Consider the following 60,948-nt stretch of genomic DNA (forward strand, 5'->3'; position numbering starts at 1 on the left):
ATAATACTCTTGTGATTAGAAGAAACCACATCACTTTTGATAATGGTCTTTTTAAAAATATCACCTTGTGGATCTAACAAATATTAAGAAAAAATTGTTGCTGTAAATATTATAGCCCTGAAGACCAATGATTCAAACATTTGGATGGCACCAAAAAAAAAAAAAGCTCTATAGTCTTGAAGACCAATAACTTATAAATAATCATGACACTGAAAAATATAGTCCTAAAGACTAATTATTAGCATATTTATTTTGTTATAATGACATCACATATGGTCAATGCCCAAATTGAGAATTAAAAGGCAACAATGTTTCGCCATGTATATTTAAATAATGATATTTTTCCAAGGTTATTAAAATCATAAGCAATGGTTACAATATAGTTAGAAGCCATTCTAACAAATGGGTATTAAGTTATTGAAAATAAATGTCAAAGTTGTTATGGAGTCAAAAAGGATTATGAATATTAAATAACATATCAAGAGTGGTATGAAATAAAATAGCCCAAAAAGTAATTATTATATTATGATATTAATATATTGTGTCAATTTATTTCAAATTTAAAAATATAAAAATTATTTTTTTTTTGTATGAATCGTAAACATTTATCATGATACATTTGAAAACTTGATAAATAACTCTTACCTGCCTCGGTCGAGTAAAACTCTTATACTTTGCTTCTTAGGTGTGATGTGACCTTTCTAGTCTTTGCTTTCTAGCTACTGTTATGGGAGATTATGGAAGCTTTGACATTCTGTGCATTGTCCTTAATAATGTGTGTCAAAGAACTTTGGCATTCCTATTTTGTTTTTTTTTAAAGAAAATTTATCATGATAGTACAGTGTATTGCAATTAAATTGTTAGCATGTGATACTTGAGAAAAAAAATCATATATTTGTATCACATTGAATAGGAAGAATGAGAAATTAGTTTTAATTCCATGAGAAAATTTATTATGAGTAGTTGATAGTGATAGTTGATGTTAATGTACAAATCATTTTTATAATATTTTGAAGCTATATGTGTATTGCAATTAAATTCTAGAGTGTAATAATTATTCTATATTATAAGATTTATGATATGTTAGATCTTATTTGTTTTTACATTTTGCTAAACTTATTTGTTTTTACATTCAAAAATTATTTTTTGCCACAGTTAAAACACATTTTTGATGACAGAAGATACTGTGTGGTAGAGATCTTGTGGTAGTAAATAGACATTTTTTGCCACAGGTCAAATAGAATTGTGACGAAAAATGCTATTTTTTGCTATAGGTCCTAATACAATGGCAAAAAATATTATCTTTCACCACAAGTCCCAGCACACCTGTGACAAAAAATTCTATCTTTTGCCACAGGTGCTGGTTTACTTGTGGTGAAAAATATGTCGACCAGTGGATATCTTTTGCCACAGGCCCCCCTAACTCACCTATGATGAAAATAGTATCTTTAGCCATAAGTCTAAGCTCACCTATAGCAAAAGATGCATTCAGAGATGCATTTACAGTGATAGTTGTGGCTACAACTATTGCCATGGATGTATCTTTTATCACAATTATTGTTATAACTGTGTCGTAAATATTACATTTTTTCATAAAATCACCTATAACTATATACACCTTGACTTACAAAATCTGTATTAATATATAAATCGAACCTCCATATGTTGTCTGAATTCAAACAAATTAAAATTATTAAAATAAATTATTTAGAATTTTTAAAAAAAATTGCAAAAATTTCAAATTTTTTTATTAAGATATATTTTAAGTTATTTCATATTTTAATTGTGTCTAAGTTTAGACATATTTAATATGTTTGAATTTTGACATAATTATTTAACATTTTTAAATTTATTAGTAAATTAATGTTTTTATTTAATAAGCTATTTATGTTGACAGGCCAGTGGCGCCTGTCACCATAAATATCTTAGCAAAAGATTTAACTAAACCAAAAATAAATAATAAATTTAAAATTTTAAAATCTATTAAAATGAAATTTATTGATTAATAATTTATTTTAAATTATCAGTATATTTTATTAATAAAAATTCATTTAATATGTATTATTTAAGACACAATTAATATGTCTGAAATATTTCCCAATTAATTGAAAATAATGAAGAATATAATTAATAATTTAATTTAACTTAATTAATTTTTTAAATTTTATTTAATTTTTCTTATGGTTCATTTAAGGCAATAGCTTTGTGGAGGACTATCACCATAAATGCTACATTTTTCATGTTATTTTGAATGGTGACTTGTTCACCATATGAATACAGTTAGTTCTACTAATGAAAATGACTTTATTTTGCACCTGTCACTATTGAAATTATTCTCTTTTAAAATGGAATGGAGTATTGCTATTTTTTGAATGGTGACTTATTCACCACATGAATACACTTGGTTAGGGGCAATTGCATATTTTCACATTCACAATTAATTATAGTTAGGACCTAGGCCTGCAGTGTGTTAAATCAGAAATTTAATAGTCTTCAATTTTGAATATGTTTCTTCAGGGGTCCTTGGTTGTGATGTTCCCCTTGAATATGTCCCAAAAAAAAAAAAAAAATATCTCCCCTCACCACTGCAGGAAGATTATTTTAATTCAGTTGTGAAGGACATTTCACAATGCCTTTGGGAGCGGCTTAGAAGGAAGGATGATGGTAAGTGTGATCTCACTTTGTTATGAAAATTATTTTTTTTTAATTTCATTGCATTCATCTTTTGTAATTGAATCATGTAACCAATTAATAAGCACTGAGAAAGGGGAGTCCAAAAGTGCCATAATTTTATTATGTTGTGGCCAAGTGCAAGGAATTATCTAAGTTTTCTGGACATTACTTATTGATAGTTAATTTAAAACTATATGGTGAAACCGTACGCATAATGCAAACAACTACGATATTAAAAATGTCACGTGAACGTTGAAGAATAATAATAATACACAGTTTTCCACACACAAAAATGTCTAGAATTTGTCGCATGCAAATTAAAACTATATGAGAGGTCATTATTTATTTTGTTATGCCCGATGTTGGAAACCACCCCTAACGATAACATGTTAAAGGAGAAACGTGTCATCAAATCTCATCTAACAAATAAAATAAACAAGTTATTTAATATATTATTCAATTTTCAATACATTTCTTACAATTATACGAACGAAGACCCATATTCTCTGTACACTTGTTGATGCAAACCCACTTTTTCATTTCGTTATTTTCTTCTTCACTCCGTTTATGTTTTCTATTTTAGAGACAAAGAGAGAAATATCATTAAGAAAAATCAGATGTTAGGTTTACATGAAAGGATTAATAAATTCCTTTTTTTTTGTCCAAAGTATCCCCACAGTCGATAATTGTGAGACTAAGTCTGAAAAATCTGACTGCTATTTAAGGTGTGGTCCTCTCCCATGTAATATTTTTCCATGCACAGACCTAGACTGCTACCATCTATGCAACATTCACTTGGTGGATTAATAAATTCTGCAATTTATAATGAAAGGTCGTTCAAAGCAACTAAATTGCAATAAATTATTTTAGTCAATTACTAAAATACTCATTGTAAACACTATTGAAATGAAAAAATAAATCAAGGACAGTTTGGTAATTAACTATAAAAACTTAGCTAGAACTCAGTCCTTTCATTCATGATAGTTTTGAATTCGTTGATTTTAATCCTTTCATGTTGATAGAAATCTTGGTTTTTGAGGTCCTTTGTTTGATATTCTCCATTCCCAAAAGTTAGATATCATGTAAAATACTAAAATATAAACTAAAAGTCTAAAATTAAGAAAAGGGGTGGAGAGAAAGAAAGAGAGAGCAGCTTGAAGCGTAATTTGATTTAATCACCACAAACTGCGAGGAATTATTTAAGCTTCCTGCACATTGCTTATTCATAGTCTATTACACTTCAAATAATAGAGGCTCTTATTTGGCTATCAGATGATTCAGCTTTGACAAACACGACAAACAAAGGGTTATCATCAGTGTGATAACCAAAAGCCTCTTTCCATCATCGTCCCTGGAAATCCCAAGATCTCCACAAGAATCACCATTAGTGGGACAAAACACAATCTTATAAGCCCAACTATTATACTGTTGAATCTTGAACCAACCCTTCAGAGTGTTCTCGTACCTAATAATTTTCACAGGCTTGTTCCCGTCTTCTTTCTTCAACAACAGCCCACTTCCACAACCTAGGTACTTTGCCCAAAGTAGAGAAGTCCAAACTAGTGTTGGCTGGGATGAATTTAATTCTTAATGGGGACGTAATTCTCCAAGGCAAGCCATTGTCGGTTTCAAAGGGCGATTGAACAACACTCAGAGGGTAAGTTTCGTTTCCGGTCTTGGCTAGCTTCAGGCCACCACCTAAAGCCCAGATATGTGGAAGGATATAGTATGTGCCACCATTGATAAGGTAATTGCCCTCAATGTCAAGGACGAACTGGGCTGTTGCAAAAGATGATATGAAGGCAAAGAGAACCGAGAGGGAAAACAAGGAAGGCTTCATTATTATTGCTTTGAACTTTGGGATGTGTTGGTGAGTGGTATCGAGATGATGAAGGGTTCTATTTATAGAGCAGCAGGGGAGTGTGTGTGTGGATATATATATATATATATTGCATATTCATCCATTTGTCAGTAGACAATAAAATTGAAGAGGCACAACCACGTGAACTTCTGAGAGTTCCTCATTCTAATTTTTCTTTTGAATAAATAAACAATTGAACCGATCTCAATTCGCGGGGATCTCGGTTGGCGGAGGACAACGTATCAATAGTACACGACTTCAAAAGATCCACCTTCACTAATTAATAATGAAAAAGACAACAGGTGGCACTATCTTAAGAATGCACAATATTCAATTAAGGACGTGCCTAAAAGTGATTTTTAAAACTTAGAAAATGACGAACAGAGACCATGGAATGAAAATTCTTACATGTATTTTTAAAGCACTTTTAAGAAAATTACAAAATGTATTGGATTTATAAATTTCTTGGGCTATATCAGGGACACTTTACAGCTCAAAATTTCTTTTGTAGGTTTAGTTCCTATTTACCAATAAAACCTTCATATCACCGAGACCAACCTTATTGTTTATAAGACATTTGAGATATTTTTATGCAGATTAAGAAAAGTTATTATTCGCCCATTAAAAAATGTAAGATATTTTTTTTGAAATATTAAATGTTAAAATATATAAGATATTTTTAATATTTCAAGAAATAATTTATATTTTTTATAAATGACCTTAATAAATAAATTATTTAATATTTATTTTTAAGTTAAACATCCTATTAAATATGTAATGATGGCTTTAGTTTGAAAATAATAAACTAATTAAAAAGGCCTTACATTTTTTAATGGATGGAGTATGTTTTCTTTATTTTTTAAAAAAATTATTTCAAATTTTCAATTATTTCCTTATTAATTAAAGAGATATAAATATTATTATAAAAAATGAAGCCAAAAACATGATAGGGAGGTTTTCTTGTTTTCTTAAGACTATCTTGCTTTTCCAAGTTTCAAGAATGCTATTAAAACTAAAGGTTAAAATAGAAACATTGTTCATATATTTGTAGGTAGAACTCATCCCATTAAATAAGGTTTTTTAATGATAGTTTTTTTAATACTTACTCTTCTCATATATTCTCTCTCTTCAATATTTTTCATTAATGGAGTATTAAATGAATAGCATTTTTTAAAGTTTATATTTTTGTTTTGAAAAGGTAAGATTGTAAAATATATTTAATGAGCTTTATTGATATATGTGAGATTTTATTTAAAATTATCTTATAATTTAAGATGGAGGGAGCACTTTATAATTGAAACAATTTTTATTTTCATAAATCATTTTATAAAAAGTACCAGAGGGAGGCAATTTATTCAGATATGCACATAGTTTAATATCACGTGAATAAAATAAATAATTAAACCGATCACAATCTCTCGGATGTCACAACCTCTAATTAATAAAAGCACAATTTTAGTACATCCCACCTTTGTTGATTAGAAGGACAGCTGGAAGGAGCATCTCATTAATGCACGACGTCCATGAATGAATTAAGTATTGGAATATTTTATAGTTGTTGATAAGCAATTAATTCAAGTTATTAAGTCCAAAACATCATTAATAATCCCAACCAATTTCAAAATAACAATAAAGTCCCATGTGTTTTTTTCCCTGAGAAATCTAACTTAAAAATGAATTAACTAAAAAAACCCTTGAGTTAAATATATCATTGAAATTGAAAAATATGTTATAAATTTATCAATTTAAAGTTACAAAATTGAAAGTCAAACTTGCAAATCTCAAAAGTTGTTAAAATATGACAATCACTTTTCAACTTTGAACATTAACAATTGTCTTTTCTCTTAAGATTTGAAAAAAACAAGTATCAAATTCATCTATTTGATGTTGCAAAATTAGGATCTAAACTTATAAATTTCTAGAGCTAATAAAATAATAACTTTGTTACATTTCAACTTTAAACATTAACATTTGTATTTCCTTTTAAAATTTGAAAAACAAGCAAATTCATCAATTTGAAGTTGAAAAATTGGGGGGGGGGACTTGCAAATTGTCCTCAATTTCATGTAATTTTCATTAAGTTTGGGGAAAAATTTTTATAATTACACTTAAAAACCCAAAAGTTTCATAAATTACATTTTAACCTAGATTAAGCTTTGCATTTCTGGAATAGTGCCCTCTTGCACATTTCTAACTCTAGGTACTTTTTCATAATCTCAATATCTTTTTTCATACATAATTACCCTTAAGTATTAATACTTTACATTTGGTCCTAGATAACCAATTACTCTTACTCATTTTTCTTCCATTTCCTTTCTTTGCCTAATTACAGTTAAGCTGTCTAAGAAAAAGTCAATAATACCTTTCATATAATAGTTAGCCAAACTTAAGAGGTCTATGTATTCTAAACTCATACTAGGCAATCATTTTCTTACAGAACTATCATATAGTGGCTTAATAACTTTCTACCAAGTGTGCAACCATAAGATCTAACTATAATCTCATTGAGCCTTTTTAGGATCTACTACGATCCTTCTCGAGTTGACTTTAGGCGTAAGAATAAAGTTGTTGACTAACTTGTTTTCTATTTAATCTAGTTTATTAATTTTACGGATTATTTTCCAAGAGTGATCTTAGATACTTATGTTATCGCTTTGTTTGCTCTTTTTAGCCTATCATGAGCTCTTTTGAACTTTAACTTAGACACTTCCTTTAAGTAGGCTTTGAAAATATTACACTTTTGTCCTAGAAAAGCTTTAAAATTACATTCAGTCATAAGAACCACCTTGGCATTCCAGGGTGTCTCTAGGACTCCGAATCTTGATTATTTGGGCTTGATAGCTTACTAAATTTAGGCATATTCTTGAGTTATATCCAAGAATTTGGGATGTTATACTGTGCATGCATGTTTGTGCACATCTCAAGAAACGTTTGGTTGGAGTAGAGGTGTAGTTGCACGTGGGAAGACCAAATATTCAAAAATCCAAAAGAGGATAATATCAGCAGCAGCATCTCTATCATTTGTCTAATCATTTTTAAATAATGACCTTTCAATCGCATTTGGATTTTAATGTAAAAAACGAAAACGTCTACGGAAAATGAATGAAAGAGATAAATCAAAACTTGGGAGAGGCAAAGCCATGTGCTTCTGTCCTCTGCATTTTCCACGACAAGTCGACTATACCCCCAACTCTTGCAACAAATTGGGCTTGTCTAGCTATCCACCTAGCACCTACACTCTGGAAAAGAGACTATGTTTTAAAAGCTAGACCAGATCATAAATCAAAAAGGCCAGCGGTTCACACTTTTTGTGGTCTAACTAGTTAAACCAGCCTTTTGGTGACATTAATAAATAAAAAGAATATTATATGCATATATAACAATACAAATATGACATTGTCAAAATTGTGCAGAAAAGAATTAACACCTACCATACCATGTGAATTATTAAAAATATATATTGATTGAAGATTTATAATTTTAGATTCAGGTTCAACTCGCCCAACGTTGTCGTTTAATTTTGCGATTTGGATTCATTATTTAAAAAAAAAAAAACATTAGACTAGTCCAGTCCACTAGCTCAACTTGGTCTAACAATGGTTCTCAGTTTTCCACCTCTCTGAATGGTTTTTTTTTTTTTTTTTTGTGTGTGTGTGTGGGGGGCGGGGGGGGGGGGCGCAGAACAGAAGAGCTGTTATGCCATCAGGCCGAATGTCCAGCCAGTCAAAACCATTTGGTTCAATCCGTTTTTTAAAACGCTAGAGGGAGGACTTGTAAATATATCTTGCCATTGATATGATGTTGATGTTAATACTATTGAAAACTATCTAATTACCTGAAAGAAGTTTTAAATAATATGAAATGTCACAAGCAAATCATGCTAACTAATCAAGACTCAAGAGATGTTAATTCTTGGAAGGAAACTAATTCATAATACGAAATGGATTCAATGCATATACAATTTAAGGATTTTTCTTCTCGACAAATGAAAAGATGCATCCATATAATAACTTCATACGGTTTTAGTATGTAAGCAATAGTAAAAGATTGATCGATTAAGCATCAGATGGATATATATATATATATATATATGTATGTATGTGCATAACGATATAGAATTTACGTCTTCTAAATTCATAAATGAATAAGAAATCATTATATGCGTATATTTAATATAAGATGGCTATTATAACGGGTGTGGATGTTGTGAAACTGAGAATGAAACTAAGAACAATTTAACTTCGCCAACGTACGGTGGGATCAAAGTTTTAGGGAATTAGGTTTTGTCTTAATAAGTACTCAAGACGCATATATGATAAAAAGGTGCAAAAAAATAATTTGTATAAATTCATGCATATGAATGATGACACATTGAGGCCAAGGAAAACAAATGTTACAGATTGCGCTAAGTTTTTGGCAGCATATATTACTCAACTTGTTATTAGATCACGCAAACAATTTTTCTTTTTTGCCCCCCAAGAGGTTAAACTCTGTGTGTGTGTGTGTGTGTGTGTGTGTGTGTGTGTGCAATGACGAACTATAATTAACCTCTTACGGGAAATGTCTAGTATTCAAACCATTCACTAATGAAACATGTCATAAACTATCACTTCTGATTTTAATTTGATAATTTTCATTTTTTTTAACTTCACAATTTTACACTACATACGAGTAATGAAAGTAGAGTATTTTTAGTCAAATTATTCTTTATAATTGGGATTCGGACTTAATGAGTGTCCTTAATCCTCTCATCCGTTAAGTATCCCCCATGGTATCATAGAAATCGTTGATTTAATCGAACGGCTGTTGGTGATGTAGGCACGAGATATAAAGAGAACACTAAATCATATTTCTACTTTTTTTGTCGTATACCTTAATCTTGTCTACATGACTGCGGAGAAACAGTTGAAATGCACCCTCATATAACTTCCCTTTAACTCAATTTGATTTATTTATGATGAAGTACAAATTTTCAGGTACTGATGAGATCATACGGTTACAGTGCGGACAGTCAACGAATGAGAGGATTTGGGATACTCGTCGAATTCATATCCTTAAAATTATTGCATGTGCCTGATAGATAGATAGAAAGAGAGAAAGCATAAGTTTGTTTAGTCTTTAAGTGCATGGAATTATCTAAGCTTCCTGCACTAGACACACAAGCTTTCTTACACGCAGTCCATTACACGACTTAGATAATTAATATATAGGTTCTCTTCATGCAGCCGCAGCTCCAACCTTCCTGAACACAAAAAGAAAAGGTTTACCATGAGTGAGAGTCCAAAGCCTGTTCCCAGTATCGTCCTCGGAAATCCCAACATGCAGACAAGAATTAGCTTTATCCGCACAGAAATGAAGCTTATACATCAGAGTACTGATGCCAGAATTCACAATCTTAAACGAACCACTCACGGTGTTGGAGTTCTCAGAGGTAGTCACCGTATATGTATCATCCGTACCATTTCCTGAAGAGTAGATTTTCCAGTTTGTTGGTGACGTAGAACAACCTGGTATTGTACCATCGAAATAGAAGCTCACATTTAAAGAAGATGGGATAACTCCAATGTTATATGGAGTTGCAACTGTCACTGCATATCCTTCGTCGGAACTCGACGAGGATTGCCCAAGGGTGTAATCGCAAATTTGGCTGTAACTTGGGAAGGTATTGATGCCTCCACCATATCCATAAGAATTTGGTAGGAGGTAGTATTGACCACCATTGCGTACGTCGTCTCCGTCTGAGTCTTGGACAATCTGGGCTGGGGCTGAAGAGGTGAATGCAAAGAGAACGAAGAGGGAAAACATGGTGGTCTTCATTGTTGCTCTGAGAGGGAAATTAAAGGGTTTTTGATTTCTGAGATGTGGTGGTGTGGAAACGAGAGGATTAGGGTTTCTATTTATAGAAATTATACCCCACATCCATGAGAAGTGGAGATAGTGAAGAGAAACTAGGGTCTTCTTTTAAAGCTCCACAATTAACAATAGGTCTTTGTTGCCCCCACTGGTTTCTATTATAAAGAATTTCTAATTACCTTATCAGAATTAAAGAGAGATAGTTAAGTTATTAATTTTGTTTTAAAAATAAAATAAACTTTCCATTTTACTGCTATTTAAATGAAATTTTTTTCAAAATTTACATTACATTATCCTTCTTAGTTAATGGGTTTAAATAGAAGTAATATTAAAAAATATAATTAATACCCCATCAAATGCCTTATATTAAGAATTAAAAAAAATTAGAAGTTGCCCTATATAGAAACTAGAAAAAATATGTATTAGTAGTTGTTGGGACTTAGAAGAGTAGCTTTTCACCACTGCTACACGTTAATTCATGGGCAGAGCCAAAATTTGTAATTAAGGAGGTTGATAATACCAAGTATATATAATAATTGAAGAAAAATTATATATATAATTAACATAATATAAATATTTTAACATATTTATTATATTCAATTTTAGGTAATGTTTGGATTGATAGATCTGGATTTCAAATCTCACATTTTAAATCCATACATGTAAAATTCTTTGTTCATGTTGTTTAAATAATAATTTTTATTACTATTAGGTATTGTTTCGAGAGTGCATACAGAAATTTAAAATAATAAGAATTTAGAAAGAATTTTAAATTATACAGAAATTAAGATAAAATTTGGATTTGGATATCCATAAATTTTTAAGTGCCCAAATAGAGAATTTTGGCCAAATCCAAATCAAAATTCATATATATCCAAACATATTAAAGTTTCGTTTGTGCCATCAATTATCATGTCCATGGAGTATGATTACCCAACCTTCAGATTTGGAGCTGGTAGATTTAGGATGAAAAGTTTGGTCGTAGTAGATTTGCACGTGATCAGACCAAACAAACATTCAATAAAGACATGAGAGGATAAATGTCTTCTGAAAAATTGAACAAGGTTTTCCAGGCATGGATGCTTTTTATTATTTGCAATAAATGATTAATAATAATAACAATAATATTTTTCTCACCCTTTGATAAAATTTATTTCTTTTTAGTTTGTAAGTATAATTTATGCCATTTGTAAAATTACAGTAACAAATCAAAAATAACTTTTTTGTGCAACTAATTATTTTTTTTGTTGCATATATATATATATCTCGAAGAATGAATGTAGAAAATTTTACTAGAAAAAATATAGAAGAATTGTATTCAATTAAGAAACATAGAATATGATTTAAAAGCCTAATAATATTTATCAAGAATATTATATTAGTTTATTTTTTTTCTAATTGTTTTCATTATAATGTGTCATGATCCAAAACTAACACGAAGGTCAAACCAACAACTTAATTAACCATAGCAAGATTGAAATGGAGAAAAGATGACAAAACCTAAAAATAGGGGGATTTTTTTTTAAATTGGTATATCCGTTTTTTAGATACTTAAAATACAGTAACTGATCCTCTCTATTTTACTTTAATAATGGATGCCTCATTTCTAATTTGAAAACTTATATAATCTCCTGAAATTAAAAGTTCCATAACAGGGGCAACAATGGAACGTAATGTATGCATGTATGTATGTTGGGAAAAACTAATATGCTTAGCCTTATATTAGTTGTATTCAATTAAATCAAGATATGAGTATTTTTTATCCTATAATATATTCAATTATGATCTACATGTCATGAATTGATTGAATATAAGTATATTAAGTATATAAAGCTAAGTACATAAGTCTTACCCATATATATATATATATATTGTCGTGATACGTTTAACTGAATTAAACAAGTGCAGTAATCTTTTGTGCCTGTCTTTTGCCTTATTTTTTGGCAATCATGAAACTTTAAATTTAATTAAGTTGCTAGGATTACAAGTATGAACTCAATTATATGCAATCTAAATTTAGTATAAGTTGTACGATAACGATTGTAAGTTATTTTCTCAAGCCATAGAAATAGAACTTTATTGGGTAATACAACGGAAGTTGTACTATTTGAAGTTGAAAGGTGAATATCTACTTATCTAGCATATATGTGAGAGAATTTTAAACCACAACTGCACAAGAATAAATTCTTCAACGATGAGAAAGAGAAATAAGAAGTGGAATCTTAATTTAAGTTACTATTGTGCACAATACTATATTCCACAACAGTTAAATTTATATTTTCACTACACCATATATGAGGTTTTGATAAATGACCTGTCACTGTAATAGGAGAAATATAGTGTCAGGAAATAGAAGGAAATGATGCCATGATAGGGAAATTACCGCGTCAGTTCCCACGCGCAACTAACTTTCTTTGGGACCATTTTCAAATAATGTTCAACCCGCAAACCCTTTTTTTTAATATTTTTTAAAAAAAATTTAAAAAAAAAAGGTGAAACACCCAATTGACTCCTAAATTATTAGTCCAAGAACGTTGAAGAACATAAACTCATTTTTTATGTAATATTTCTCTTTTAAGTTTTGAAAACAATACAATTTGACTCTATTACAGTTAACAAAAATTACTGTAACTGTTAGTTGACCAAACAATAATAAAAAATGATGTTGAAAATTATAGAATAAAGGTCAATAAATTTTTTTATTTTCTATAATTTTGAATCATTAATTTTTGGATCCTTTATTGTAAATTTTTAATCCTTTTATGTAATTTTTATGTTTTTAAATTAAATTACAAATTTTTATAAATTAAATTTAAAGTATTTTCATATTTTTTAAATTATATAATTAAATTAACCTCAAAAATTGCAACTCTAAGCAAGTACTCTATTTTACACAATTATTTTATCAATATACAAATGATAAATTAACCAAAAAGATCAGAAAGCAAACATAAAATTATGTTTCCAATGTAAAATGAATAAGGTTATGCTTAAAATAAATGAGCCTGCCATTAAATTTCCAACCAACCTGTCACTTTTTCGGAGGTTGAAAAATGTTAAGTCTATAATTAAAATTGTCTTAAAATACTTTGATTTCCATCTTTTATCCCTAATAAATATAACAAATTTGAATAAAAATGTTACATACTCTCTATCTCCTCAACAGAAATTGATAGAAAAAAATAATATTTCAAAATAGAGTAATTAATCCTATACAAATTCTGATAAAATAATTTGGGAAAAAATAATTCTTTGATTCTTGGAGTAGTTTTACCGAGTTTATAGCTACCATAACTCAGTCATTATACTTTTATTTTATCCATTATCTCCATCTATTTCTAGTTTTCTGAAAATAACTAAATCCCTTGTAATTCATCATATGTCAATTCTCCGAAGTCACCCATGCAGAATAATCATGTTAATTAAGAGCCTGTTGATTTTTGTCTTTTTTTTTTTTAAGAAGAGACTTGAGTTTGAGATGATAAACATGTATGCTTGGTTCATGAAATATCAATAATACATTGTTCACACTGGGACACCAAGTCTTGTGATTTCTAAATGCTTCATAATTGTGGATGTAAGGAAAGGAACGATATCCTCTATTCCTTCTTTCGTCCCCAAACCCCCGGGGGGGGGGGAATTAGATTCTGTTCTTTATCATACATTGACTGCTGTTCATCTATCTTCAGATGTTGCCTCTATCCCAATTTGATGTGGTAATGATGGTGTTTTACCAAAGATTGATGCCGTTGCTAATCCATTTAGTGATGACAATTTATGCTGATGATTCACTGTTTCTATTGTAGGAGATAACAAAAAAATATATAAGGACTAAGTTGAATGAGTTAGACTACAAAAATTGAGTTACAAACTCTTGAAACTACAATGATTGCATAATTAACTTTTCCAAAATAGTTTTAAATTATAAAATTGTTCTAAAAGATGATTGTGAGCACAATCATTTTTTTTTGGGTGAAATGTTGGTAGTATCTAAAATAGTTTAAATTATAAAATTTATATAAAAAATTATTGGATGTGGAAGGTTGGTAGTGTGTGTGTGTGTGTATATATATATGGTGAGCACAAGGAGTAGGCTTTGTCACACTGCTGCAAAATAACTCTATGGGAAGTGGGAACACTTATTTTTTTGCCTACGGGAGCACTTTCGAAGCTCTCTCATATATATAAGAGCACTTATAACAAAAGCACTCTCATAAGCCTTCAAAATTTGAAATTTCTTTTAGAAATAAATCAGTTATATATGAGAAGTGCTTCCATTAAATATCCTACAGGAGCACTTATACAAGAAGTGTTCCTGTACAAGGGTGTAGATGAAGCATATTAGGAGAACTTTTTGATAAAGTGCTCCCGAATGCTAAGGAAGCACTCTAGTATAATATTTTTTTATTTTTTTAAATTTTAAATTTTTTTTTCATTTTCTCCTGCAGCTGATTCACAAATGACTAATTCAAAATAACATCAAAAACTAATCCAGTAACAATATAATTCAACATCAGAAGTTGTATTCAACCAAAGAGCTTAAAATTAAAACAAAGTTATAGCAGTTTTTTAATTTGTCTCATCTACTCTAACAAACCTACTCTAACATTAAAGGTTACTTATCACATACAACTAATTATATATTCTAACCACTTCTTAATTACATCTTTTATTTCATTGATGATAAAATGCAAAGACCTTGCTCCCGCAAAATATTAGAAGAGAAAGCAACACATCATTAATTATATATGTTATATGTAATACATGAGTTTAATTTTGAAACACTTACATTTGGAGGAATTATCAACACTTTCATATAATTAAGCATTATGGTATGGTTAGTTCATTTTTTTTATTTTCTTTTCAGGAAACCTACAGAAGTGCTTTCTTATGAAGCGCTCTGCAAGGTTTTGTCATTTTCTCAATCACCTACAAGAGTGCTTTTTAGATAAGCACTCCTATATGGTAACATTTCGGAGCTCTTATTTGGAAAGTGCTTTGACATGTTTTCGGATTTGTTTTTCAAAGTTGTTTTTGCTTAAGCGCTCTAAAGCTGTTCTCCTATTTGTATATTTTGTAGTACTATCGGCAACATAAATTATCTCCTCCAAGGTGATGAGAGCAAAATGATATATCTCTCCCAATTAAGTTGCTATCTATACAAAAGTTGAGTGTGTGAATATTCTTGAGTGGCACATGATTGTACGAATACTAGCTAGTATTTTTTTTTTTTTATCTCAAACACCCCTATTAAAAAATATAAAATATTTTTGAGAAGTTAAATGTCATTTTTTGTGTTTTTAGGTGTAAATTAATATGTTTTTTCAAAAATACCCTTAATAAATAAATTATTTTATATTTATTTTAAGTAAAACATATCTTATTAAATAGGAATAAATATGAAAAAGATGCTATTAGTTTGAAAGCAATTAACTAGTTTATTGGAGATAAAATTTAAAATTGCTTTATATAATTTAATGGAGCGAGTATCATGCAATTTAAATTTTGCAGTCTAATTATAATATTATGGAAAGTAAAAACAAACAAGCAAGGAAGACACCTGGGTCCTATTCTGTACTATTTACTTGACAATTTTAATTAAATTATGCTTATTAAGAATTATGATTTCTTCAAAATTTATTATAACATTCTTAGAATATCATTATTTAAAATTATTATTCCTCTGTTCAGCATTATAATGCATTTTTTTTCTGAAGTATCATATTTAAAAATATAAAAAATTTAGGTAATTAATGTGATTTTTCAAAAATACTCTTAATTAAAAGTATTATTAATAATATTTCCTAATTAAAACAACACATTAAGTAAAAATAAGCATGAAAAGAATTTGTAATTTTAAATGACATTAAATTAGTTAAAAAAGTGTCTTAAAATAATAATAAATAAAGGAACTAACTTTTTTTTTTGGAGCCGAAACCAACTTTTACTATCAATCTTTAAAATCTAACATACCACCCACATCAATCGAGTAGATATATAACCATTTTTAAAATTAAATATTTTTAAAATTATATTTTTACTTTATCATCCGGCATGAAATCATGGGAAACTTGGAGGAATCATCAGCTCCAGCTCAAATTAATCTGAACCCCTATTATGGTGGACCATTAGTCCATTATTATCAATTACAGTCTCATGGATGCTTTGAGAATACGTTTGACATATTTAATTAAATTCAATTGCATATTTTATGTTACAAATTAATCAAGATTATAAAATAAGTTGATTTAATTCTTTCAACCAGCTGAACCAAACACTAGTGCACCTTTGCTAAAACCAGTTTTATATGAATGACATATAGAGCAATTACTTACTCCCTTTATTAAAAATATAAAGCATTGTTAATTTTTTTAAGGTGTAATCATTATCTTTTTTTTCTAAGAGTGCCACTATTGAATAAGTCACTTTATATTTATTTTAGAATAAAATATCTTATTAAATATGGATAAATATGAAAAAATAAGGTTAGTTTAAAAATAATTAATTACTTTATTAAAAGTAAGATTGAATTAAAAATATTTTATTTTTAAATGAAGGGATGCTATTTATTTGTACACTTAATGGATTTGTGTCCTTTCGTTTCGTAGTTATCTTTCCTTGTCATAACAGCTGGAGATGCAGGCTATTGAATATCATGTTTTCTTATCCGGTTTCTGTTGTACATAGTACACAGCCTTGCTTTTTTTAGAATAACCTCCAACAACTTACTTAAAGAAAACATGTGTATATTTTCATAACTTTAACAATAATTTATTTTATATAGGTTTTTATCTGAAAAGAAATTTATTCTTCCTTTTTTTCATCAAGAAATTTGAAAAAGAAAAGAATGTTAAAGTGTAAAAAAAAAATTAACGAACAAAAAGTTAATTCTTGACAAAAATTTTCAAAATCCAAATTATAAATATCGATTTAAGTAATTACAAATAAAATTTTACTCATAATTTGAGAGTTGTGTTTAAGATTCAAATATTTTATATGCAACTAAAATTTTTAAATTTATATTTGTCATATTTTCATGAAGGTAAAAGGAGAATGGATATTTTCAATTAATTTTTTTAAAATTTTCTTACCACCTAAATTCTCCCTAAATTAAAGAAAGAATCACTATAAAACATTAATAGAAAGATATAAGGCACACTATCAAAGGACACTTTCTAAAAGTATTTTTTAGCTCTTAATGTAAGACCCTCAATGGGATATTAGTTATGTTTATTCCAACGTTACTCTTACTTAAATCCATTAACTATGTTGAACAAAAAAAAATATTAACTATGAGATAGAATGTAATAAATTTGAAATTTTTTCATTTAAATATGGATAAAATTAAAGTTTATTCTATTTGTAAATAAAATAACTTAACTACCTTTACCTAATTTTGGTGAGTTAGTTGAAGGTGTTTTATAATAGGGATTGAATGAGAGTATGCACACAAACTAAAAACTATATTTAAAATTAATAATTTGTTTTAAAAAAATTCTTATATTTATTATTTGATATGCTACATGTACATTTAATAAATATAGTTGTTTAATAAGAGTTATAAATGAAAATTTCAATAAATGCAGAAGATAATGAGTAGTTGTTTTTTTATATTTAAACTTTGCCCTTTAACCTTTTATAATTCATGAATAATGTGACTCTACTCTTCATACTATCCATATATGTACTCTATATTGAGTATATTCCACCTACCCCATTTGTTGAAACTTAAAAAAATATATATTTATTCTATTAATATTTTATAAAAAGTATAAGTTGTTTTCTATTTGATTACAAATGTGAGTATTATTTAATAATTTATAAAACTTAAAATATTTTCGCTATAAAATATTTACTATTTAATTATTTTCAAATTTTATCATATCTTCACACTTGTTCAAGTCTTTGTGTCAAACTTGGAATATGTTGATTGGCCCAAAAAAAAAAATGTTGATCGATCGATTTTCTGATTGTAAGCCGCTAAATATATCCATTTTTGAGTTGTTTTCCCACAATATTATATGGATTAAAGTTTATTTACCCTCCTTACAAGTGGCAACGGTATAGGTAAACATATGTTATATATATCGCATGTCTCCATTATTTAAGTTTTTGTAGGATTGGAAGGGAAGGTGGAGAGAAAATTATCACCTAATTCAGATGGTAAGAGTAACAGAGTATGAAAGCATTTAAAATTCAAAACTCTCGTAGCATAATACGATAATACACACACATAAACATATAATATTTAGTATATTTCTGTGTGAGTATTATTACTGGATAGTTCACATAGTTAGTTTAGTGTTGATCTATTTTTTATTTTATTACTCCAAATTTAAAACTCAAGTTTACGGGACTTTCCTTTTTATTTTATATTAATTATTAAACTAAACTTTATTCGATATGGCATTTCTCAACAATGCTCCAAACACTAAGGTCCTTATTTATGCATTCAGCGTTAACCAAAATTTTGAGCTTCAACTAGTGTGGCATAATCAAGTCTTTGTTGCATTCAAGGCTAGTATTATTTGAGATTCAAACGTGTGCATTATGGCCTTTCGAATCCCAAGTAAAACCTAGGTTTGATAGGAATTGTCAACAATGAGAAGCAACCACCTAGAAACAGGGGATCAGACAATTGGGCGAGAAGAACAGTGAAATGACACCATTTCTTAATTCAAAATATTAAAACTCATGTCTGTAGGTCCTTTCTCTTTTTTTTATATAAGTTATTAAACCTAACTTGATTCAAAGTGAAATTTCAAATCCACTCACACTTAGCATACCTAACATAAACATTGACAACCAAAGAGATCAAAACCAGCCTTTGCCACTAGTTTTCTCTCCTTTTCTTTTCTCCCTTGCATATTTATTCAAATGTTTTAATTTCTGCTTTGCTAAAACAAAATTTAAATTTCTGCTTCTAATTGCTTCAAAAGTGTTGATGGATTTTCTTATTTTGTGCAGATAAACTCTATTTCAAGATTATTTTAAAGTTTAAACCCTTGCAAAGGTTAAAATTCACTTGGGAATATTTTATTTTTCATTGTATTCAATTATTGGGCATACAATTGTTAGTGCGACCAAACCAAATTAACGGGTAGCTTGAACACGTGAGTTGTAAACTGTAAACAGTACCCCTTTTGTTTTAATTATAAATATTTTTTTTACAGATATCTTGTTTAAAAATAGGGAGAATTTAATCTAAGGACCACATATGTGACATATTTTTGATTTAGGCCCAACACAATTTGAAATTCCACACAGAGTGTTGGACCTAAATTAAAATAAAATTCTAAAACAAAATGACTAAAATATCTTTCTCCCATAATGTTGTAGTCTTGCAATGTAACGAGTAACACAACAGAGTTAACAAGTAAAGTAAAGCTTCTAACAAATAATGTAACTAATTAACAATAGAAGTCCATATGGCAAGTTAAAGCTATTACTTGTTAAGCAAGTATCATAACTTTGTAAAATCAACTACATTACTTGTTAAAAGCTTTCCTTTACTTCTTAATTCCCTGTGTTATTTGTCATGTCCAATACGTTGCAACTAATTTGGTTACTAATATTTAAGAATACTTGTTAAATAATTCATTAACTTTACTCGTCCATTTCCTTATATTATTTGCTAACCCTGTAACATTTTTTGTGGAGTCCAAATGGTGAGTTAAGTTCATTACTTATTAAGATGTTATCATAACTTGTAAAATCAACTACGCTATTTGTTAATTCACTTATGTTGTTAGGTTGCAACATCATGGAAGAAGGATATTTTAATCATTTTATTTTAGAATTTTATTTCAATTCAAGACCAACATCCTGCAATGGAATTTTAGATTGTGTTGGATCTAATTTGAAAATGTCATATTTGTGGTCCTTGGATGATATTCTCTTTTAGAACATAAGGCAATGTGGTATTCTCTAGAAGTAATTAATGAAGTTTTTCTAAAAATGCCCTTAATAAATATAAGAAATTATAAAAATTTTATATTTATTTGTAATTAAATTACTTTATTAAATAATGATAAAAATAAGAGTACATAATTTTTAACAATGTTAACTATATTTTTCTAATATTTGGATTTAGTGAAGAGCTTAAGTCTATTCACTTAATAAGTGTCTCAATTATAGTCATTAGATTTCATCAATACCTAAAACTTGTCAAGATATGTTTTTTCCAAAAATTCAAAATAATCCTCATGATCAAAACTCCTCTATGTTGTGTCTTTCAAAAATTTTAAATTTGATACTTTTTGAATATTTTTTGACAATTTCATTTGATTAAATTGAACAGTTATTATTATATCACGTGAGATATTTATTGAATAAGTGAATTTAAGTCATATATTATATCTAAATCTACTTTTTTAGAGATGGAAGTTAATCTTATTTTGAGTCTATCCCCTTGGTCCAAAAAGCAAGAGAGAAAGGACTACACACAGCGATGGAGGGCTTGTCATTTATTACGTGCACATCCTCTTGTTGCGATGTTGTTAAGAGACACGGCCCCATAACAGTTGAGACTTGAGATTGAGAGACATGCATGGCCACCTATAATAAGTTCGGCAATGCGTGGGGCATGTCTGCTTCAATAGATTGATATTTAGAGTTTCCCAATGCCCCGAATAATTAGATTATCTCTAACAAAAAAGAAGGGACTTTTAAAAAATACAGTTCATATTATAAAACCAAATTAAAAAATAACTCAATATTTATTATATTTTATATTATGGTTAGATTATTATATTATCAATGATATACCATTGTATATTAATGATATATTTCTTAAAAAATTTTAAATTTTTAATAATAAACTATTTGTATATCAATAATAAAACCCCTTATATATTAATATGAATCAGCTATACTCCCAAATTTTAAAAAATTGATCCATATTTTTTAGACACAAAATTTTTTTAACCAGTGGGCCAATTTATCCTAAAAAATACACACACACACGCATACACACATAATAAAAAGATATTTTATGAATTAATTATTTGTCTTAAATATAAAAAAATATAAGGTATTTTTTTAAAGTGTAATTAATAAGATTTTTTATTTTTTTAATTTTGCCCTTAATTGGGGTGTACTTAATAAGATTTTTTTAATTGAGATATCTTATTAAACAAAAATAAATAAGGAAAAATGTGTAGTTTAAAAGGCTATTATTAAATAAATTTTTGAAGGGTGTAAATTAGTTAAAAAATATATAATTTTATCTAACTATATTTTACATTAATGAAAAATTAATCATTTGGTCCCTATAGTTTTGATCTAAATATAACTCAATCCTTGAACTTTGGCTCATTTTAACTCAGTCCTTAAAGTTTTGACTTGGTGGTAAATCAGTCCCTAAACTTTGCCTCTTACAATTTAGTCCCTGAAGTTTCAACCTCTTAAATATTGATCCCTATATTTTAAAAAATTATAAAAATTAACAATATTTTAAATTTTAATATTTACATGTATTAAAAGGGTTTAGTAATTTAAGATATTAGTAATAAATTTTAAAATATTTTTAATCTTTATAATTTTATTTTTTAAAATATAGGGACCAATATTTAAAAAGCTGAAACTTTAGGGATTAAATTGTAAGAAGCAAAGTTCAGGGACTGATTTACAACTGAGTCAAAACTTCAAGGATTGGGTTATAATGAGTTAAAATTCAGGAATTGAGTTACAATTGGGTCAAAACTATAAGGACTAAATGATTAATTTTCCTTATTTTAATCAAACCTTTATAATTTGATCTATTATACATGTTAACCCCTGAAGAATAAAATTAATGACAAATTAGTAAATTTCACAAAATAAAAATCCTCCTGCAGCTTTTCAGAAAATTTAATTTAATACTTTAGTTCAAATAAAAAAATAAAATTTAATTTAATATACTATTTACAATTAATAGTTTTATAAAACCTCTATATGTATGAAAAATATTTAGAATACAATCTAATTATATAAATTTTGAGTTATAAAAATTATATCATTAATTCTAAAATTATAAATTATATAATTATTTAATGAAAATATATAAATTCTTAATTTTTTTTTAGAATTAAAAATTTAAGGATTTTAATTTTCAAGAACTAAAACTATAAAATTTTAATTAAAACAAAATAAACTATAAGATATACAGATATATTTTTCTATTATAATATAAAACAAAAATATTACAAAACACCCTCACAAACCTTCACTGCAACAAACACCGTCACTGCTGATGTGCAGTTCCTTTTTTGGTCGAACTGTTAAAGGGTGATATATACTTTTTCTATTTAAAAATATAAGATATTTTTTGAGGAGTTGGATGTTCAAAAATATAAGATATTTTTAATTTTTTGAAGGGTAATCATTTCCTTTTTTCAAAAGTGCCTCTATTGATAAATAATTTTATATTTATTGTGGGGTGTTTGATAGAGGTAAATATAAAAAGATAAAGTTAGTTTGAATGTAGGTAACTACTTTATTGAGGGAAGAGATTCGATTAAAAGTGCTTTACCTTTTTGAACAGAAGAAGTAGCTCGATAGTGCTTTTGTCATTTGTTTCTTGTTTCTAGAAAACTTCATGGATGTGTTGAACTCTTAATCCATATACTCTTTTTCATATAGTTTAAAAAAATTAATTAAATATAATAATTATATTTAAAATTAAAAAATTGAACTAAATTATTTTTGAAAATTTTTTGACCAACAATTATCTCTGTAATTAATTAAATAAATTTGTCTAGTAAACAAATTTTTGAAATGTATAATTTTGCCTAAAAATAAAAAAAAGAAAAAAATATCATTCAAAAACTACTAAGGATATTTAATATCAAATATGGAATAAAAAATACTTGCTAGCTAGGCTTTTGATAGCATTGGTACTAAGCTAACTTGTACTCTTTTTTTAGTAATGTTATCCAGCATGTATTTAAAAAATTTTAAAATATCATTGCAAGATTTGTAAACCAATTTAAAAATAATTTTAAACAAAAAAGATTATAATATCCCTATTTTTTTAATTAACAAGTAGCCATTTATTAATTAGCAAGTATCTATTTAAATTTATTAAAAACTATTCGCTAATTGACAAGTTTAAGAATATTAAAAAGCTTGGTTGTGGAAATGTACAAATGTAAATCATGTTTTAACAAGTAATTATTTGTTAATAAAAAGTATGATAGTTTTTCTTATATTTCAAAGGAAGAATGATAGTTAAGTCCCAAACAATTAAATTAATGACAGTTAGATCTTGATAAAATTTTTAAAAAAATAAATTATAAAAACAAATTATAAATATTAATTAAAACAGTTACTGATAGAAATTTCTGTCATAATTTAAGAGTTATATTGAATATTTAAATATTTATTTATAATTAAAATTATTGAATTTATAATTATTTAAATAGATATTTATAATTTATTTTTTTAAAAAAAATTTGTCGGAAAGTTCACTGACATTCTGTCATTCAGCCTATTTAAAAACGGTGCACGACTACTGGGCGGCTTCCATATTTGTCTATCAATAGCACATGTGCATATTTTGGTCACGTCCATTTTAACCGTACGTAGTACCTGCTCTACATGCAGCTCTATCCCTTTACTGCAAATTATTTTTCTGACAGGTGCATTTAATGTGTATCAACGACTAGTTCGGTTGAATAACAATTAGAACTTGTATATAACGACTAGTTAAAAAAATTATAAATTATAAATTGAAGCATCACTAACTTTGGAACAATGAATTATTGATTATAACTGATGAAACCACTGCTAAAATTATAAATAAAATTTAATTACATAATGTTTATAAAACATTACAAGTCTCGAAATTATCTAAATTTTGAGATGGCATTTTTTAATTAATAAAATGTCACATGATATTGTCACTAGCAATGACATTTACTCAAGAAAATGGTATCTTTATAATTATTATTTTTATATAAAAGACAAAAGTTTCATTTTCTCTTAAAGGAAACGCTATTTCTATAATTACTTCTTTAAAAATAAATGATAGGAGAAAGTGTCATTTTTTAAATTACTTTCTTTTAAATAAGAAAAACACTACTTTTAATACTTTTTTTTACCAAAAAAAAGGAGAGGAGAGGTGGCATTCCTTTAATTAATATATATATATATATATATATGTATATATATAATTAATCTCTTATATAGCAATAATTACAAATATATAGTTTTTTACTAAAGTACACATGATAATAAGTATACAACTAATTTATATAATAAATTTTATTTCAAGTCAAAATACTAGATTTTCCTAGAAGTTACTTAAATATATTATAGGCTTTTATAGACATAGTCCATATTATAAGACCAAAACCAAACAAACAATTTATCATTTATTATATTTTGTATTATAACTGATTTATTTTGTTTGTCAACATTGTATATTAATGATAAGTCTCTTGTATATTAATGTAAACTGGCTACACTCTCAAATTTTCAAAAAATTAGCCCATTTTTTTTAAGGCACAAGATTTTTTTTTTTTTTTCAACTAGTGCACCAATTTATCCAACATATTAACATCTTCTAGTGTTTGCCTTTACAATAATATTACACCACAGATGAAGTCTCTCTAAAAGGATCGAGAAGCCACACCACTGGGGTAGACAGGAAATTTCATTACACTCGTATACATTGGTTTATTAAATCACATCATATTGCATATATAAAGAAAGAAACAGTACAGAACTATCAGATTAATAAAACATTAACCTTGTTTTGTCATCATCAAATTTTAAGGCTAGAACATTTGCCAAGGTCTCCCAAAGGTCTAGAATTCTTAGATATGTAAAGTTCATACAGCTGCATCAAACAAAAATTCATAAATAAATATAAATCATAAGGATGTGAAGACTAGACTGTGAGAATATTTTTCCTTATATAGTTGTCTACTTTTAGCCCGCCACAACTGTGTAATAGCATACAATCAGATAGGAAATTTCAAATCCTAAGACCACACATCAAACACCAACAAAGAAGGGACTTAGCCAAAAGCAAACACGATTATCTATATATCAAAGACGCCAATTAAAAAGAGTGAAGCTATCAATCCGTCAAGCATTCACTGCAACTAACAAGGTTTGATTTTAAATGTTATGGAAATGAGGATCCATCAATCGTCCAAGCTTCAAATCACTAAAAACGCCAATCATAGCAAAGTATTCAAGTGAAGCATTTACTTATACTGAACTTGTAATAACCCAGAAAAAAAATTTAAAATTAATTAATAATATATAAGTTTGAGTTTTAATAGTAATTATATTAATTTTAGGAACATATTTAGCAAGAAGAAGAGTTGGTTTAGTGGCTACTAAGTAATCACTTATTCAATAGGTCCCAAGTTTGAATCATCTCTGGAGCACAAAGGAGGAGTTTTATTTCTTTTGCTTCAGCCTATAAGAAATTTACCACTTTGCCCTTAGAATAATAAACAAAGAAAGCAAGTTTAAGATAGAACAAACATATACTTCCTCAGCCATATGAGTTGGTTTACAGAGTGAGAGAGAAAGAAAAATTTGGAAGCTTATCGTGATTCTTGCTCTTCATTCTTCAGTGATCACTGACTCTTCTTCTCCTTCGTGTCTCCAGTGGTCATCGGTGAGAGTGAAGCTCGTCACTGTGCTGGTTTGTTTTCTCCATACTCCTTGTCTCTATTCTTTCTCTTCGTTTTCTACTCTATCTTTGTCTGCATCATCATGCTTGACACTACTACAAAAATAAGTTTTGGTGGCATTTAAAATTTTAGTTTTGTGGTGTCTATAAAATACTATAAAATTTAATGCTATCTTAAATCTTAGGTGACGTTTCATTAATTAATGAAACACCACAAGAAGCTAACAATAGCGGTGGCCACCTCTTGATTTATTTTTTAAAAAATAAAATGAAAGAGAGGTGGCGTTTATTGTAGGAAACACCACCTCTTTATTTATTTTTTAAAAAATAAAAAGGAAGAGAGCAATAAATGCCACCTAACTCCTTTTATTTTTTTAAAAAAATTAAAAGCATCACTTTTTAATATAATATAATATAATATCTTATATATCCATCAATTTATATATATATATATATATATAATTTTTAGTAAATATACTATTAATTTATATAATAAACTTTATTTATACAATTAACAAAAATAGATAATCAATTTTATACTATACAAAGCTATGATAAATTTGGCAAGGTCATAAACAATTAAGGATAAATAAAAAAAACATAAATTAAATATTAGCTAAGAGATATAATAAGATTTATTAGTAATAAATAATAAATTTGAAGAAAAAAATATGATTAATGTTTAATGGAGATTACATATAAATAACTAAAGCAATTTATACAAACTATGAAGAAAAGACAAGCTATCATTTGGCTACACAAGTTTTGGTCATCTTTTAATATTGAACAGATACATATAAAAAAAAGTGAGTATTTTCTAAATTAGAAACAAGTTTTTTCCTCAATAATTAATAGAGAATATCATCATTATCTTCTTAAAAATCTAAAACTTGACAAAACTAAGGTGTTTATCACTAAAAGCATGAAGAATGAAGATCCTATTATCTATTCCTTAGATCTCAAGAAAGCTCTATCCCTAGAGAATTATTTCACCAACAAAATATTCCTATTAGCAAATTAAAAGAACAAACTATTCAAGATCGTGGAAAGAAAAATTATTAATTGAAGAGAAACAAAAGAAAAATCGTAAAGCTCCATATAAATAGGTAGATAAGAGGTAAGAAAAATAAAAAAATGAAACTTGCTATAATATACCCTTACAAGCGACTTTAGCTAAAGAAGACCATGAGAGCAACTTTAGAAATTAGAGAATAGATAACTTATGAGTTGCAATAGAGAAGAGTAAGTGACTGGACGAAGAAAATGACTAAGACAAGAAAATTAGGGTTTGAAAATTTCAAGAAGGGTTAAAAACTATCTCAAAATTTTTTTAAAAAACTTAAAAATCATAGTGAAGAAACGTCACCTCACTAATTTTTAACAATGATATAATATAAAAAAAATACTAAATCAATAACAGGGTAGAGAGGTGGCATTTCTAAGCCTAGGAAACGCCACCTCTATGCTTTTTAATTATTAAATAATAATGCAAATTAGTAATTCACATTAACTAAATAAATTATAAAAAATAATATTTTATATTATAGAAAACTAATTAAATATTGAATGAAGAAGAGAGTGGCGTTTCCAAGATTGGAAATGCCACCTCTCTTCATTTATTTATTAAATATTATTATATACTCCCTTCGGTTTTATTTATAAATCATTTCTACTAACCTCATCAATACCAGTACAATAAAAGTATAAGGAATAAAAGTAAGTAAAATTCCAAACATGCCCCTATATAACAAATATAAAAAGTAATGTCCTATTACCTTTTCTCTCTCATAAACGGTAATTTTGGAAATGCCTTTTAAATATTACCTAAAAAGACGCACCATGACTTATAAATGAGACTAAATGGACCTTCTAGATGAGACTTATAAATGAGACCGGAGGGAGTATTAATTATAAATACTAAATAAATAAATTATAAAAAATAATTTTTTAATATGGTAAAATAAAATTCTAAACCAAGAAGAGAGTATAGATGTAGCGTTTTCAAGCTTAACAAACACCGCCTCTCTGATTTTATTTATTAAATAATAAGTTGTACTAATTAAAATTACCAATCAAATAAATTATGATAAAAATTATTAAATCTGATAATAAAATACTAAATCAATAACAAGGTAGAGAGGTGACATTTTCAAGCCCAAGAAACACCACCACTCTACTTTTCAATTATTAAATAATTATACAAATTAATTATTAATATTAACTAAATAAACTTTAATAAAATAATATTTTATATTATAAAAAAATTATTTAAATTTTGAATGATGAAGAGAGGTGGCTTTCCAAGTTTGAAAATGCCACCTCTCTTCATTCATTTATTAAATATCATTATATATTAATTATAAATACTAAATAAATAAATTATAATAAAATAATTATTTAATAAGATAAAATAAAATTTAAAAATAATAAGAGAGTATAGATGTGACATTTTCCTTAGCAAATACTGTCTATTAAATAGTATGTTGTACTAATTAAATTTATTAATTAAATAAATTATGATATTATAATTATTTAATTTAAACAAATACTAAATCAATAATAGAGTAGAGAGGTGATACTTCCAAACCCAGAAATGCCACCTCTTTGCTTTTTAATTATTAAATAATAATATATATTAACAATTAATATAAACTTAATAAATTTTAAAAAATAATATTTTATATTATAAAAAAACTAATTAAATATTGAATGAAGAAGAAAGGTGGCGTTTTCAAGTTTAAAAATGCCACCTCTCTTCATTCATTCACTAAATATCATTATATATTAATTATAAATACTAAATAAATAGATAAATTATAATAAAATAATTATTTAATATAATAAAATAAAATTTAAAACTATAAGAGAATATAGATGTGAAATTTTGAAGCTCACCAAACACCATCTATTAATAGTATGTTGTACTTATTAAAATTATTAATTAAATAAATTATAATAAAATAATTATTAAATCTGATAATAAAATACTAAATCAATAACAGGGTAGATACATGGCATTTTCACACTCAGGAAATGTCACCTTGCTACTTTTTAATCATTAAATAATAATATATATTAATAATTGATATTAACTAAATAAATTATAATAAAATAATATTTTATATTATAAAAAAATAATTAAATATTGAATGAAGAAGTGACGTAGGGTTTTCAAATTTGAAAATGCCACCTCTCTTCATTTACTTATTAAATATTACTATATATTAATTATAAATACTAAATAAATAAATTAAAATAAAATAATTATTTAATATGATAAAATAAAATTTCAAATCAACAAGAGAGTATAGATATAGCATTTTCAACCTCAGCAAATATCATCTCTCTAATTTTATTTATTAAATAATATAATATACTAATTAAAATTATTAATTAAATAAATTATGATAAAATAATTATTAAATATAATAATAAAATACTAAATCAATAACAAGGCATAGAGATGACATTTTCAAGCCCAAAAAATGCCACCTCTTTGCTTTTTAATAATTAATATTTACTAAATAAATTTTAAAGAAAATACTTTATCTTATAAAAAATAATTTAAATATTGAATGATGGAGAGAGGTGGCGTTTTCAAGTTTGGAAATGCCACCTCTCTTCATTCATTTATTATATATTAATTATTAATACTAAATAAATAAATGATAATAAAATAATTATCTAATATGATAAAAAAAATTTTAACTAGAGAAATATGACACCTAGAAGTCTATGTCATTCCAATTTATCATTAGGCTAGGTTTAACAAAAGAAATACTCAAGTTAGACAAATATGGTACAACATAATATCCACGACACACAATATAAGGTTCATATATTCTCACCTGAAAGTCATGTAATTCTAATTTATCATTAGGCTAGGCATAACATAATGCACAACTCAACGTTCAATAAAAACAACTCAGTTCATTTTTACACAACAAATACTCTAACATTTTTGATAGAAGATTTTCTTCATATTAGATCATATTTTATTCAGTTCACATGTAAAAATCCAATATAAACAAGTCAACCATCATTATTGTATAATAACTAATCCACTCTAAAATTTTTGTAGCTAAAATAGTTCAGCAACATTTACCTCATATCAGCAATAGAATCACAAATAAAATTTTAATTTCAACATCACATTGTAGTTTGTACAACAAAAAGTCCATCTAATATGCATCCTACTACCTCATGTAAAACCCCAATTAAATGCTTCCATTAAATGAACTATTACATATTGAATGAGTGAAGATCACTTCTGTTGTCACTTCACCAGCAACTAATATGCAGCAATAACAAACCTTAAATTATTTCTACCCTTAAATTATTTCTACAACAAAAAAGGATGCTGCTCATTTCTATAGCAAGAACAGTAAAAATCTCAGCTTATTTTTACAACAAGAACGTAAAAAACCTGAAAACCTCCAGCTGAGATCTTGAAATCATTAGAAGCATTGCTGAAAATAGAGGAATTTTGAAATTTGTGCACCTTGAAAGTTACTCCTCCCGATTAGAGCTCAAAAATATTCTCATCCTCCAGCTGAATACCCATTCTTGCATTTGTCATCCTCTTTCTGCATTTAATTACATTTCTTTCCATTAAGGGCAAAATAATATTTTTTTAGTGTGAAGAAATGTTGCAATTGGGGCTCTAAGGCCTACAAAGCAATTTCAGATTGATTTAGACCTTAAATGATATAAACTATGTTTTTAGGGCCCTTAATGCCATTCACCCCATTTTTTATGTACAAGAGAGAATTATTGTTGAGTAACTTCAATAGTGATACGTCACTTTATCTTTAATTTAAATGGTTTATAATTTTTTACATTCGTTTTTTTATATATATTGGTATGTTATCTGATGTGTTAGGCCACTTTTTTTTTTTATCTCTATATAAAACTATATTAACTCTCTGCACGGGGTGTAGGGATATTAGTCTTTAAAAGAACAAAATCCTATAAATTAGAAGAAGGTAATAATAAAATCTATGAATTCTAGTTTATGTATACAATATAATGATAATAATTGGAAGAGTATAATATATAGAGTTGTTGTTAAAAACAGTCTTGATGTCCTGTCGACAATGCACACACACAATGATAATAATTCTAGCTAATTAATATTTATTGGTTGACTCTTAACATACAACGATAATAAAATCTGCGAACTTAGTGCGTGTTTGGGTATTTTACTTTTTACATTTTAAAAGGACTTTTATAACTTTTAGAAAGTAAAAGTAATTTGGCTAGCATTTTATTTCTAAATATATATTCTAAAAGTCTATTCATATGAGCATCAAAAGTCCTTTTCTAAAAAAAAAATTGGGAGAGTTGCTTTTAATATTTTAAATGTAGGAGTTAAAATTTTTAACCACCTCATTTTCTAAGTTGTCCCTTGTTAATATTTTTTTAAAAATGAAAATAAAAATATTTATAATTATTTTTTCAACATATCAATTTTTTTATTATTTATAATTTTTATTGGTTAAAATATCAAATTTTATATTATTGAAAATGTATCCTCTTTAGTAATTATACATTTAAAAGTATTTTTTATCATATATTATTCAAACAACTTTCAATTTGTCAAATTAATTTTTTTAAAAAAATCCAAACACAAATCTCATTGCAGTAACTAATTTTTATTAAATAAACTTTTGACAAATGAATTTTTTCTAAACTAAAAACCAAACGCAACTTAATTATTGTTAATAACAATCTTGATGTCCCTATTGACCGACCTCCAGTTGTCCTTTTTTATTAGTAAAGGGGTGAATGTGTTAAGCTTGGGAAAATAACAATTTGTTGGAGAAAATTTATATTAGTCAAAGACTAATTATTGTCAAAACTTGAATAGACTATTGTTAATTTAAAATGAATTGCTGTCAAAACTTGAATGAATACTTGTTGATAAAAAATTAACTCAAATCAGTAAGTATTAGTTCAAGTTTTGACAACAAGTGATCTTTAACTGATATAAATTTTCTCCAATAGTCCTTGATTGATATTTTCCCATTAAACTTTTGCATTATAATTGATATTGTAAAAAAAAAATGTTTTTGCATTATTGAGATGATGTCACCTGCAAATTGTAAGTTTTTCATTTTATTTTATTTTTTTTTATTTTTATATCAGGCGTGTTCGAATCCTTAACCTCTACATATACCAAGCCCATATTTATCACTTGAGCTAGCTATCAAAGCTTGAGTTCATTTATTGTGTCCTATATTTCAAAACCCTTCTCTTGCATAGCAGCCAAAGGCGTATTTTTTTTTCCTGAATATAAGGCGAATTATATTAAAAGAAATGAAATGTGAATAATAAATTAAAAATTAATTAAAACCCTAGCATGGGCGCCAAGTGATAGAAGTTGGGGAGGAGAAATCAGAAAATAAACAAGAAATCAAAGGAGAAAAAAAGATCCTAATATATCGTCATATTGATAATTGAATGCAAGCTAGTTGGAAAAAGAATTTCGATTTGCAAGCTAATAAGAAAAAGGAGAAATCATTTCCAATGGAAAACAAAAAGAAAATCATTTAAGGTGATTTTATACATGTACAAAGAAGAATGTTAGAATTACCTGTAATTAATGAGGGTTGAACAATTACTTTGAAATTTTGTAAAGAAAGGCAGAGGAAGACAGAAAAAACACTCAAAAAAATTATTGAACAGAACATTTTAGTAAACAATATATTCAAATATGTGATTGTTAATATAGCACAATAACATACTATACCTATAGCTGACTCCACTTAATAATATTATACTAGTTGATGTTATTGTTTATCCAGCGGATCAATACGTGGCATGGTTTAATTTCACCTTCTGCTAATAACCTTGTTTAATACTAGTTACACCGTAGCATGACTCTCAGAAGAAATGAAAGAAGAAGAAGAAGAAGAAGAAGATTTCTCTACGTATAGACTTTTAAGCTATGTTGACATTTCTCTACGTATAGACTTTTAAGCTATGTACATCTTACAAAATATATCTCAAACAAAAACTTTTCAAAGGTTCAATAAATTTAATCTCGGTCAGATATGTTGACGACCTTTTGTCTCCAGCAAGAAAATTTTGGACCACCCCCTTAGTTTATTCCCCACGCCTGCAAATTATCATAGGATTCAGTAACTCTTTTAAGGCCAAGGCAACAAAGATCAAACACTATTGTTTAAGGCAATTATGTGTGCTTCTTGGTGAATAGATATCATGAATGAGTAAACATCGAATCCAAAAAAGAATTGTAATTAATAGTCAATATAAACATTCAGATAAAAAGACAGGATTCTAAGGGAAAAGGGATACCTGAATTCGGCCATCAGATGTTCCAATCACCAAAATTTCTTCATTGTCATCGATAGCCATGCAAGTGATCTTACCATTCGTACCAATCTGTAATGTATCAATTCTATTATGTTTCTTCCTATCCCAAATTTCCACAGCTCCTCCCTTGCATCCTAAGTAAATTAATTCTGAGCTCAATGCCATCGTCCTCACTTCTGAAGCAGTTACAAGTGATCCAATCATGCTATAATTGGACTTTTTCCATATCTTGAATACAAATATAAAACAGAGTTAAATGATTAACTTCGGTACAGCATTCACTGAAGCAGCATCTCAATTACTTTAGATTCTTTTTCATGCTACAAAACTCTAGACAACCCTTGGGCACAAGAACTGCCGTTTATTCCAAGAATCTAAATAAATTCTTGGGTGATGAAAGAAGAATGAAACTCTTGATTTTGAGTTATGAACTACTGTAAAATTATCGTCATTTAATAAGTTTGAATTAAGTTCATTTTAGAGGCAAAACTGATGTTTATTATGGGAATTATGCAACATTTTAACTGCTTACTTGGAAGTTTCATACTGGAACATAATTACGAGACTCTGGGAGAGGCAATTTGTTTAATTTTTTGATGTGTCCTTCTAAATATTTCCTCTAGATGATGGTAGTGATATGTCATGAAATTATAGTCTTGAGAAGGATACCTTTATAGCAACTCCATCCAGAGTAGAACTGGCTGCATATATATGTTCACCATGTATCTGCAGGGCATAAACGGGATTTGCTTTACCAAGCAATCTTTTAGAACCACTTTGAATGGTATTGACAGTTCCTTTTTCCAAATCAATCTCCTGAAATTTCAAACAAGTATTATTTTCAAAAAGGCAAAAAGGATCAAAGTGGTTAAGACTGTCATAACTCTTTAAAACTTGTTACCTGAATACTGTTGTCGTGACATCCACAGTATAGTCTCTCTTGAGCAAGAGCCAAGCATCTGATGTATTTGTTACTGTTTAACAGCCTCAGTTCTCCATGCAATGATTGAACCTTAATAATTAACAACTTAGTTTTAGACTTTAGGTGAATAAATGATTTCTCTTTTTTCCACAAGTACATAAGAACTAATTGATAAGAATTACATTCGTTTGGGGGAGAAGAAGCATTAAGTTCACCAGAGATAAAACCGACTGAGACATTTACTTTTTAAAGAAAGAATCAGATAGAGAAAAGTAATAAAGAAAATATTGCAAAATGTAACTCATAGCAATTAAACAAGCAGGATGTACTAGTGTAACAGAAAGGCTTTTTCCTGATAAAAGGAAGACTGGTGGGGTGTTATAATGGGATCAGGCATGCTAAGGGGTGGTCACATCAGACTCGTGGTCCATCAGATGAAAGAAGAAGAAGAAGGATTCATGATTTCATTTAATACCTTGACACCATTTCCCTGGGGAATGTAGCAAAATTTGTTGTTGGTTACAGCTAAATTATGAATATGATCTTTCATGTCATGCACTTGTACGCATTGTATTGCTGACTTTCCGATAGACCAGACCTGGTCGTCAATGAAAAGAGAGTTTTATTGAGATGAAAGCATAACATTAGTTTTTTCTCCAAGGAAAAAAGAGAAAGCAGAGGGTATTACCTTAACAGATCGATCAAGTGAACCACTGTACAGTCTGTCAATAGATTCTAAAATTGACAAACTTGAAACAGCCTTCGTGTGTTCTTGCGTCTCTTGTATCAGATGGAATAAGCTCCCCCTCACTGTCCAGACCTTTAGAAATTACAAAGAATTTGTCAAATGAGCTTAAGTTTTTTATATTGCACAAAGTTGTTAGACAAATTAGACTATAACATTTTTTTTTTTTCCAGATTCAGGAATAGATTCCCTTTAGTTAAGCATAAATCCATGTTCGAACATAACTGGGTCTTGCATGAACCCGGCACTTCCACTAACTACATATTGCTAGTTTGATCACATGAACAATGGTTAAAGTAAACATTGATTTAGTTTCAACTGATTATTTCAGTTATTCTAGTCGTTTGTTTCCAATACTTAAATCATTTGAGGTGCTCAAGAAATTTGTAATAGTTTAATTACCTTGATAGTTCCATCTGAATGACCTGAAAAAATTTTATCCTTGTGACAAATGACAGACAACACTTCTCCATTCTCACTGCAATCTACCTGAATTAACTCCTTATGCATCCAGATGCCCTGTTTCAATCAAGAACATTTACGTAGCTAACACAGTGGCTCTATTTTAAAACAATTTAATAATATAGAAAACTTACTGCTTTAGATTCATTCTCTTCAACCAAAAATTTGAGCATTTCAGATGCAAGGGGGGAGAATCTCTTTAGCTCTCTTAGACCTTTTAGGACATCCTTAGTGTAGGAAGAAAGATCAAGCAATGCGTCTGAAATTTACAATGTCAAGCACGCTCCTCATTTTCTTAATTTCTACCATAATGACAGACCTTCTTATATGCATCAGTAAACAACATAAAGTAAAACAATTGAATTTGAGGCTTAGAGCTTTATGCACATGGAAAAAGGAGAGTTGTTTGACATGGAACAAAATATAAAGATACCAAAATATTTATATAAATAAAGTCTGACATAAATTAGTTTGTTGCATTTTGTGTCTTACTTATTTTTCATATTTCCAGATGTAGTCAACCTGCTTTTCATTATTTCTCAAACAGAACTTTTTGTTCTAATAGAAACACATGGCTCATACAACTTACCAGGGTATTGAAGAAAGCTGTTTAAAGCAAGCATAGAAAGGACTCTATCTTCTGTGTCCTTAGAAGATTTTAATATAGATACAAAGTGCTTGAGCATGCAGACACAGGCTGCTCCTCGCGTTCCTGTATCAGGTAGAATGTTAAGCATGTATGTAAGCCATGTGGCTGACACAAAGCATGCTGAACTTAGTTGTGTACTTCGACTTTTCACGCCTTCAGCGAAAGCCTCGAAAAGGAGGCCAAACTCATGGCTAACTAAAACGGACGCAATTTTTCTCTCCCAATCATCAGCTGCCTTCTCTTCTTCCTGTTGATATCAAATGGAAAAGAAATTAATAATAAATGAGGAGACCAAAAGAATTATCTTTGTTATCAGGATGCCAAACCAAATATACGAGATTAAAAAAGACGTTTGCCTGGCAAATATCAGAAACTCAAAACCCAGTACTTAAAGATTTTAGAGAAATATACTGGATTCATTTCAAGTTCTCCGCTGATATGATCCATCTGATCAAGATTTCTATAATTTCCATTAACGCCTGCACGTTTAAGAAGGACTTCTCTAGTAAGAGGCTTCCCACTGAAGTTGAATCTTCCTTGCAATGACACTATTGTCTCAGCAGCTATTACTTGGGCAGCCGGGAAATCAGTGTTCCTGAGGCATGAAATAAGAGTATCTATAGACTCTTCACGGTATATACTCATCTTTCTTGGCTCTACCTGCACACAAAATTATGATTACAACTCCCTAGTACTAGTAGAGCATTTCAGCTTCTCAAGTTTTAAGGCATATCAATCACGCAACTGTTCCTTTCCATTCTAATATGTATGGTGAAATCAAACTTAATTTCCATCGAGAAGGATAGACAGATTCAAACCAGAAGATCAAGTTGGAGTAAGAGGCCAGCCACAACTGGACATTGGTCTTGAAGGGCTGTCTGCATATAAACGAGGAAGGTGTGCATTGTACTGAAAGAACCTTCTTCCTTTATAATGTGGAGGATTTGTTCATTGAATGTCCTCCTGAAGGAAACCAAAAGGTTGAATTAACCTATTAAGGAGCCCAAAATACATCAACTACAAAGTAAAGTAATATGTTTAACGCAACGATATATATGAACCAGATTTACCTATTTAATTTGACTAACTCAGAAAAAAATTGAATTATCTTAAAACGTTCTGCATCATTCGCCCCAACGAAGCTTTCCAAAATGGGAGAGAGCTCAACTCTTTCAGCAATGACGTGCCTGCAAGTTCCATCCTCCTGGATGCATCTTAATAAGATCTCTGCTGCAGCAATCCTCTCCTCTGCCCACTCAGCTCGAAAACTGCCAATTATATATCCAATTACTCTATTAGTTATCAAAGTCTTGGCTACTGAAGATGCAATTCTCTCCTCATTGCTTCCAAGAATCCGTGCCAGTAAAAGTACCACAGCTGACTTTGGCTTTATGCACATCTTAAGCAAGTCCTCCTCTTTCTTATCAAAAACTGTTATGAGAGACTCCAGCATGGCCATTTCTGCAAGAGTCGTAGTAGGAGGTTTCAGAAGATATATTAGTACAACAGCCTCGGTCAAGCCTTTCTTGAAAAGTGCCATAATGCATTCTACATCAGAGTCCACTTGGGTAAGAGTCTGAATAACAGCATTGTCTCTAGTACCCATCTCAGCCAGAAGAAAAACTGTTACTTGAAGCACCTGGGGATCAACAGAATTAAATAGAATTTCCATAAACCCATTAATGATTGGAGGTTTGGATAGCATGCTTTGGATATCCACTCCCAGGTTTACTTCTTTCCATAATTGCTCAATTTGAAGCACAGCCATCTCAGACTCCTCGAGGACCTCTGACATATACAGCTTGTTGATTGCATGTCGTAACTCACGAATCATCCCATCAACATTGGCCTGTGTTATAACACTATTAGGAGAAGTTGAAGGCATTGTTGACTTGATTTCTACTTCAGTTTCAGCATGTAGACTGTCAGATGGAGATGGAGATGGGATTGAATTGGGATTCTGTTCTTTCCAACTTGCAATTAGTCGTTTGAGCACATAATTTGTTTTAGGAAGTTGGGTATTTTGCAGCTTCTGGCGAGTGATTGGACAGGTTGAGTTCCCCCTGTTAAACCACTCTTCGATGGCTTTCCGTTCATATGTCTGACCTGTCTCAAGAGTCACTGGATCATCAAAGAGATTGCTAGTTATTGGGCAGACAAAGTCCTTGGGAGGCATACATTTTTCGTTTCTATGCGGCTGGTGATCATAATCTGCCATGGCATAATCTGGGGAACTAGAAACATGAAGAATCCAAGTTTGAGAACACACAGCAAACAACAAAACTATGATAAATGAATATTTCTATGGCATACCGTCCAGGTTCTGATTCTTGGATTTGGCTTCGTCGAGGCTTCAGTGATACCATCATGTTGTCTTTTTCCTACGGGACATAACTTCACTGCTTCAAAACATAAACTATTATAGCTAGCTTAGTGAATTTAGTCCGCATTGCATTTTGCTCTTCTTGTAAGTATCGATTACCTCAGTTTCTGCTTCAGATTCTGACGAATAGCAAGGCATATTTTCATCCACCGAAGGCTCAGTTCCAGCGTCTATGTCTGAATGGGATGGTAAGGACAGATTTTTAGAAGATTCTTGGTGTTTGAGAATTTTAGGAGAGACTCTTTGAGGATAAAATGGTGCATTCAACCACTTGGCGCTGAAACTGCTACTCGAGAGTGCCGTTTCGGTCCATATTGGCTGCTGTCACGGGAAAAATTAAAATTTAAAAAAGGAGAAAAGTCGAGGAGGGATCCCATTAAAAAATTAATATCAAATTAAATTTTTTTTATAATTAAAGTTTTTAACTTTAATATCTGTTTCAATACTAAAATTTTTAATTTAATATTCCATCCGTCCTAAATTATAAGATACTTTTAAATAAATTTTACATATTAATAAACTTCATTAAATACACTTAACAACCTTATTTTTTCAAAACAAAAATATAAACTTCTCAAAATATCCATAATTTAATATAATGAAAAAAAATGATGAAAATTAATTATAAAGAGAGAAATGATAATATTAAAATTGGAGTATTTAATAAAATATTAATATACTCAAAGTATCTTATATTTTGAGATGAAAAAACTCCTTCAAAATTGCCTTATAATTTGGGACAGAGAGAGTATTAATTTTTTATGAGGTCCCTATTTGTACTTCTCTTTTAAAAAAAGTAATGTGTATATCCTTTATCATATTGATTAAATAATTAATAGCTTTATAAAAATTAGAGAAAATGATAATAAAATCATCTCAAATTATGTAAATGACAATCTAATCCCTTAAAATGTCATAATTTCATTCTATGTTAATAAATTTTAAAATAAAAAATTATTTTATCAAAACAACAAGTCAAGTTACAACTTTTGCTTAAGAAATAATAACTTTTATTTTGCAAGTCACAAGAGTTAAACAATAAACCATAGTATTATTAAAAAATAAATTCTCAAAACAATAAGTCTCAATCACAATTTTTACTTAAAAAATAATAATTTTTATTCTGTAAATTGTAATAGTTATACAAAAAATTACAGTTTATCAAGTGTAATTTATATTATTAAAAAATTTTTCACAATAATAAGCTCCAATCACAATTTTTATTTAATAAATAATAATTTTTATTTAAAAAATTGTAAGAATTGAATAAAAAATCATAATTTATCAATAAAAATAAAATAAACTTTTTAATTTAAAATTTATTAATAAATTTTTTTTATAAATTTAAATAAAATTATAGTATTTTAAAAAATTAAATTATTATTTATATAATTGTTAAGACTTTTATTGTTATTTTTTCAAAAATATATGTATAAATGAAAAGCAACTTAGAAAAATATAACAAAAGTAAGTACAACATTACATTATACCGTCCGTTCTTAAACAAAGGCACACTTGTTTCCGCTGTCTCCCCTTGGCTATGCTCGACTTCTGCATCTTCTCTATCGCTCTTCAGAACCGACAATGGCGGACTGGTTGACGAGTCCCCGTTATTATTCACCAAAACTTCTTTGAAGTACTCGGCAATAATCCTGCAATTATCATCAATAGCCTCTTCGTAGTCTCTCTCCAATTCCCTTAGCTTTGAAGCTTGATCATTGCTCATCTGCGACAAAGATTTCGTGGAGGGCAAGACGACATATTCATCCGAAATTGAATAATCGTCTGGGTAGCGCGCTGAATTTTCTGATGTAGATGGCAGTATTCTCGCTCTTTGTTCATCGAAGGATCGGAAAACTGGGAGGAGGTGGAGAGAAAACAGCTGCTCGTAGAGAATCGGAGCGATTTCCGATCGGGCCAACGAAGGGCTTAAATAGAAGGTTTGAAGAAGACTTAAGGCGGCTTCAAGTTGGCGCTTGTTGATCATGTATATGAGAGAGAGAAGGAAAGAGGAAACGGGGTTTTGAGGTAGAGGAAGGAGGAGCTTCTCGGCGAGGTTGAGGGAGGAGGATCGAATGGCGGGATTGGAGACAGAGATAGCATTATCGAGAGTATTGGCGGCGAGATTGAGGTGTTTGAGGGTGATTTGGCTGGAGATTTGAGACTCACGAAGGAGGGTGGAAATGAGGCGGCGTCGGAGCTGGGAATGCAAGAGGACGTCGGAGATGAAGGCGGAGGTGTGTTGAAGGATCTGAGAAGAAGTGGTGGTGGTGGTGTTGGTGGTGGTTGAGATGGACATGGCGGTGGTGGAAGCGAGAGGAGCAAGGAGAGGCTTTGGAGGATGAAGACAATGGAGTTTGGAGTCACAATATTGGAGGCTTCTTTCATTAGTATCGGTAATAGCAATTCAATTTGCCGGCGCGAAAAGTCTCAGCAAGGACGGGCAGACGACTGACTCTGATATGACCACTTTGCATTTTTTTTAAATATGCATGCCAGAATTATTCCCGCAATATTACTATTTAATATTGAACAATGTTTTTAAAAGGGGACCCAACCGGCCGGTTGGATCGAAAATCAATCATTGGTATGATCCAATTAATGTTCAAAACAATGGACTGGCTGAAACGGTCAAGAATCAGTAAACTGATCAACAAACTGAGAAGACCGAAAAAGGTGACCGGATGACTGGTTCAAGAGGTGTAAGAGATTCAAGCTGAAAAAATAAGAGGGAAGAGGCTTAGAGGAAATGTGAAGATGAAAAAAGAAAAGATATTTATAAAAAACCAAGGAAAAAAAAAAAAGAGATTTTATAATAAACCACCACCTTAGGTATGTCTTTCCTGTCACAAAACTATCTGTTCGACCATGAAATCATCTGATGCCAAGAGCCTCAAAATGATAGCCACGGCCACAGAGTAGAGGTGCACATGGGCTGGGTTGGGTTGGGCAAGGCCTTGCTCGATGCCCTGCCCAAAGGATGCATGGGCTGAAAAGTATAACCCGCTGCCCAGCCCTGCTCGTAAGATGCCCTATTAGCTTGGGCTGGGCAGGGCAAGTTGGACACCTTTGGGTTGCCTTGCCCATCAGATAATCTCCCTTTCCATCAATTTTAAATAAAACTATCATAAATCAACAACAATGACCCAACCCATCAACTCAAAATAACATTCATAAAGATGTAAACTATAAATACAAAATAACAGCTATGATATTCAATTATCTATAATTCAACATCTAACTTGAAATATAAAACTACCATAAGTCTTGACACATAGTAAAATTATTCATAATGCAATCCAAAATAATAGCTACAATAATCCATTAAAAATAATAAATTTTACAAAAGTTTGGAGCATCGTAAAAAAAAAAATAATTTCACAGAGTAGACTTCAATTTACAAAAAACTTCTTCCCAATTCCTCTTTCCGTCTTTCCTTAAGTCTTAATAGTTATATATAATTGACCCTTTAAAAAATATATTAATGTACCCGGGCTGGGCCAAATGGGTAGGGCATGCTACCCTGCCCGTGGCCTGGCCCTGTCCAAACATGCCTAAGTCATGTCGGGCAACTTTTTTTAGGGCCGGGTTGGGCAAAATTTTATCGGGTTTGGGCGGGCATATCGAGCAATCGGATTACATGCACACTCCTACCGCAGAGGAAAGGAGAAAATGGGGTTGGGGGCTTTTTGTCTTTTGTTATTATATGAAGGATATTAAAAGCATATTTTCTCTCCATGTGCAGCATCCCATTATTATATTATTAATATAAAGAAAACATAACTTTAGTCCCTATATTTTACTTGCATTTATTATTATTTTTACATTTTTTTTTGATGTTTTAGGTCCTTTGAATTTTATTTTTCAGTGTTTTAAGTCTGAATAAAAGGTCTTACCTTGAAAGGACTTGAAACTTTAAAAAATAAAAATTTAAAAATTTAAAACATTAAAAAAAGTGTAGGATAAACAGCAAATGTGAGTAAAATATAAGAATCTAAAATTATATTTTTTTATTAATATATTAAATAATAGAGCATGGAGAAAGAAAGCAATGAAGCGACGTCCGTCATGATATTAAAAAGGAGCCGTTAAAAAAAAAGTGTGAAAAGAAGCAGCAGGAGTACAGGATAATACAAAAATTATTTATTATTTATTTCATGGACAATGCAAACATTTTGATGAAAAGATTAACATTAATACCATTAAATGTTAATTTTTTTGGATAATCAAGGAAATTTTATTAAATGCTATTTATATTATAAAAAATGAAGTGGATGAAATAAAATATATTAAAATATTAGTTTTTATGATTTTGCATGAACTAATTTTGTGACATAGATGTATATATATTATTAAAAATATTAAAATAATTACATTTAGTTCAACTATGATTTGACCTCAATCGAACCATTAACTCTTGAACCAAGGAATCGTCCTATTTAATAATAGATCTAATTTTTAAAACCCTAAATATTTAAAGCTGTTTTTTCAAGTCTATGATATGAGTCCAGTGAAGTAATTTTTATGTACAAAAGAAAATTATTGTTGAGCAACTTCAATAGTGACACGTCACTTTATATTTAATTTAAATGGTTTATAATTTTTTTGTTCGTATTTTTTATATATATTGGTATATACATATTTCATGTGTTAGGCCCCTTTTTTATTTTCTTTATAAAACTAGATTAACTCTCTGCGCGAGGGAAGGGAGATTACTTTTTAAAAGAACAAAATCCTATAAATTAGAAGAAGGTGATAATAAAATCTATGAATTGTAGTTTGTATATACAATGATAATAATTGGAAGTGTATCATACCTCACAATAATACCTGTTCATTTTCACCTCTCAAAATAATATTCAAGATGGCTCGAAGGGGAAAATGTAATAGTCTCATTATGTTTTATTTGATTAAATTATATCTTTATTATGTTTTAATCATATATATTTATTGATATTCAATGGTTAAATGTGAGTTTTCAAATCAACAAACCTTTATATAATATAAAAACTTTTAACTATTTATACTATTTATAAGTTATAAATAAAAAAGTTAAGGGTCATTTTTATTCCCTAACCTTACCAAATTATCATTAGGAACTCTAAACTCAATTATGGGTAATTTTTATCTCTCAACATTAAATATTCCCTCCTTTATTATCTTGATAAAAATATTTAATGTTTATTAATCATTAGTGATTCCTACTATTTTGTAAATATTTTTATTGAAAATTATTTTTATTCCTCAACTTTTATTCGAAAAATCAATGAACACCTTCAATTCAAATATTTTATGATAAAAATATTTAAAAATATAATATAAAGCTCACTAATTGTTGAGAGGATCTTTAAAGTTAAAAGGATATTTAAAATTAAGATGTCAAATTAATCAATAGTTACACTTAGAATCCCTAATTATCTTTTGGATAAAATTGGGAGGTGAAAATAACCATTAATCCCACATAAAACAGAAGAGATGAGGGGCATTTTGGAGATTTCATTGACTTCGAAGTGTGGAGGAACCCAGGTAGGCCGCCTTGCCGGCCAAATTGACCGTTACAAGGAACAATACATTCACATCATCACATGTTCATCGCATTGAATTGAAGCCGTGCTTCAATCCGTCCGTGTTCCTCGCTTTCACTTTCACTGTCAAGTTGTACGATTTCTGTTATTTTACTCCGCGAGCTCTCCCACGCGTCTTCTCTTGTTTTTTTTTTTTTTTTGGTTTTTTTTGTTCTATTGACTAGTATTTTGGAAAATGTGGAGTATTATATCACCTCTCACTTACATTAATCCGAACCCTTGTAGGATTTTTATAACCAACAATGACTGACCTCATGAATATCTTAAGAATGCTCTTGGTATATTTAATTATTTATTAAATAAATGAGTAAATTATTCTCTAAACTTTAGGTTAAGTAGCACCAAAGATTTTGAATTTATTTTTTTGTGCAAATTGCTCTCTCAACTTTTAAAATAGTGCAACTTGACCTTACCATTAAATGAAGTTAATTGTGACTGTTATTTGACCAAAAAATGATGTCAAAAATTATATAAAAAGTGAAAAAAAATACAATAAAGGACTTGAAAATTGCAAATAAAGACCAAAAAAATTACATGAAAGAATAAAAAAAATTGATCCTTTTTTATAATTTTTAAAGTCCACTTTTTATCATTTTATGGTCAACTAACTATTAAAGTTAATTTTTGTTGATAATAGGGACTAAATTGTATTGTTTTTTTAAAAGTTGAGGAAATAATTTTCACAATAAACAAATTTAAGGTTTTTGATGTTATTGAACCTAAAATTCAGACAATAATTTGCTCATTAACTCTTATTTATTTAATGCAATTTCATATTGCAGGTGTTGAACTTAAGACTTTGAGATAAACTAATCAATTTTCACAATCTTTTTTTTTTAAAAAAAATCCATACTAGCTAGCATTCTACGTAAATTCCACTACGTTTCTTTCCGCGCAGCTTGTTTGTGTGTGTGTGTGTGTGTGTGTGTGTGTGTGATTTTTAAGTGCCCCTCTCTATCGTCTTCAGTCTTGTTTTTTTGATTGGGATAAATAAAGAATATAAGTTAGTTGCCTTAGGTTTCGCGCTGCCTTGCTCTGTATTTTGATTCAGGTCATGCATCGACTTATTCGTTCGATGTTCAAAACATAATATGCAGAGTACACATCTTTCTCATTGACTCTTACTACTTCTGATATTCTAGCAATAATCTAGCTCCTCTTGCATTCTATGATTCTACGCATATTTTTTAATCACCTTTTTATAATAGTTTCTCCGCGCATCTACCGTACCTTCATGCAAATTTATTTTTATTTCTTAATTTAATATTTCATACTTTTTAATGAAAATAAATATGATATTATTCTATAATATTAACTAATTTTAATTTGAATTTCGATATATATATATATATATATATATATATTTGAATACATAGACAGTCACGGCGGCAGAGGAAAGAAGGACATGAATGGAGTTAGGGATTTTGTCTTTTGGTATTATAGGAATTACGGAACTAGGAAAGATAATTAGACTGGAGGAAGCATATTTTTTCTCCATGTGCAGGCATCATATCCCAGCGTCGAGCAAAAATCAAAAACAAAAACAAAGACAAAACAAAATAAAAAACAAAAAGAAAAACGACAGGCGAGAAGACTTTGACATGAGAGGAAAATAAAAAAAATTATTTATTATTTATTTCGTGGACAATGGAAAAATTTTGATGAAAAGATTAACATAAATAAAATTTTGACAAAAATAACCTTATTCATTGTAGAAATATATTTGTATATAATAAAATTTAATATTTTAATATATTATTTATATAACTTTTATTATATGTTACTAATTAAATAAAAATAAAACTGTAAATTCTTTTATTTGACGGCTAGCAAAAAAAAATATTTTTTCAATTTTAATTTTTATTTATTATATTATTAAATATATAATAATCTAAATTTTAAAAAGGGAGGGAAATTTAATCAAAATGGAGGGAGGCAACAGGTAGGAAATGAAAAGATTCATGGGTGAATTTGAAAACTAAGTTTTTTTTTAAAATCTTTCCATATTTAGAGAAAAAAGTTGGAAGTAAAAAATATGTGAGTCTCACATGTAATTTTCCTCTCAATTTCCTCTCCCTCTCGTTTTTTCTCTCCTTTGCGAAGCAGGAGAAAATAACATTTTCTACCAAACACAATATTAGTGTTTGGAAAAATTTTAATATAAACCCAATGAATCATGTCATTTACAGTTTATCCAATAAAAATATAACATGTTATATATTATAAATATAAATTTATTCTGTGATGATGATATAAAGAGCCTTTTTATTTTCTATTTTCTCCCCCCCCTCATTCCATTGTAATCGTCTCACACAGTAATTGAAGCATAATTTTATCAGAAAGCACATGCTTGCTGCACATGATCTTACTCACAATGGATCATTACACTTGGACAATACGTATTTGTGCGTGTGTGTGTGTGTAGGCTCTTCATGCACCATATTCTTTCTGGAACACATCGACAAAAGGGTTATCATCATTAGTGATAACCAAACGCCTGTGAATTCCAACATTGTCACCTGAAATCCCCACATCTCCACGAAAATCATCATCAATGGTACAAAAAAACAAGCTTATAAGTGACAACCCCTTTGGCGCTCCATAGTGCTTGTCACATCCCAAAAATAGAAAGTGATTGGTATGAGGTATAGACAACATCATACATCCCCATAATCCTCAAATCGAAAGTTTATTTCATTTCTAAAATGTAATTGAATTTATATTAAAATTTTAATGCTTTTGATATTAATCATTATAACAAAAGCTTCAATATTTTTATAGAAATTTCAATAGAATTTTCCCTGTAAATAAAACTTCTTGAAAATTTTACAATACATTGTTTCAAACAAAATATCATATAATTTAAGAGTTTAGCTCCTTTTAACCAACAGACAAAATTTATAACAAAATAAAGACACTATGAGAAAATTTCAATTAACTCTCCACCTAGCATGTCTAAAAGTTTCTCAAGAGTCGGTAAGAGGATCAACATCAGCTAAGGTATCTTAGACCAAAATAATTTTTCAATAAATAACATCTCAATAATAAATAATTAAACATGAGTAAAAGAAAAGTTGGAGATAATTATGTTAGCTAAAGAGACAACGATCTTATTAAAAATTTAATAAACTTTTGGAATAAAAGGTCTCTATATAATTTTAAATAAAATTTTGAACTATTAAATTATCATTTCAAATATTATTATCACTTAATTCAAGAAATAAAATAAAAAAAAATTAATTATAAAGAAATTACTAATTAAAACTAATGGAATATAATATTACCAAATAATCAAATTCATATTTATAGAAACTTATCAGAGCAATTAACACATGTGGGCATAAAGTCTACAAGAATAAATATTTAAATCAGCTTATGCTACGAAAACAAATGTGAACACACAACCCATGAAAGTAAATAAACAAAAGTAGTATGAGCTATGCAAAACTACCACCTTATCTCCTCCTTTAATTTCTTCGTGACCAAAATTCATGTCTAATGCTTAACTCACCAGGCCAAATATAAGCTAGTTCAACCAATTAAGTGCCATTCAAAGATCATATGAGGGCATACTATGTGTTATATTTATTTCCAAACAATAAGTCTCCCAGATAACCTCCCACAATAGAACAATTCATGCATATATGATTTCCAAAAAAATTATAAATTCTAGACGATATTGCATATTTTCAAACATGAAAATTTCATAATGAACATAATTATATATCAATTTTTTCATCTCACTAGCAATTTATTTCCAAACAATGATTACACACAACTAATCACACAACACACACTACAACATAACATTTGTAAAGCATATTTTTTCCAAACAACACTTAATTTAAATAAAATATACACAACTAATCACACAACATAAACTACAATATAGTAGTAAAGATTACCTGTGCTCCTAACAAGCAAATTTCCTTGGATAAGTGAATTATCACCACCAACAACACTAACACCACACTTTACATAATATTTAATACCAAACACAATTAATATTGGTGATTAAATACTAATCTCACTATAATTCTAACATAATGACCCTAAATTTTAGATTGGACAAAATTTTTCTCCCAATAAATATTTTATTTAAAAATAAGTTTTATAACAAGTAGAGAGTGAGAGTTTAGTATAACTTATACTAGAAAATATTTTTTTGAAGATCAAGAGTTTGAATTCTATCTAGCAAAAGTTTGATTTTATTTAGTTTTAAATTATAGAGAAATGTTTTTGCCCATTTTGTAATTTTTCCTTGTGCCCTCCCTGGTAATTTGCTTTGTGCTTTATTTTGTAATTTTTCCAACACTTCTTTGATCAGATTTTTATATCTGTCGTGTGAGGAAAGAGAGCAGTGCATTATCACCGACGTTGTGCTCTTCTTCCTTCTTCACTGTCGAACTCTTCCTCCTCCTCCTTCTCGGTCATGTTTCCTCGTTCCTCACCATCGGTCTGTGTCGTCCTCACTGCTGCGCTCTTCTCCATCTTCGTTCATCCATTGTAGTTGGTAAGTAGCTGCATTTTTCTTTCTCTATCGTTGCCCTCTGCTTCATCACTGGTCCGAGCCAGCATGTATGTGTGAGTGCTTTTCAATTTCCTTTATTCTTCAGCTGCTGCACGTCTTGTATGTATGTGTGATGAGCTCAATTTTTTTCCTTGGTTGGCCGGCAATTCTGTTCTTCTTCTACTCTACCCTGTGGTAGCTGTTGTAAAAGTGAGCCTTCAAACCATTATTCTTTGTGATTTTGTTGAGCGCGTGTGGGTAATTGAGTGAATAAGGTTGCAAACTCTTCTCTTGTGCGTGCTGTAATGGTTGTTGCTGTCAAATTTCTCTTCCTTTGTGCTGTCATATATGTTGTATGTGTGTCAAAAGTGTGTGTGTGTCAAAGTCCCACATTGACTAAAGGAAGGAATCTCCTAGTGTATATATACTAAAGAATGAAATGGGATAGTAAAATGGGCTTGGAGGAGAAGTGGCTTCGCACACATGAGACAGGCCAACTCAGGACAATTGCAGTTGAAATCAGCCGATTTGCCCCCCCTGCACGCGAGTTCAAGAGGCATTGGGTTCTTTTTACCGAGTTATTTTTACAAAAAATGATTAAATAAATAATTACTTTTAACTTACCCGAAAAACATCTGATTTTGCTGTTTTGAATTTTAAACTTGAGGCTTTGGAAGTTTCTGGACATTAAACCTCTTCTGGAAACCGAATTTTGAAGGTCAATGTTTTGTCTGCCAAACGTCTTCAGATTAATGAACGCTGAACGTTTTTGAATTAATGGACATGCACGTTTTGCTGTTTGAGGCGTCTGTAACTGAAGCGTTAAACGCTGAACGTTCGTTGTTTAATGTGTGTGTATAACCGAACCATTAACCGGTAATTATAACCCAACGTTTGTGTCTCCTTCCTCGGCCTATATATACCCATGGGTGAGGACAGAACAAAGTGCAAGCCTTCACAATCTCCTCCCTCTGACTCCTGTTCGTCTGTGCTTGCTTTAGTCTCTGTTATTCTGTTCCCTTGCTCTATCGTAGGAAGTAACATCTGATTTTGCTGTTTTGAATTTTAAACTTGAGGCTTTGGCAGTTTCTGGACATTAAACCTCTTCTGGAAATCGAATTTTGAAGGTTAATGTTTTGTCTGCCAAACATCTTCAGATTAATGAACGCTGAACGTTTTTAAATTAATGGACATGCACGTTTTGCTGTTTGAGGCGTCTGTAACTGAAGCGTTAAACGCTGAACGTTCGTTGTTTAATGTGTGTGTATAACCGAACCATTAACCGGTAATTATAACTCAACGTTTGTGTCTCCTTCCTCGGCCTATATATACCCATGGGTGAGGACAGAACAAAGTGCAAGCCTTCACAATTCTCTCCTCCCTCTGACTCCTGTTCGTCTGTGCTTGCTTTAGTCTCTGTTATTCTGTTCCCTTGCTCTATCGCAGGAAGTGCTTGTTTAATCCTGGGGAGCTGCCGGCCCGTCGTCTAGGTGTGCCGAAATAGTTCTTAAGGATAGTGTCCTTCCGGGCACGACTCAGGCAATCAGAAGCTCGCTGTTCACGTCTGTCGCCGGTGTCGCCTACAAACTTAAGAACTATTCAGCCCAATGGCGACCAACAGTGTTGAAAATGTCACTCCCGAAGGTGTGCCAAGTGGATCGGCTGGAGGTCAGTACGTCCCTGCCGCTGTTGCCGTCCCCCTACCGAGGCCATTCCCGGACATATCGAAGATAGAAGTCTTTGATGGCCGGAACTTCAAACGCTGGCAAGAACGTGTCTTCACCGTCCTTGACATGCATGGTGTGGCTGCTGCTCTTGCTCAATCCGAGCCTCCTGCTGATACTAATCAAGCTCAGCGAGTTGCATGGACTTATGCAAACAAGGTATGCTGACACACTATCATTAGCACTTTATCTAATGATTTGTTCGATGTCTACTGTGTCTACAAGGAAACTTGTAAGATATGGGAGTCCCTGGTGACAAAGTACACTGCTGAGGATGCCGGCAAACAAAAGTTCGTTGTGGGCAACTACTGCAAATGGGAGATGATCGAGAACAAGGATGTGAAGGAGCAAATCAACGAATATCATAAGCTGCTGGAGGAGCTTCGTGCTGAAAACATCAACCTTCCAGACGAGTTTGTTGCTGGGATACTGATTGGGAAGCTGCCAGAATTATGGTCTGACTATAAACAACAGCTGAAACACAAACAGAAGCAGCTATCCTTGACTGACTTGATCACTCACATCATCATCGAAGACACCAACCGCAAGGCAATACGTGCAGCTCGAACCAGAGAAATGACATCTAAAGCCAACCTAGTGGAGAGAAAGCCTCACAACAAGAGGTATGATTCTAAAACTAAAGACAAGAGGAATAGAAAATTTGATTACAAACCCAATGCTTCTAACCCCTCTTTCAAAAAGAAAGGAGATTGTTTTGTCTGTGGTAAACCAGGACACTATGCAGCACAGTGTAGGAAGAGAGCAAACCGTGATAAGCCTCGAAAGCCAAATGTAAATTTGGTACAACGAGATGGTGACAGTGATGATGACATCATTGCTACAGTGGTGTCACAAGCTCTCTTGATTTCTGATGTGAAGAAGTGGGTGGTAGACTCTGGGGCTACCAGGTACATATGTGCTAGCTAAGAGATGTTTACCACCTATAATCCTGTAAAGGAAGGGGAAGACCATGTTTACCTTGCTGATTCTCGAACTGCTAAAGTTCAAGGAAAAGGGAAAGTGGTCTTAAAGCTCACATCAGGAAAGACTCTAGCTCTAAATGATGTTCTGCATGTGCCTGAAGTTAGAGCTAACTTAGTGTCAGTTGCTCTTTTAGGAAAACTGGGGTTAAAGTGTCATTTGAATCTGACAAGATTGTAATGACAAAAAATAATGTGTTTGTAGGCAAAGGGTATTGTAATCAGGGACTGTTTGTTTTGAATGTTGATGAAATGAATAAGACTGAATCTTTTGAGTATATGCCTGTTTATATGGTTGATTCCTTTGATCTGTGGCATGCTAGACTAGGTCACGCTAGTAAAGGTTATATAAATAGGATGTGTCAACTTGGACTACTTTCTGAAATTAAAAACAATGATTTTGGAAAATGTGAAGTATGTGCAGAAACTAAACAAAGTAAAAAACCTCATTTTTCTAGTCAAAGAGAATTTGAATTACTATTTTTAATTCACACAGATTTAGGTGACTTAAAACAAACCATGTCTAGAGGTGGTAAAAAATATTATATCACTTTTATTGATGATTTTTCAAGATATACTAAAGTATACTTATTAAGAAACAAAGATGAGGCTTTTGAAAAATTTCTTTTATATAAAGCAAAAGTTGAGAATCAGTTAAACAAAAGAATTAAAAGGGTTAGATCGGATAGAGGAGGAGAATATGTTTTGTTAAATGATTTTTGTGAAAAAGAAGGAATTATACATGAGGTAACACCTCCTTATTCTCCCGAGTCTAATGGTGTTGTAGAAAGAAAAAATAGAACATTAAAAGAAATGATGAATGCTTTGCTTGTGAGTTCTTCTGCCCCTGATAACTTGTGAGGTGAAGCTATTTTGTCTGCATGTTTTTTACAAAATAGGATACCTCATAAGAAAACAAAGAAAACACCTTATGAGTTATGGAAAGGGTTTACCCCAAACTTAAAATATTTGAAAGTGTGGGGGTGTTTTGCAAAAGTTTTATTGCCTGATCCTAAAAAGAGAAAAATTGGCTCTAAAACTTATGATTGTATGTTTATTGGGTATGCTGAAAAAAGTGCAGCATATCGCTTTTTAGTTTTAAAAAGTGATGTTTTAGACCAAAATACAATTATAGAGACTAAGGATGCTGAATTTTTTGAACATATTTTTCCCTTGAAAATTAAGCATGTTTCTAAACCTGTTGAGAATTCAGAGTTTGAACAAAATTTAAATGAGGATTTGGTTTTAAGGAGAAGTAAAAGACAAAGGAAAGAAACAAGTTTTGGAGATGATTTTTACACTTATTTAGTACAAGATGAACCGTTAAATTTTTATGAAGCTATTTCTTCTCCTGATGCCAAATTTTGGAAAGCAGCAATTGAAATTGAAATTGATTCTTTAAGGAAAAATAAAACTTAGGTTTTATCAAATTTGCCCCAAGGAGCTAAGGCTATTAGGTGTAAATGGATTTTTTTTAAAAAAATATTTTTCAGACGGTTCAATTGATAAGTATAAAGCAAGGCTTGTGGCCAAAGGTTTTACTCAAAAAGAAAATATAATTATTTTGACACATTTTCTCCTATGACTAGAATCTCTTCTATAAGAGTTCTTATTGCTTTGGCTTCAATTTACAAACTTTTTATTCACTAAATGGATGTTAAAACTGGTTTTTTAAATGGTGATTTAGAAGAAGAAATTTACATGGTACAGCTTGAGGGATGTGTGATTCCTAGGCAAGAAAATAAAGTTTGTAAACTTGTAAAGTCTTTGTATGGCTTAAAAGAAGCGCCTAAGCAATGGCATGGGAAACTTGATCAAGTTTTGACAACTGGTGGATTTTCTACTGTTGAAGTAGAAAGATGTGTTTATACAAAGTTTGTGAATAATGCATGTGTGATTATATGCTTGTATGTGGATGATATGCTGATTTTTGGCTCTAGTATGTGTGTTGTTAATGAAACAAAAAATTTTCTTTCTTTAAATTTTGATATGAAAGATATGGGTGAAGCCAAGGTAATCTTGGGTGTGAAAATCATAAGGAATGGAAATGGAATCTTGCTTTCCCAAGAACATTATGTTGAGAAAATTCTCAGAAAGTTTGGACATCTGAAGATGCTCCTTTGAGTATTCCTTATGATTCGAGTGTGCAATTAAAAAAGCACAAGGGTGACCCAGTTGCTCAATCTGAGTATGCACAGATTATTGGGAGTCTATTGCATTTGATGAACTTTACTAGGCCTGATATAGCTTATGCTGTAGGCAGATTGAGTAGATATACTCACTGTCCAGGCAGCAAACATTGGGAGGCTCTGGTGAGAGTCTTGAGATATTTGAGAGGTATCATGAATTATGGTATATTGTATAGTGGATTTCCTGCTGTATTGGAAGGATACAATGATGCTAACTGGATTTCGGATTCAGAAGAGACAAAATCCACTAGTGGTTATATATTCACTCTTGGTGGTGGTGCAATAACCTGGAAGTCTGCAAAACAGACAATCACTGTATTCCTCAAGGGATTCTGAGTTCATTGTCATGGAGCTGGCTGGGACTGAGGCTGAGTGGTTGAAAAAATTCTTAGCAAGTATTCCAATAGGTGAAAAGCCCACACCATCAGTGTCTTTACATTGTGATAGCCAGTCTGCAATAGTAACGGCTAAAAATAAGACCTTCAATGGCAAAAGTAGACATATTCGATTGAAACATAATATTATAAGGCAGCTGCTCAAAGACGGGGTCATCTCAATTGATTATGCGAGATCAGAGTTAAATCTGGTGGATCTGTTAACTAAACCCCTAGGGAAGAAATTTATTATTGAAACGTCGAGGGGAATGGGACTTAAGCCTGTTTGAAATTAACGGTGATGGCAACCCAACCTTTGTGATTGGAGATCCTATGAAGAAGGTTCAATGGGTAAGAACAAGTCACTTGTTAGTTCTGCTAGCACTGAATTTTGTCCCTTCTTATGGCTTGAGAAAGTGCTAGAATGCATTGAATGGAGGCTGAGCGATAGCTCTTAATGTTTTCAAAGTCCTTACGGATGGTGTATTCATTACAGATACACTTGATGAAAACACCTATACAAATGTGGAGTGGGGTCGCTCCTATGAGATCGTGGCGAAATCTCTAGAGTATTTGTTAAAACCAGGCATGCGCATGGCCGATAACGTGCAAAACCGTCGTTAATAGCAGAGACTGTGGGGGTATAATCCGATTAATAAGACCTCTAGCACACGCTCAAGATCTGTTGGTTCAATAACGAAGTTACACCAACTTTTCTGTGTGCTAAGTTTTATTAGTCTAGGTTTGGTTTAAGTCGACAGACACCAAATTCAAAGTGATTATCCTCCATGTGAATAACACAGATGAATATAGATACTTTTAACACATGTGGGGGATTGTTGTATGTGTGTCAAAAGTGTGTGTGTGTCAAAGTCCCACATTGACTAAAGGAAGGAATCTCCTAGTGTATATATACTAAGGAATGAAATGGGATAGTAAAATGGGCTTGGAGGAGAAGTGGCCTCGCGCACATGAGACAGGCCAACTCAGGGCAATCGCAGTTGAAATCAGCCGATTTGCCCCCCTGCACGCGAGTTCAAGAGGCATTGGGTTCTTTTTACCGAGTTATTTTTACAAAAAATGATTAAATAAATAATTACTTTTAACTTACCCGAAAAACATCTGATTTTGCTGTTTTGAATTTTAAACTTGAGGCTTTGGAAGTTTCTGGACATTAAACCTCTTCTGGAAACCGAATTTTGAAGGTCAATGTTTTGTCTGCCAAACGTCTTCAGATTAATGAACGCTGAACGTTTTTGAATTAATGGACATGCACGTTTTGCTGTTTGAGGCGTCTGTAACTGAAGCGTTAAACGCTAAACGTTCGTTGTTTAATGTGTGTGTATAACCGAACCATTAACCGGTAATTATAACCCAACGTTTGTGTCTCCTTCCTCGGCCTATATATACCCATGGGTGAGGACAGAACAAAGTGCAAGCCTTCACAATTCTCTCCTCCCTCTGACTCCTGTTCGTCTGTGCTTGCTTTAGTCTCTGTTATTCTGTTCCCTTGCTCTATCGCAGGAAGTGCTTGTTTAATCCTGGGGAGCTGCCGGCCCGTCGTCTAGGTGTGCCGGAATAGTTCTTAAGGACAGTGTCCTTCCGGGCACGACTCAGGCAATCAGAAGCTCGCTGTTCACGTCTGCCGCCGGTGTCGCCTACAATATATGTTTGAACGTAAAATGGGAAATTGATTCAGGCTGAAATTTTTGTATAAAGAACAAGATGATGATGGTATGGATTTGAGTTTTGGTTAAACTTGATCTGATTAATTGATGCTGATAAATTTTTAGGAAGTGAAATTGACGTAAAAGATGTTGGTATTAATTTAAAAATTATTACCCACAGGGTATTCGATGACATGCTTGTTAAAAAAACTTTGCTTAATTTTGGTATTTTGCTGAAATTTTATTGGTTATTGTGAGAAGTATATTTTGTATAGGTGTTATTGATTTATAAACTTATTTTGAAGGTTAAAAAGAAAATTTGATTACAAAATTAATATGTAATTATTTGAATTTTTGAGTGGATGGTTGTTGATTAAATTATTATGGAAAACAATTATTCTCTATAATGAAGGTTGAAGAGAGAATTAGAGGATTTTTTTAAAATGGTATTTGATTGATAAGTTAAAGGGTTATCGAAGAGCTTGAAAATAAATTTTCCTTGCCTATTACAAGAAGGAAAATTATAGTGACATTAAGATAGTTGGTTTGTGAGACATTATTGAAGTAAGCAAGAAATTGAAAAGGTCAAATTTTAGAATTCTTGAGAACTTTCAGATGAGTGGGTGGCATTCTGATTATATTTATAGTAAAGTGTTTATAAAATTTTTTATTTAAATATTATTATTATTGCTTTATAAATTGTTTACATATTCTTGTTAATCCTATTTTCATATTAATAGTATTATTTCTCATAAGCAGTTTAATTATTTAATACCATGTTGATATAAAATTTTCATTGCAATGATTTGTGTATGAAAGAAATGATCATAATTTTAGACAATAAAAAATGATAGTTAAATCATATTTGAAAATGAGAATTTAAACTATTTTTCTTTCTTCATACAAGCTTGATTTTAATGAGAAGGATTGAGTTCAAAATGTTGGATGCTAATAGTAGTTCTATTAACCCTTGACGCGTAATGGTACATCTAGTGTCATGCCCCAAAAATAGAGGGTGACCGGCACGGGTGTGAACCATTTTTGCCTTCCCGTAAGCCTCCAAATGAATATTTGTTTCATTTTTCAAGAGAAGAATAAAATTCCATCAAATTAGATGAGAACTAAAATAACCTTTTTAAATTCATTGTCATAAGAAAGTGTCAACGTTTTTGTAAAAATTTTAGCAGAACCTTCCCTGTAACTAGGATCTTTTGAAAATTCTACAACAAAAAATTTTACAAATATCAGTATAAATCAAGAGCGTAGCTCCTTCCAGCCAACAACCAATATACAGACCAAAAATAAAATTCATCAACAACCTATGTGGAGCATTTGCTATTTCTTTCAAATCAAAAAGACATATAGATTATATATTTACATGAAAGCAAAAATACCAATTAAAAAGGTCCACCCACTATAGCTAATTGCCCTTTTTGAGGTCGTTGGTGGGATCAGCGTCAGCTAACAAATCTGAGGCCAAAATAATTTTTTAGTGAATAGCATTCCCATGAAAAATTTCTTAAAATTTTAATCAATAATTTCTAATAATAGTGTCAGCTAGTTAAAAGCAATTCTATCAAAATTTATAAACATGTAAATCATAACCATATTTATAAAATAAGAGTAAATTAAAAATAATTTATGTTATCATGCTTAAAGAAAACGATCTGCTCTCATATAACTCAAAGTGATACAAATTACTAGTTAAAATTAAATAAATTTTGAAAACACATAATACTCAATATTTAAAATTTTGAGAACTCAACAGAACAGATTACAAACGTGAACACTCAGTTCAAGAGGGTAAATAATCAAGCGTGGCTTATGTCACGAAAACAAACGTGGACACACTAGTCCACGAGGGTAAGTAACCAAACGCAGCCATAGCTACGGAACAAACATGGATACACAGCCCACGAGGGTAAATAACCAAATGCGGCTCAGGCCACAAAATCAAACGCAGGTAGGAAGCCCACGAATACCAAATGTGAGAATAAAACTCACGAAACAAACTAGTTAGTGTTTAACCACAGCACGCTATAGACTAACGAAACTGCCGTTAGTAGCAGTGTCCTATATAGAGTTCTCTTAGAAAGCCCGTTTCAAACATGCGAGGGAAATAATTATTTGTGAAGTCAAATTTTCATTCTCAAGATCAAACTTGCATGAGTTGCTTCAAATATATGAAACTTGCCAAATTGATACATCATAGTAACAAACTTGCACTAATCATGTAACCAAGAAATTTTGAAATTCAATAAGTAAAGGTGACTTCATCAATACTAGAAAGATATTTCTTGAGAAAATGCACAAATCATAATGTAACGATCCTTCATCGTTATCTCAAAATTTCTAAAACTAACATAATTCATAAAAATGAAATATTTCAATAAAAGATTTTTAATAAATAATTATAAGGAATGCTATTCACTTACTCGTTAGAGCTTCAAATTCTCAAATATATCCTTGCCTTTAATTCTGGTCAGGGTCTTGTTCTTCCTTACACCCTATAAGGATATAATGAAATAATAATTTTTTTTTCCAACACGATTCAAAATCAACCATTATCATTCTTAGAGTTGATCTAATCTTTATCATTAATATCCTAATGTTTACCAATTTGTTTTAGTCAAAACATTCCATTCACAATGCAATAGCTCCCATATTAAATATTACTCCCACCAATCATGATATTGAATACTTAAGAGCATAATTACCAAGCCGAGATTAGTCTTTCTTTTTAGATTTCAACATCCTTAAACACTCACAACATTGATAATCTGATTATTTCCAAATAGCACTCTAGGCTACAATAACATCTCCTTCCTCACACATGCACGTATGGTTAATAGGGAGACGATTGATTTGGTTTTTTTTTTTTTCTCTCCTAAACTTCAATCCTCAAATCACGTATATATATATATATATATATATATCATTACCAAGTTCAGATGGGTTTCAAGCTTATTTAACTTAATTTATTCATTTTCTCACTACACAGCACGGCAGTGACCAAACTAGAACACACTGACCTTCTGAAATCTCATGCACACATAGCAGCAGCAGATAACTACACTCACAAGCATAGCTAAGTCAATAATAAAAGGATTGAAGCTCCTCACCTCAACCCAAATAAGCTGTACAGTGGCAGACAACTAGAGAAAAGGAAAAGAAAATCTGGAATGCTGAATAGAGGAGATGAAGCTCGGTGATCAACCCTCAACTAGCAAGCCTAATTTCACGTGTTTTTCTTCCCATAGACAGACTTAGATCGACACATCAAGAGTAAGAAGAACAAGAAGCATTTTAGCTTGTATCCATGAAAACGAGCTGAGAAGAAAAATGGCTAAACAGGGAGAAACTCACAACAGTAGCAAACGACACAGCGGCGACGCTCTAGCGGTGGTGACTGGCATAAACGACTGCAACTCTTGGTTGAGAAAGAAGAAGATAGTGATTCGACAGTAATAGAGTATAAGTTCGGTGCAGTTTCGCAGCTCTCACTCTCGTCCGAGCAGCTACTCGAAGAAACAAAGCAGAAAATGAAGAGGAAAATAGAGACAAGAAGCATGGGTAGATCAACCCAGTGCAGCCCAAGCTCTACTCTGGCCGACGACCATTGAGAATACGAAGGGGAAGATTAGTTGGTGACCACTGCAGAACGAAGAGCAAGAATTGGTATAAGCTTCCAGATTTCTCTGCCTCTTTCTCATACTCTGTAAAACTGACTTGGATAAGAGAGAGAAGAAAGAAAATATATCTGATAGAGCAAGGGTGTTTTGGTAATTTCAGAAGAGCTAAACAAAATAAAAATCTCATTTCTTACACCGGAAATTCGAACTTAGGACCTTCAATTACTCTAACATGCATGCTTCCACTCTACCAATACTTCTCTTTACTAAATATGTTTCCAAATTAATATAACTACTATTATATACCAACTTATAAATATATACTTATTATTGTTATTATTATTATGGGCTATTACACCTAGCTAGCATGGTGCTTATGGAAGGTGCTAGTTCCATGCACAAACCAATACACGTGGAATGGAGGGACGATTATTCGTGAGCATCGTATTTATGCTTGATTTCATGGGCTTCATGCTTGTGCTTGATTCGTGGCTCCTACTACGCTTGTTTCGTAACTTTCAACTGTACTTGATTGGTTACTTATCCTCCTAAACTGCGTGTACATGCTTGGTTAGTTATCCTTGTAGACTGTGTGTTCATGCTTGCTATTCATTCTGATAAAGCCCTCCTAAATCTAAACTTAACATTCATTATTTTATATTATATCTTTAAAAGCATTCTACCTACTGTTTCTTGAATTTTTTATATTATATAAACATTATAAATTTTGATAAATTACTTTGTCTTATTAGCATTGTTCAAATTCATGATTGTATTGTTGAGAAAAATTGTTGTCTATTATTATTAGTTTAAGTTCATGTTTCATTATTTCAAAATTTTTAAATTAAATTTATTCATTAATGTCTTCATATATCTATATACATGTATATGATTGGAATGCTATTCACTGATAATTTTTTGGTCTCAGATAGTGTAGTCGACTTTACGCCTTCAACAGATCATTGAGGGGCCTTTTGGTTTTTTGTAAAAGAGGAGGCATATTGCGATTATTGTTTTGGTAAAACTATGTATTGTATTTTATAATTATAACTTAGTACTTTACGTACACCATAGTTAGGTCCTAGTCTTATTTAGTTATTACTAAATTGCTGGAATGGAGCTGGTCCCCTTGCTGGGTTAGTTGGTAGGTTTTGTTGTTATTGTGAAAATTTTGGAAGGTTCAAATTATAGGAGAGGCTTTGTCAAAATTTTTATGAAACATTTAAAATTTTACAAACTTTGTTATTATATTTAACTTACACATATTGATATTTTAGCTTAGTTTCTGATCAATCAAGGCTTATGGGATATAAATTCATCTCATATTTTATGCCAATCATACCCTTAGTATTGGGGCGTGATACCCAAGGTTACATTAATTATCCTCATTAACCCAACGCCCTTCCATACACTTTAAATCTTAAAACTTAATCATTTATATTATTAATTCACTTCTAATACACTCATGTAATCTATCATTAATATAATTAGCCTCTTGGGAGCTTTAATTTTGCATCTAATAAATTCCAAAAATCTACAGCTTGCCTTGAGCAATTGATCCTTATCCCTATATCTTACAAACATTTTTTTAAACCCAAATAAATTCCTAACCATCACAAAAGAAATCCCAATTTTCTCGGAACTTTAATTTTTTCTAAACTTTATTTTTAAAAAAATTTTAATTCACTATCACAAATAAATTTCTCTATCTCAATTATATTTCTATAATCTAATAATCTCATTTTACTCATTAGAGCTATTAAAACAACA

At 30.2% G+C, this 60,948-nt stretch overlaps 3 protein-coding genes across 5 annotated transcripts in view; all 3 read right to left on the reverse strand.

The window, feature by feature from the left end:
• LOC129289051 (trypsin inhibitor A-like) overlaps window positions 1–4,513 on the reverse strand; it is a 39,615-nt gene extending 35,102 nt beyond the window's left edge. Inside the window, exons 1-2 of the mRNA XM_054925876.1 lie at window positions 4,291–4,513; window positions 3,975–4,199 (exon numbers count right to left, since the gene is read on the reverse strand). Of these exons, the coding sequence (XP_054781851.1) occupies window positions 3,975–4,199; window positions 4,291–4,513 (448 nt within the window). The remainder of the gene's footprint in view (window positions 1–3,974; window positions 4,200–4,290) is intronic.
• A 4,944-nt stretch (window positions 4,514–9,457) lies between these two features.
• Window positions 9,458–10,443, reverse strand: LOC129287427 (kunitz-type trypsin inhibitor KTI1-like). Its single transcript, XM_054923578.1, has one exon. The coding sequence runs from the start codon at window positions 10,349–10,351 to the stop codon at window positions 9,752–9,754; it is 600 nt and encodes a 199-aa protein (XP_054779553.1). The 5' UTR covers window positions 10,352–10,443; the 3' UTR covers window positions 9,458–9,751.
• Window positions 10,444–32,841: 22,398 nt separating this feature from the next.
• On the reverse strand, window positions 32,842–41,061 carry LOC129287424 (putative E3 ubiquitin-protein ligase LIN-1). Of its 3 annotated transcripts, XM_054923574.1 has the most exons (16): window positions 40,001–41,061; window positions 38,617–38,838; window positions 38,448–38,515; window positions 37,205–38,368; window positions 36,953–37,097; window positions 36,546–36,794; window positions 36,273–36,381; window positions 36,075–36,197; window positions 35,620–35,744; window positions 35,426–35,542; window positions 34,967–35,098; window positions 34,754–34,876; window positions 34,258–34,368; window positions 34,026–34,172; window positions 33,339–33,584; window positions 32,842–33,138 (listed from the first exon to the last, which is right to left on the reverse strand). In XM_054923574.1, the coding sequence occupies exons 1-16, from the start codon at window positions 40,814–40,816 to the stop codon at window positions 33,121–33,123; spliced, it is 3,915 nt and encodes a 1,304-aa protein (XP_054779549.1). In that variant the 5' UTR covers window positions 40,817–41,061; the 3' UTR covers window positions 32,842–33,120. The 3 variants fall into 3 exon arrangements, with proteins under 3 accessions (XP_054779549.1, XP_054779548.1, XP_054779547.1); XM_054923573.1 differs by having other exon boundaries at window positions 36,075–36,381; window positions 38,617–38,835; window positions 40,001–41,059; XM_054923572.1 differs by having other exon boundaries at window positions 36,075–36,381; window positions 40,001–41,059.
• Window positions 41,062–60,948: the final 19,887 nt, after the last annotated feature.

This window comes from Prosopis cineraria, unplaced genomic scaffold, assembly GCF_029017545.1.
Source record: "Prosopis cineraria cultivar Desert tree isolate PC_DT_omini unplaced genomic scaffold, ASM2901754v1 PC12, whole genome shotgun sequence".
Classification (NCBI taxonomy): domain Eukaryota; kingdom Viridiplantae; phylum Streptophyta; class Magnoliopsida; order Fabales; family Fabaceae; genus Prosopis; species Prosopis cineraria.

What these genes read in the sequence shown, in the direction of transcription:
- LOC129287424 (XM_054923572.1), bottom strand. Translation starts at nt 40,816, where the DNA reads ATGTCCATCTCAACCACCACCAACACCACCACCACCACTTCTTCTCAG. An exon ending in CAAGAATCAGAACCTGGACG is followed by an intron (nt 38,369 to 38,447) that starts GTATGCCATAGA and finishes TCATGTTTCTAG; the next exon opens with TTCCCCAGATTATGCCATGG. An exon ending in GAGTTAGTCAAATTAAATAG is followed by an intron (nt 37,098 to 37,204) that starts GTAAATCTGGTT and finishes GGTTTCCTTCAG; the next exon opens with GAGGACATTCAATGAACAAA.
- LOC129287427 (XM_054923578.1), bottom strand. Translation starts at nt 10,351, where the DNA reads ATGAAGACCACCATGTTTTCCCTCTTCGTTCTCTTTGCATTCACCTCT.